The sequence below is a fragment of the Fundulus heteroclitus genome, chromosome 19, assembly GCF_011125445.2.
Source record: "Fundulus heteroclitus isolate FHET01 chromosome 19, MU-UCD_Fhet_4.1, whole genome shotgun sequence".
NCBI lineage: Eukaryota > Metazoa > Chordata > Actinopteri > Cyprinodontiformes > Fundulidae > Fundulus > Fundulus heteroclitus.
This window is the reverse complement of record NC_046379.1, coordinates 20,302,170-20,363,117: the sequence shown is the minus strand read 5'-3', so window position 1 is coordinate 20,363,117 and position 60,948 is coordinate 20,302,170. Positions and strand designations below refer to the sequence as shown.

The 60,948-nt window shown below is 40.0% G+C and overlaps 1 protein-coding gene across 3 annotated transcripts; it reads left to right on the top strand.

Annotated features, from left to right (window-relative positions):
- Nucleotides 1-21,391: 21,391 nt before the first annotated feature.
- On the top strand, nt 21,392-45,422 carry keap1a (kelch-like ECH-associated protein 1a). 3 transcript variants are annotated; one of them, XM_021311345.2, is made up of 12 exons: nt 21,392-21,743; nt 29,156-29,918; nt 32,009-32,208; nt 32,309-32,465; nt 33,695-33,787; nt 33,899-34,045; nt 34,163-34,269; nt 37,096-37,225; nt 37,368-37,564; nt 41,137-41,342; nt 41,570-41,746; nt 43,785-45,422. In XM_021311345.2, the coding sequence occupies exons 2-12, from the start codon at nt 29,706-29,708 to the stop codon at nt 43,958-43,960; spliced, it is 1,803 nt and encodes a 600-aa protein (XP_021167020.1). In that variant the 5' UTR covers nt 21,392-21,743; nt 29,156-29,705; the 3' UTR covers nt 43,961-45,422. The 3 variants fall into 3 exon arrangements, with proteins under 3 accessions (XP_021167020.1, XP_021167019.1, XP_036006781.1); XM_021311344.2 differs by having other exon boundaries at nt 21,392-21,806; XM_036150888.1 differs by lacking the exon at nt 21,392-21,743 and adding an exon at nt 26,804-26,881.
- Nucleotides 45,423-60,948: the final 15,526 nt, after the last annotated feature.

Sequence of the window (60,948 nt, the reverse complement as noted above, 5' to 3'; positions counted from 1 at the left end):
CTTACTCTGCACACCTGCCTTACTCCACCCCTGTTGCAATCATCTCTGACCGGTTTCACCTGCTTCCACCTCCATATAAACTGTTGAGACCAGACATCAGTGCCAGGTCTCTTGTTGAGTGTAGGTGAGTCTCCTCCTGCAAGTTCTGTTATGTTTTGCTTTTGGATTTTGACCACCTTGTCTCCAGAAAACCTGTGCCGTTCTGTCTGTTCCTGCCTGGCCTGCCCCGGGAGTCCGCTTTGTTTCTGTGCCGTCTTTTGGGTTGACGGTCTTTTTGTTTTTTTTCCCCCTGTTTGACTTTTTGTTAATAAAAGAACCTGAACTGAACCTCTGCTGGTCTGGCTGAATTCTGGGTTTCCTGCCTACGATCATTACAAACACCTTAAGACAAGTAGCATGTATTTATTTCACGCATTTATATTCAGCCTTTTTTACCCTGAAACCTCTAAATAAAATATTGTTTATTCAGTTGCCTTTAAATGCCACTTGATTATATAAATAGAATTCCTGATATTAATTAAATATCAATAATGAGCTGTTCTGTTCAGGCCTTTGTCAGAGAACATTAGTGAACAACCATCATCATGAAGACCAAGGAAGACAGCAGAAAGGTCAGGCACAGCGTTGACAACCTGGGCATCGTACCTCTGGAGCCACAGTGCTGCCATGACATCTATCAAACAGGCACTCCACAAATCAAAAAGAAAGCGATGGTCAAAAGTAGTAATAAAAAGTCCTATTTGGAGTTGCCTGCTTACGGTGGAAACGCAACACTGTGGGACGTCTACTCTGTAGGGCTAAAATACAAATGCACACCACATATTTCAGAATTTTATTCATCAAAATGTTTAAACAAAGTTTTCTTTTTTTCTTCCACTTCAATTTGGGATGTTCCATAAAAAAAAAAACATGCCAAAATTAAGAAAACCCTGAAAACCTATGAATGCTCTTGCAAGGAAGGCATCGTGAATTGGGAAGACGTATCCTTGCTCATGCAAAACCTGGAGCAGAGCGCATGCCTTGCATTAGCCCATGCAAAAAAATCAGTGGCACGGTGCCACATTAAACACCACGCCACGAAGTCCTTAACGCAAAATCTCACAGCCAGGGAGCGGAGGACAAAGTGTTGGGAGGCAGCAAAGAGTTAGAGCAGTGTGAGCTAAAGATTGATGATGAAGCCTTCTCTGTTGTAATGGAAGTCATGCGAGGACAGTGAATCTCACATTCAGTTTGCTGGACAGACAACATGTTGAGCCGCTTCACTGTAAACCACGTGTCTGAGATGTAGGATCCCCGTGGAGAGCTGGTGCTAAATCCCCATTCCTTGTGGTTTGTTTTCAAAGCCTGTCACTGGAGAGAAGAGCATGCCTTTCTCTTTATTTGGGTGTTTGCTGCAGAGTTTGTCATTATAGGACTATTTGTTCCAGAATATTGTCTTCTTTTCGCACCACCTGTTTGAAACACAAATCTAAAACAGTGTTTTGTGAGCAGCGATATTTGAAAAAAAGCTTTCGGTTTTTGCCTCTTCAATGCTGATTTTACATTTTTTGATGTCCTTTAACAAAATGGGGGAAAAAGCAGGTCATTAAGAAGAAAAAAAATCTATAGCTCTAAATGTGAACATTTTTTTTCTGAATTCCAGGTTCATGCAAAATGAAAATATCGATCCATATGTTTTTTTTTTTTTACATACGCCTTCGTTATAAATGTAAATGCCTGATACATGTAAGAACTTAGGAACGAAACGATCAGATCACATTTGTGTGTTTTTCTGAGTTGATCTATGTAGATAATAAAGTTAGATGGGCAGATCACATCACATCGATCACAGACTTGTGGATCGAATTTTATCAAATCGTATCGCCACAGACTTTGCGATATCGGCAAATATCGGCTCCTCATCCAAACAAATCAATATAACATCGTCTTGTGATAAAACTGGTGATTTAGACCCCTACAAGCATCTAGTTAGACAAACTCGATTCAAATCAATGAAACCCATTCCACTGCATAACGGTTGTGTTTGGAGAGCACAATTTAAAGAAGTGGTCACATTTTATCCAGCATTACAATTCATTTACAATTTACAATCATTGCAGATTTCTTGTGTTTGTTTTTACAAAATGTTCCCACTTCCACAATGAAATGATCACCTTTTTACAAAGACATTAGTTAGAGAAGCTTGCAAAAGCATTCATATCATAAGCCTTGAAAATTGTGACTTTATAGTCACAAAGCTTAACGTATTTTATTGGGATTAAATGCAATTAATCAACACAAAGTAGTGTATAATAAAAAAAGGAATAGTTCATAGTTTTTTTTTTTGTATTTTTACTGCTAAAAATGTGAAACTGGTGTCTATTTGATTTCAGCCCCCTTTACTCTAACGACACAAAACAAATCCCTTGCATTTTGTTCTTTGAGGGATTTTGAGGCTCATTAGAGAATATTTGGTAAACAAACAGCATCTTTATCACCAAGCAAGACAGCAGACAGGTCCGGGAGAAAGTTCTGGTGACGCCAAAAGCCTTGAACTCGCCTTCCTTACTGCAAAATATTGCGGTGGCAGCATCAATCATGCAGTGGGGACCGAGAAGCTGGTCAGGGTTGATGGATAGAGCTAAACACAGGACAACCCATAGAGGTCCAGCAGGACAAAGACCCGAAACATCCAGCCAGAGAGCAACAATGTACTGGTTCAGATCAGAGCATATTCATGTGTTAGAAGGCAAATAGTAATTAACTATTAGAAAAGTTTAATTCATGTTAACAGGCACGCTGTCCAATCTGACTGGGCTCGAGCTGAGAAAAATTGGACTTTTAAAAGTAATGCAACCCTACCTTCACGTTGACAGCCATGCACTACTTTGTGTTTGTTTGGCAACTTAAATCCCAAAGAAATGCATCAATGAGTGTGTTTATAATGTGGCAAAATGTGAAAAAGTTCAAATGGGTGTGAATACTTTTGCACGGCAACACACTGAATTAGCCTAGGAGATGTATTGGGTCAAGTAGTCAAAAATGTAGAATTGTGCTTTTTAAGAAAGGTTACAGTAAGTAATATGACATTTAAAACACATAAAAAAACCTAGATATCAGCAAACATGACTTCAGCGTATACTCTTCCAAAACTCGTGTCTGCGGCTTAAGCTTTTCTTACTTCATCCACATACGAGAAACATTAAAGACGAAACAAGAAAAACAAATGAGGAGGTTCTCATTAGCCGTCGTCATCGCTTGATGAAACAATGATGAAGTGTTTTGATGTATGTTTACAGATAGCCCCGAGCCAGACTAGATGTAGCGCAGAGAAGCAGCCGCTTGACAGATCCAAGAGCAGCCTTCCTCATGTTTTCATCGCTCCTTCCACTTTTTGCCAGGCAGCTCAGTGTGGACAAACGGCCTGGCTGGACAATGTTGGATGGAAGCTTGTAAAAGTTTTTAGTGGTTACTTTATTATCCTTCTTAAGGTAATAATGTCCAATGGGATAAAATAGGATATGTTAAAAAAAAATACTGTCATCTCATGAACGACTCTAGAATAAGAAAAAAAAGTCAGGAAAAATTTAAATGTTTAAGCAAACAGTGAATATTAATGGAAGTTTTCACAATGTTATCGCAACCACCGTGTCGTAAATTTGAGAAATACCAAAAAAATGGCATTTGACCCCTACGCAGTTGGTGGACCCACTCAACTGATCATAACACTATTGTCAGGTCAGGTGGGCCCCTACAAATACCTGGAGGTCTACATGGATGACTTGTTTTCTTGGAACAAGCATATTGACAGTTTTGCAATCCAACCTGCAAAAGAGGATGTGCCTCCTCAGACGAGTCAGAGTCCATGGTTTAGTAAAAAAATCATGCTTCTAGCTAAACCGCAAAGATGAGCTCATTGCAGTTTAGCATACAAGCTTGTTAAGGAAACTTGTCTGCCCAACTAAAAAACAAGCTCTCCCATTATTAAACTGCCATAAAAGTTGTCAGTAAGAACCCTTATCAGTCCATCCAGCCACTATTTGAAGAATTATTCCTGAAAACTGCACAAAAAATCCCGGCTGACCCGACGCTTGTTCTCCATTAAGCGTATGAGCTACATCCTTCAGGCTAGAGATACAGGCTGGTAATATGTGAATTAAATCACTTTAAAAATCATTTTGCCCCATTCTCATTAAAAATAAAGCTAAACAAGAGTGGGGCAAGTTAGTTTAGTTACCGGTAGTTTAACTATTGACTTGTTCTTTACATTTTATATATTCATACATATTTGAATGACTTTTATGTTGAATTGTCTTTAAAAGTGTCAATAAAAGTAGATTGAATTGACGTGAATCTATCTTAAATGAATTTAATGTTGATGAATCAACCAATCACACTGGTTGTAAAGTTTAGATCAGAGCCAACCCTTCCCGTGGAGTTATTAATAATAGTCGTTTGGAAGAAGAGTAGAATTTTTAAAGCATTATTTTGGTTAATACTTATCAAAAGGTTAAATATGGTTAATCTAACAAGTCATTAAAAAGTTTTAGAGAAAAAAAATCCACCCCATCTCATGATAATTAAAGTACACTGCAGTAAAAGACACATATCTTTTTTCCACTCTGATTTAAATGTGACTCAAATTTTTTGATGGTTCAAGCTGGTAAGACAGTGTTGTCATCCCCAGTGAATCGATTCCTGCACCAAAGTAGACATCTCTCCAAAAGCAACAAAAAAGGCCAGATTTCGGGTTTGCACCTGCACTCAGGGACAAACACCTTAAATTGTGGCAACAGAAATGGAAGCATGATCATTGCTGCATTTGGAGGAAAAGGGGGTGCAGAGTACAAGGGTGGCAGCATATATCTGTGGGGTAATTTTTCAGGTGGACTTCACAAAATAGGTGATAATGAATAAAGACCCTAAGCATAACCTCCAAATTAGTAAGAAAGGGCTCCTTTGCTTGTGGGTTTGGATATCTCAAGGTTCTTCACCTTGGGTTTGAAACATGTTGCTAATGTAAACAAGATGTAGTAACAAATTAGCCTAGCATACAAAGCAAAGTTAACATTTTCACAGCTACAGCTCCAAAGATTGCACATCTTGGTGACTTAGATGGCCTAGGTTCCTTGGAGCTCTTTTCAGAGGTTCATATATGCAAAGAACCATGTGAGGGGGATCGGCCATTCAGGAGCAGTTTTTTAGATAATATGACAATTACAGTATCTTATACATCCAAAGAGGTGCAGTAACAACCGTATGGACGACTATCAGGTTTTTTCTCTGGGAGATTGTGGAGATGTACGGCTCTTTGTCAAAAACATCTTTAAACAAATTGTTGCAGGTTTAGCAGTGAGTAAATTGTATTCACATATCACCTTCTACAGACTAAAATAACAAAGGGCTTTACAAAGAGTTTTTTCACATGATTAAAGCAGCTTAAATGAACATTTATTATTGAACAATAGAATACTTTTTCATATTTTATCTTAATTATAGGGAAATAAAACAGCTAAACTTTGTGATTTTTTTTCTTGCTTCCAATGCAAATGCAGAAGCCTTTGCTTTACTCGGAATGGTAACAAAATGACCCAGAGGTTACAAAAACAAATACTTTTAGGAAAGAGGCTTTCTTTGCGTAAACTGGGAGTTTGTTTCAAAGTTGCATCCAAAATCATTATAAATTAGGATTCTTAACAAACTATTTAAATAAGCAGCAATACTAATCCAACAAGAACATTCAGAATCTGCATTCTCCATAGATTATCCTCCATGGGCATCATTCACACACCCCTTTCAATGGTTTCATTCTTACCTTACTGACTGCACTCAGTTCGTTCAACTTAAGTCCTTTAGTTCCCATCTATCCCCTGTCACAACTGGCGTGCCCCAGGGCTGTGTCCTGGGACACATTATTTTAATTATTGACATTCTCCCTATCGGCAATATCTTCCGGTAATGTAACATTCATTTTCATTGCTATGCAGATAATACCCAGCTCTATTATTCAGGTAAGCTAAGTTCTATACTCCCATTCTCTTTATTTACCTCCTGCCTGTCCGAAATAAAGTCCTGGTTCACTTCCAACTTTGTTAAACTGAACAGTGATAAAACTGAGATCCTCCTCGTAGGAACCCAACCTACATTATCCAAAGCTGACAGTTTCTCGCTTTCACTCCATGGTTCTATTGTCTTCCCCTCACCTCAGGTTAGGAGTCTTGGTGTCATCCTCAAAAGCACTCTACCCTTTACTTCTCACATCAGTAACATCACTCATCCTGTCTATTTTCCTTTACACAGCATTAATCGCCTTCATTCCTCTCTTTCCCCTCACTGTGCACCAATTCTTGTATATAGCCTTGTCACGTCCCGCATTGATTACTGTAACGCTCTTCTCTCAAAAGTCCCTCCATAAACTATAAGTGGTTCAGAATTAATTTCATCGCATCACCCCAATCCTGGAGAGCAGAGCAGAACTTTCTCCTGCTCTGCTCCCAAATTCTGGAGCTCCCTCCCTCCAGACATCCGCAAAACCAACACCCTCTACCACACTGCAAAAACGGACCTAAAAATAAGTAAAATGTTCTTAAAATTTGTGTTTTTGTCCTTGATTTGAGCAGGTAAATAAGATTATCTGCCAATGGAATAAGTATTGTGACCCCTAAAATAAGATAATTAGAAATCCTGCACTTGAAATAAGATAATGGAGATGAGTTGTTCCTATTTTAAGTGCAAAAATCTCATTCCATTGGCAGATAATCTTATTTACCTGCTCAAATCAAGGACAGATACACTCATTTTAAGAAAATTGTACTCATTTTTAGATGAGTTTTTGGAGTGCAGTTCAAGTCTAAACCCAAAACCCATCTGTTCAAAAGTGCATACTCTCTGTGATTGCTGGTTCATTGTAATTTTCAATTTGTTGTTTTATCTTCATTTTTCTGCTTGTTTTGTATGGTGTCCTTGAGTGTTCTGAAAGGGGCTTTTTAAATAAAACGTATTATAATTATTATGATTAAATGGCTCAACGCAAGTAATTTTACACATTGATTCTCTCAATTAAACATAAAGGTGACTACTGCAGTCTTAAAAGGATTCAACTCCTTAATGAAAAGCCTTTTTAGTCCCTAGTGAAGCAGCCTTTTCTGCTATGACCTGCTCTGACTGTGATTCCCAGTCAGAGAGTCAGCTTGTGGCAGCGATACTGAGGAACCCTAGTCCACTACTCACAGTAAAAAAAAAGCCTCCAGTTTAATAACAGTCTTGCTTCATGTGTTGCACTTGCCGTTTTCAAATCCTATCAGATCTTCATAGTGGATTCAATGTCAGGTGACTATTATGTCCACTCCACTATATTTCAGGAGTTTCTCTGAAAGCTTCCCTTGGTGAATTTGAGATTTTCCCAGGATCATTGTGCTGTTAAAAGAGCCAGCGAGGCTCTGGCTTTAGCTTCATCACAGACAGCAGGGCATCTTTCCCCTGAATTTCCAGTTATTTACTCAAATCCATTTTACCCTCAGCAGGCTGCTGGTTTCCAGTGCCAGAGGAAGCAAAGCCGGTCCAGAGCATCACAGAGTCATGCTGCTTCACTGTAGGCCGCATATCTTTTCAGCATAATGATGCTTTATTCTTCCTCCTCCGAACTGCTGAATTAATGGCGTGAAGAAAAAAAAAATTAGGTTTTGATTCATTACTACTTGATGCACTACTTGATGTACTTGTAGAGTTATTAGAAAACTGTTTTTATGTTTCTAGCTTTTGGGTCAGCAGTGATGGAGGCCTTGGACTTTAGGCATGGAGCCTTCAGCGCTGTATATGCCTCGGAGTGTCGCTGCAGGTCTTTTGAGTCTGTCGAGGGTTTTTGAGCGTCGGCCTCCTGAGGAATTTGGTTGCAGCCATCAGAAGCCTCTCCTTTCTACCACCAGGCGGCGTAGCCACTGTTCATTTAGCTTCACACTTGCAAACTATGCTTCCAACTGGAGCTCAAGGAACATTCAGGGCCTCTGCTATCTTTATGTACCATTCTCCTTGTTTTTCCAATGCAATGATCTTTTCACTGAACTTTTTGCACCGTTGTCTTGATTTAGCCACACATTTAACGTGTAATGAAACATTATCATCAACAGTCTAGGTATCTGTGTTGTTCTATCTGAAGCAAAGCACATACACCAGATTACCCCCACTGATTGGTTGCCTCAGGTGTACTTGAGACCATGCCTGGTTTGCAAAGTACTTAAAGTTGTCTTGTGCAGTCTGCTTATTGCAGTGTTACAGATGTAGACCTAATTTGCATTGCGGTTTGAATAATTTTAGGAGCAACTGAATCTGAATTAGTATAAAAACAGCTGGGTTGCAAAAGTGTGGAGGAAAGCAAAACATATTTCATTCAATTCTATTCTATTTATATAGCACCAATTCACAACGCATGCCATCTCAAGGCACTTTACAGAGTCAAATTAAATCAAATCAGACAAATTGGTAAAAAAAAAAGAAAAGTTTCCTATCTAAAGAAACCCAGTCGATTGCATCAAGTCTTGAGAAGCAGCATTCACTTCTCCTAAAAGAGCGTAGAGCCACAGTGGACAGTCGTCTGCATTGTTGATGGCTTTGCAGCAATCCCTCATACTGAGCATGCATGAAGCAACAGTGGAGAGGAAAACTCCCCTTTAACAGGGAGGAAAACCTCCAGCAGAACCAGGCTCAGTATGAACATTCACCTGCCTCGACGGACTGGAGGTTAGAGAAGACAGAGCAGAGACACAAAAAAACACAGAAGCACACATTGATCCAGGAATCCTTTCTATGTTGTATGGTAATGGCAGATGATCTACCCTCCTGGATGGTGTCACAGCTAACAGAATGCTAGACCAGGTGTACCTGCTATGAAGACAAAGAAGACAGAGATAACATAAAATTAAAAACTGAAATAACGACAAACAATGTAAATTGGAGAACAGTAGAAATCAGCAGAGTCAGATAAACAGACCCCGATATCCTCCAGGGGCCTAAGCCTATAGCAGCATAACTATAGAGGTAGCTCAGGGTAACCTAAGCCACACTAACTATAAGCTTTGTCAAAAAGTAGACAGGGTGTCTGCCTCACGGACCAAAACTGGGAGTTGGTTCCACAGGAGAGGAGCCTGATAGCTAAAGGATCTGCCTCCCATTCTACTTTTAGAGACTCTAGGAACCACCAACACACCTGCAGTCTGAGAGCAAAGTGCTCTGTTAGGAACATACGGGGTAATCAGAGCTCTGATATATGATGGAGCTTGAATATTAAGGGTTTTATTTGTGAGAAGGGAAATTTTAAATCATATTCTTGATTTAACAGGAAGCCAAAGAAGGGAAGCTAAAATGGGAGAAATATGATCCCTCTTGTTGATTTTCATCAGAACTCTTGCTGCAGCATTTTGGTATGTGAAACATATACTGTACGTTGAAACTATTCAGTTTCAGATACGTTGAAACTTAAATGTTAAAAAAGGTCCCAATTAAAGTTCACACAACACAGCGTTTATATGCCTTTCTCATCTTAGTTGATGAACTCGTTGAGTCTACTCTGCTCACAAAGTATTCAGGTGTCACCAAGAAAAGGGAAGCGGGAAAGGGGCCCGGATGTGGAAACCATCAAGGGGAGATACAGAAGAAAAGTTTAAGGCCTTAGCCTTTACACAGGAAAGAGGCGAAGCAGGCAGTCCCTGCGGCTGAGACGTTTGAGCTCGGAGACCAGGGGCAGAAAGACAGGGACTAAAGAGAGACAGACAGAGAGAGCGAAAGAAAGTGGGAGGGAGTAATCAAGGCGAATCAAGACGTTTCCTCTCCAATACCCACAGGCCTCAGCTGAGCCCCAGCTCCACAATCCTTGCTGATTGAAGGGAAGGGTTTGTTTGAAGAGGAGGTCAAGACCATCAGTACCTTGTTAAGGAAAAGTTGTGTCCAGAAGAATGAAGAGGGCTGACTCCTTCCTGAGGAATTCATAGGGGGATCGCCAGTGTGTATAAGCGCGAGTATGTTTTTATGTCTAAGAGAAAGCACTGATGTTTTCTATTTGTGTGCGTCTGTGTGTGTGTGGAGAAAAGCCGGATGGCTTGCTTGTGCGCCTGCAGTCATTAAAGAGGAGCGTCAGACAGGAGGAGGAATTAGACAGGGGGGTTTATGACGGACCCATCGACCCCCTCCTCACATACTTTCTAAAGCCAGGATAGCAGCGCTGGCATTTGCTGCAATAATTCATGACAGATGTACATCAACCGTGCTCTTCGTCTATCTCTTAGCCCGTGTTTCTCCCTCTCTATGCTTTGTTTTCTGCCTCATCTGGACCCAATGTGTAGTTTCATATTTCTGTTTTTATGATTGACATCAGCGAATCATTCTTAAAAAAAAAAAAAGATCAATAAAAGTTATATCACAATCTTGTTACAGCTATGCTAATTCCTCTAGCTGTAAATGTCTAACAAGCAGGGAAGCATTTTATTCAGACCATCACAGTGACCAGTGGCAAGGACACCATGACCTTTTACTCATGAAAAACTAATGTAAAAACAATGTTTCATGAAACAGTGCATAAACAAATAGATGAATGTGTGGAATCTGCAGTAGATCACAGAAATGTTATATTATTCTTGCAGTTGCATTGTTCAGTAATGAGGAAATATTGAATTCCAGTAAAAAGGCCTTTGTTCAAATATGCTCACAGTTAAAATGTGAAAAAGCTCATTTGGTTTTGATTAATTATCTTTTTAGCAGCATATCATATTTAGCATCAATGCCATAAAAATATGTCTTTGTTTCTCACCAGTGCACTTTATATATTTTCTATTTGAAAACAAATAAATAAACATTTTTCATTCAGGTTTTCTAATTCCATTCATACATTTAACCGTCTTAAACTCATACCAAAGTCAGGGCCTGATTTCACACATCTCACATGGACAAATTAACTTGTGTTTTAGTGTATCCGGTTTGTAGCAGACCGGATTCAATTTCAACTAGGCAGTGAAATGTTAAAATTTCCTTAACATAGACAGTAAAATAAGCATTTTATATTTCAAAAGTATTATGAGTTTCATCTCCATGGTACCACCAGTCTAGCTGTTGCTACATTATTAGAAAATTAGACCCTGTTTTCTATGCAACAAGCACAGAAAGAAAGAAAGAAAGAAAGAAAGAAAGAAAGAAAGAAAGAAAGAAAGAAAGAAAGAAAGAAAGAAAGAAAGAAAGAAAGAAAGAAAGAAATCTGGTATCGGACAACAATTGAGTTAATAACCAACCAATTAAATACCCTCTTCTTTATTTTGAATTATTACATGTTTATAAGCAAAGTATGACATATCAGACACGCAGTAACTACCATATAACATGGTAAATAACTGAATAATTAATACACAGCTACATTAATCACTGATACATGCTTTTATGATCCTGTTTCATCATAAGTAGATTTGTTTTGATTACAGGAGCCTTGAAAGCGGTTTTCCTCACATTCTTTGTGCCTCTGTGTTGAAACAGCAGAGGGCAGCACATTCCCACAGAATGAGAGGGTTATGGAGCTGATGAGTAGAGGGAGGGGTGCAGGGAAAGACAGATTGGACGAGAGAGGAGAGAGAGAGAGAGAGAGAGCAGAGAGAGATGCGAGATATATCTACTCAGAGGAGCGGAGCAGCTCTATCTCTCTCTCTATATCTATATATCTTTTAACTCCGCTCTCTCCTCTACTCTCTCCGCCTAATCTCTCTCTATCGATCCTATCTCTCTCTCTCTCTCTCTCTCTCATGACAGAGGCCAATAGTGCTGTGTCACTGTGCAGTGGCACTTTGCCGTTTCTCTCCTGTTGCAGTGAAAAGGGTTTATATAATCTCGAGGTGTCAGCTAGACACAGTCAGTCAAAAACAGACACTACGAATTTAAATGAAAGCGCTCAAGTGAAATACGTGAAACAGAATCCCTTGTTGATCAGAATGATATTAGACAAAGTGGGTTTATTGCCTCTGATCCATCTGCTGTTTTTCGCTGAGCCTGTCTGTCCTGGTTATGTCTGCAGGAACACTTAGCACTTATTACGTTGTGAATAACTCGCACCAGTGTTTTTAGGCGTGTCTGCACACAGGTACGCTTCCTGTGCCACACCTTGAATAGTCTATTCCATGTAAGCAGGCTGACTCATCACAGGTGGATCATCACCGCTGAGGTATTTATAAGGGGAACATCAGCATCTTACTTGAAGCGAGTGAGCCGTCACATCTTAATCATGGCATATTCGCATGTTAGCTGTGATAAAAGGTTCGTCCTGATGGACCCGAAACAACACACTGAAGAGAGATGAGGAAAGGATCAGTTCAGTAGGAACATAGGGCCTCGTAGGTTGCATTAAAGATAACACGATAAGAAGATGAAAAACTTCATATCTCACATATAGATAAGTTACTACTCATCCGGGTATCTTATCTGCTAGTGATTTTTATTTCTGTCTGCCTGTCTGATTTATTGGCATGGTGCACTGAGGGGGAGTAGGAACATCCCTGTAGGAAGATCCTGGACTTCATGGAGATGAAACCCATCGTTTAGTATGTTTGTTCTGAGTAATACTACCAGAGAATTTTTTTTTATATGCCTTTCCATTTGTTTGGCCTCGATCCTCCCGAATACAGTCAACACACCTCTTCTCGTAAGTGTTTTTTTCCACCTGCTACAGAAACAGTTGTCAAAAAAAAAAAAAAAAAAAAGAAGGAAAAAAACAGTTTGTATAGTCTGCAAAATAGAAATGCAGCACCACATCAATTGTTCTCTTCCGGACAAAACACAGGATCAGGACTTCCCTATAGAACTGACATGGTTATTCACATTCGGCAGTGGCATTTACATTTTTTATTTGTACTATTGTTTTATAGTATTACCCATATTTTTTATAGATTCATGCATGTTACAGAGTGAGCAAATAACAGCACCTTCCTATAGACCAGTGTTACACGGATTGGGCAGGAGAAGAACAGGGGAAAAAGAAGGTTGGGTTTGTAATCAAAAAAATTGTCAAAATTGTGTTTAAAATCTTGTTACATCCATAAAAAATATAAATGAGAAGCACTCCAACAGATGCCTAACATGCAGAAACTAAAACAAAGAGTTCAAGTAACTCTGTAAATATGTGGCAGTATTGCACAACATAGGAGAGGCCTGAGGAATCCCTGTCCTGCTTCTATGTTGTTGTGCTGAAGGTAAGATGAGAAGGGGAGGGGGGAGGGTTGCGTGTTCGAGGCAAATCAATCATACTGATGATACTTACTGACAAAACAATCTGCTTTGTGAATCTGGGGGAGAAATTAAACAACAAAGATCTAAAAAATAAAGTGACAATGGAGGAGATTCCACTTCCTCTTGAGGTCTTCCATCAGACAGTTAATAATTTAATTCAATCTTTCAACCACTCAGACATGTTACATCAGACATTATATAACTTTATATAATTTTTGTTTTAAAATAATAAATAATTAAAAAAATCTATTTGGACCCTCATAAAGGATCTACTCAGAGATTTGACAAGTGAAGAGGAGAGTTTAGTATTTTGCAACAAATTCAGTAAGAATGTATTGAGTAAATAGAAAGTTAATTTCAATCTAGTTATATTGAGCGGATTCGTAACAAATGTTGAGACATTCCACACATAAATACTACCCAATTTACATGCATAAATATACCAGTTGTAAAATCTTGTATTTTCAAGTTTGATCCTTGCTTTTAAACAATGCGGTCATGCTTTGTTTACTATTCAAGAAGGTGAAAAGTTTCCATGTACAAAAAAAAAAAAAAAAAAAAAAAAAACAGGCAATAGCATCAAGTCACTTAATTTGGAGCAATCCTTCGTCATGAAAGACGGAGAGGGATTTTCTACGTCTAAAGTGCACAAAAAAGAGAACTCCCCTTTAACAAGAAGAAACCCACTAGCAGAACCAGCCAAACGTCTTAAAATGAACACACTACACTCACTGTTAAGCATGGCAATGGCAGCATCATACTTGGGGATCTTTGAGGCTGGAGCAGGGGCAACCTTCCAGCAGGGCAACAACCCTAAACATGAAATATGCCAGAACGACCGTGGGCAGGTTTACATCGAAGCCTTCTTCATGGGATAGAGTAGCGTAGTAAAAGTCCAGACTCAAAATCCAACTCAGAATCTGTGGTAAGAATTAAAAATAATTTTTCACAGACACTGTCTACCTAATCTGACCGAGCTGAGGCGGCTTTGGAAAGAGAATGTGCAAGAATGTCACTCTCTAGATGTGTAAAGCTGGTAGAAAGTATGTTGGCTGTGCTCTGCAAGCAGGATCCGTAATGTAGAATACAGGGAGAGGCCTTGTTCACAGGAGCACAAACACCAAGGAAGACTTGAATGATTTTTGCATTTAAATTCCATCACCATGACAGGAAATGCTGATTGTGGGCTTAGAATACAGAGTATGATACAAAGAGCATACAAGCTATTGATTATAAAATCATATATATTGAAATTTATGGTTTTATTTAAATACAAAACAGCATAGATTACGCACAAAGCAAGACAATCTATTGCCAACAAAGATTCAGGAATTGTTCAGAGAAAGCAATGGAAGGTGTACATTTATGGGAGATATGAATTTTAGAAAACAAAAAATAAGAACAATTAAAAGTATGTGTATAAGTAACTGTAGAGTGACTTTGTGGAATAGGTTGGACATAGAGATTAAGCAAAGTACAAGCATAAATATGTTCAAAAGAAGGTATAAAAAAACTACTTAATTGGTATTATGTTAGATAAAGGATAAATGTAAATATGTAAACATTCAGAGCATTATAAGATGATCCGGGGATTTGTACTGGTTAAAATTGTGTTTTATTTTGAAATGCATGAAGTTTATGTTCATTAAGATGGATACTTATTTCATTATTTGAATATTTTTTTATATATGATATAGTCAATGTATATTATTATAGATGCAGTATAAAGACAAAAAGAATAAAGGGGAGGGAATACAAAAAAAGTATAAACATTTTCCCTTTACTTTTTCAACCATCCAGCTAGAATAATTTGTCTTCTTTGACAGTTCGCATTTTGTTTTTATTTCTTTTTATTTTACCATTATTATTTTAGCAACATCGTTTGAAATAAATAACTTCAATTCAATTTGAATCAGAATTCCAGCAATTTTTCCACTTTCTTAAATTTAATTTCTCTATTGTATTTAATCAGAAAACTTTGGAATTTGTGCAACGCTTCAACATAAGAAGTTATGTCTGACGCTGCTCCTTTTGTTACCTCCGCAAATCATGAAGTCCCTACATTTTTAATCATGTCAGGCAAGGACGTACTCACTGACGCTTGAGCTGTTTGACATTTCCCTCACAGGACACAAGGAAATCACTCAAGCGTCCAGAAGAAGACATTTCTGGAAGCTGTGACAGAAACTGCAAGCTGATTGGTTGGAAGGTTGGCTAGAGGAAAGTCCCTGACCTATGGCTGTTGAATATTTCACTAAATAGTTTTGACTTCTTTGCTGCAAACGACGCTGATATCAAGACATTTGAAACAGCTAGCCCCGGCTGCTTGTTTCTGTCAGCGTCTGAAGGGGCTCCATTCAGAGAAGGTGTCGGAGCAAACGTCTTCAGTAACGCTCGCCTCCTCCATCACAGTGGCGATCGATTACAGCTGAGTGCGAGCGCATTGTTTCTTTTTTGTTTTACAGACATGTTACAGCCAAAGCCCTTAAGAGATTATCCGGTAAATGTATTGATACCACAAAATAGGTTCCCAGCCGGGTATGGTTATATGTACACGAGCCTTTTCACAAACCTAATAGATGTGCTCGCCCAAGCCATGTCTGTACTTTGCAAGCCAAGTTTATCAGGAACTGGGTGTCTCTGAGTACAGCCAAACAATTTAGACTTGCCCTGGCAAGTTTCACAGGTAACCCAAGGTTTGCTCTTTCCCTTTGAATCAATGTTTAAATCCACGATTAAACAAAGCCATGATTACACATGAAGTGTTGGGTGTCAACTTGTTAAGCTCGATTTACTGCATTAACTACCTTTGTGTGCCAATTAATTGTTTGCTCTGCTCTCTGCAGTCGCCTCGGTTGCACGTTGTTCTGCGATGGACGGAAATGTGGACAGAAAAAGACAAAAAACGAACTCTAAATGATTTATATTGTGTTACAAAGCTTTAAAGCATATGTTGCTTAGGCCAAGACACGGGTGCAAATGTTTTGGCCCAGTTTTATCTAAAATGGCTTGCAAGGCTATTCATGTTTCGACTACCGGTACATGCATTTTATTGTAGTATTATATGAGTTGTCATTATAAAGTAGCTGTTAGGGTCATGAACCTGATGGAAGGTGAACCTTATTGCTTTATTATTGCAGGGTAAGTTTAGTTATATAGCAATTTATAGTAACAAGACGATTTAAATTATGCTTGCTACTGTAATGACCTGATTTGTGGTGTGCGTCTGGAGGAGCTCTTTTGACTGCCATCTGGTTAATGCCATTTTTCCCTAGGAGGTGTGTAGCCATTTTCTGGTAGGTTTGCAGATCGTCATTCCCTTTCCATATCTGGATGATGAATTAAACAGTCCTCCGCGACATGTGCAAAGTCAGCAAAATTGTTTCATTAACTAACCCTGGTTCAAACTTCTCCTCAACTTTATCTCTGATATGTCTGGTGTTGAAGTTCAAAACTCTTTATAATGTATATATGCATGCTTCTGTGGTATTGGTAAAAATATATATATATATTTTTTAAATCCATGCATAGCATTCAATTTTTGATGAATATCCAGCCCTCTCGAAAGTCAAGTTTATTTGTATAGCACATTTCAGCAGCAAGGCAGTTCAAAGTGCCGTACATCATGAAAACATAAAACATTATAAACACATCGAAACAGTCACTGATTGTGAGACCAGTAACAAACATTAAACTGTATCAAGTACAATGGTCCTGTTATTATAGGTCGAAAGCAACTCGAAACAGGCAGGTTTTCAGTCTTGATTTATAGGAACCCAGTGTTTCATCTGTTTTGCAGTTTGCTGGAAGTTTGTTCCGGATTTGTGGAGCATAGGAACTAAATGCTGTTTCTCCATGTTTGGTGCTGGTTCTGGGTAGACAAGAACCAGAAGATCTGGGTGGTCTGGAGGGTTGATACATCAACAACAGGTCTTTAGTCTATTTTGGTGCTGAGCCGTTCAGTGATTTATAAGCTGACAGAAGTATTTTAAAGTCTATTCTCTGAGATACAGGGAGCCAGTGTAAGGACTTTAGGACTGGGCTGATGTGCTCCAACTTCTTGGTCTTAGTGAGGATGCGGGCAGCAGCGTTCTGGATCAGCTGCAGCTGTCTGATTGGTTTTTTTGGGCAGATCTGTGAAAACACTGTTGAAGTAATCGATGCGACTAAAGATAAACACATGGATGAATTTCTCTAGATCTCGTTGGGACATCAGTCCTTTAATCCTGAAAATGTTCTTCAGGTGATAGAGGACTGACTTTGGAACTGTTTTTATGTGTCTTTGAAGGTTCAAGTCTGAGTCCATCACTACGCCCAAATTTTGGACCTGATCATTAGTTTGTAGTTGTAATAACTGAAGCTGCGTGCTGACTCTAGTTTGTCCAAAGACAATAACTTCAGTTTTGTTTCCGTTCAGCTGGAGAAGGTTTTGGCACATCCATGCATTGATTGTTATAAGCAAACGTTCAGTGCATGGATGGGCTCAGAGTCACCTGGTGACATCGTAATGTAGAGCTGTGAATCCTCTGCATAGTTATGGTAACTAATCTTGTTTCTTGTCATCACCTCAGCTAGTGGGAGTATAAAGCTATTGAATAGAAGGGGTCCCAGGATTGAACCTTGGGGTACCCCACATGTGACCTTTGTCCACTCTGATGAGAAGTTACCTACTGACAAAGAAGTCCCTATTCTTTAGGTAGGATTTGAACCAATTGAGTCCGACCCAACTCTCCAGTCGCTTTAATAATATATCAAATATTCAGTTGCACTGAATTCCAACTGTACCAGCACCGTTGTTCTTCCACAGTCTGTATATATGTAGGTAGATATCATTGAACACTATGACGAGGGTGGTCTCAGTACTGTGGTGAGCACAGAAACCAGACTGAAAACGTAAACATGGCTGGTCATTTTAAGGAAGCTATTTAACTGTTTAAGCTTTTTCAATAACTTTACTGATAAATGGCAGGTTGGAGATTGGCCTATAATTCTGCAGATGTGATTCGTCCAGTAAACGGTGGTCTGAGCAATATCCCAAATCACAGTTGATGTAAATGTTACACCATAGGTTGGCTCATTCTACAAAGTACAAAAGCAAACTTTAGAGGACAGACTGCACGGTTGGAAAAAAATAAGAAAAGGTTGTTGTCCAGCATCAAACTGCATACACTACAAAAGTTGATTAAGAGAAAGTCCAAAAATGAAATAAGAATATTTTTTTAGATATTATTTGTCTATAAATCAGCTGTTAAGGTAAACTTTTAAGTTGACATGCCTTCTTAGACCGGTGTAAAAGACCTGATGTGTCTCTGCGTGACGTTGTGTTGGCTTAACGTTTACTGCTTTATTGTTAGCACTTTTTAAAAAAAATATATATATACATAACAGGGTGTGTTGGTGGGGTGTGGTGGTGGGGCAGGGGCACAATACATGTACGCAGGCCTCGGTTCCCGACGCAGCCGTCCCAGCCAATGGGCAATGTCTTCCCCCTCTCATTCAACCCTCTTTCCTGTCAGTCTACTTTTAAATTAAGTCCAATAGTGCAACATTTAAAACTATGTGCAACAACCTGAAAGGTTAGCTGCTGTAATTTTTTGTGTTTTGTTGCCAAACATCTGTTGCAGGTGGCTGTGGAAAAGGGTTTTTATTAACATAGACGAAAGGATGCTGCGTTGCAGAGAGAAACATCGCTCCCACGATTTTGCATCTTTGATCTTTTTCCACGCTTTTTTTTTTCCCCTTCTTACTGCTAAACTCAGCTGTGGCCGATTCTTTCTGCTTAAAGATGAACTCCAGTGTAATCAAAATATGTCCTGAAGCATATGAAGGGGGGCCTACAGAAAGGTTTGTGTGCACTTTTGCATTAACTAAAGCATGAAAGTGTTACTGTGGTCAATACATCCCTGTTTGAAGTAAAAGGTACATTCAACATTGAAGGTAATGAGGAACGTATGTCTATTTTTCTTTGTTTTACCATGTTTCACGGTAAATTTCAGATGTTTTTCCTGCAATTCTTTTTTTTTACTTTTCTATTTTAAAGTAAAATAGAAGCATATCTGTCATTTCTATATACTGGCATATGTACCTCATCGCGAAACAAGGTGGTGGCAGCATCATGCTGTGGGGACGCCTTTCTTTTGCAGTTAAAGAGATGTTTTTTCTGAGCTAATGTGAAGATTGATGGAGCTGAAGACAGGAAGAAGTAAGAGACTATTACCACCAGTCTGCCACTGCAGTAGCTGATCAGCATGGAGACTGAATGTAGGCCTGGGAAGGGAGTTCACATATCACACTGCAACCCCGAAAATTCTTTGTATTTTGTTAGGATTTTATTTGATAGGCCAACACAAAATAGCACATGACTGCGAAGTAAGAGGAAAATGATACAAAGTAGTCAAAATGTTTAATAAAAATATGAATAAGTGTGTGTGTGTGTGTGTGTGTACCTATCATCACACTGGAGACGTTTTCCTTTAGCAGAGACAAGGAAGCTGGTCAGAACTGAGTGGAAGATGGATGGAGCTCAACACAGAGCAATCCTAGAAGAGAACCTGCTAGAGGCTGACACCCTTAAGACTGGGGCATGGCTTCATCATCCAGCGAGAAAACAAACACTAAACATAGGGCCAGAGCTACATTGGAACGGTTTAGATCAAAGTATATTCAGATGTTAGTTTGGCTCCCGATCTAAATCTATTGATGAATCTCTGTTGAAACATTATGTTGACACGAGCTCTCCATCAGATCTGACTGAGCTTTGACCACTATACTAAGAAAAAGGGTACAACTGTTAGAGACATACCCAAAAGACCTGTAGCTAACGTTGTACCACGGTGGTTCTGAAAAGCAGCCAATACCAAACTTTTTAGTGTCCAATTGCTGAAATAACAATGAAAAAGAGCTGGAATCCCAACTCTCAGTTGACTACAACAGTACTGCGAATAAACACAGATTTAATGGCACAAATCTATGGAAAATATATAGTTTTTTAAATCTGCTTGCGAGTACTTTCCAATATCTTGTGGAATAGCTGTAGTTTGATATTGTTGACTTTATTTCAGAGGAACACCTTAAAGGAGCCTAGCCTAGGTGACAGCTCAGCCTGGTCAAAGCCCGACTCGTTCCACAAGGTTAGGGTTACTTGACCTCTTTCTTTTCGCACCTCCTATGGCCGTTGCTAGGGTTACGCTCCATTACCTCTCCTTGTTTACTCAGTGTGCGCATCCGCATCATATAATCTTGCTATAGTAAATATACAAAAAGCACTTTGTTTACTAACAAATAGAGCGCAAAAGTGTAAAACAAAGAACTATAATAACCTACCAAGGTGTGATCATTTAATTAGAAAACTTTTGAATGCAACCAGAGTGAGCTACAGGCAAAGAAATTCCTAAAGTCATAGAAAGTGACTAGACTCCTTTAAAGGTGCATAGCGCAAGTTTTGAGGTTAAATATTATTTGTTTTTTTACCCGTATATGCCCCTACAATTGCCTGACATGTAAATTTAGTTTTCATAAACTGGATTAGTCCGTTCATGAAGGAGCGATTCGGGCCGAATCCTCTGTGCGTGCGAGTTGGTGTGATGCACTGTCGTTCACCTGGCTACTCTGTTGAGTCTCGGCCATAACTGATGCATTAGCGTCGGGCTAACTACAACATTTATAGCTTTCGTACCTCAGAAGACATTATGCCATTCCCTCTAAATAAAAAACCTGTTCAGTTCCAGCGGCAGATGCCTTTCCTCTTTTCCCATGCACGTGCACAACACTGGTGTCGTTTCAACTTGTCACCAGAGGGGGCAGAAGTCTGCAAAAATCCTGGAATTTAGCTATGCTCCTTTAACAACCTGCCCTTGGGACCACTCTCCAGGTTTTTGGACAACTCTAATAAAATAATCCAAAATATCAATTTAATTCAAACAAACATTTGTAATTAAAACAATGTATTGAGGGCTCTTTATTAAAAAAAAAAAAACGTTGTGGAATCAGAATATTTAATATTTTATACTGCGCTAGGTGTTTTCAGACTTCTTTTTCTAGAGACGGCACTCACCGGAAGGCGACGAATACGCAAACCAGCCAAACAGTCTAATCCAAAAGCTTACTTTGAAAATTGAAATTCTCCTCCAGTCAAAACATAGGATCGTGTTGAAACATCGGCGGTGTTCCCCCTCCTGGAGCAGTTTCTGTCAGCCGTGCAAGCTGCCGGCTGGAGTTCGCAGTTCAGTTTCAGTTTGAGGAATGCTGCCCCGCGCTCTGTTTACGCGCTGCGTTTCAGTGTAGAAAGTTGCAGAGTCACGTAGGTGCAGAATTATTTCCCCCCGCCCTCTAAACGCATCCCCGCTGGACGTTCGCCCGCAAGAGACGACGTCTCCTGCTGCCGCTGCACTTTGAACTCCGCTCATTTCTGCTTTTTTGACAAAGCATGGTACGGACGGCTTCCTCAAAGAAGACACACGCGGAGGACGGAAAGCTGCTACTCGCCTGCCACCGGAGAGCTCGTCTGTTGCCCGGTACAGCCACCCGAACCGCCCCGCTTCCGCGTGGATTGGCGCTGCCGTGTTGTGAACTGCTGGGTGAGTTTAGATCCGCGGCAGCTGCGTCAGTAAACAGGCTTCCCCCGCTGACGCGCACTCCGGACAGAAATAAGAAGAAATCACTGTTACATGACTGTTTGCGATCTTTAGCGCAGCGCTTGTGATGCGAATTATTATGACAGTGACTGAATTCATGCGCGCAGTCCTGCACGATCATTGAAATCCTTTTTATTATTTTTTTCACGTTTATTTCCTGAACATGTGCGCTGAGTCCTAAAGGGGAATTGAAACTTTTACTCAGCGCCGTTTGTTGACGATTTGGAATCATCACTGATAATTGGCACAGAAAGAACCCAATAAATAATAATTAGATGCATGTGATTTATAATATTGGAGGGGGAACCAAAACAGTGAGTGCTCCATACCTGATGGACGCACCACTACGACTTGCGTAACTTTGGTGTTTTTATTGCGCTATGGGTTGATCTGTCAGTATAGTGCGTTGCGAAATGATTTAATTTCGTTCAAGTTCACTGTGCATTCAGCGTGACCGGCCTGATGTGTCTCTTTTAGGACATGGCACCCCTAGTGAAAAGGTGTGAAACTCCCTAAAATAAACTAGCCTAATCCTTTTTTTGCAGATGCACATAAAAAAAATCTGAGCACATAAATTTAGTTTTTAATATTTGTATTAGATTATTGGTACCCTTCTATCGTTACTTTGCACATATCCCCCTTTGCCAGTTAGACAACACTTGTTTTGTTTTACGGGGTGAGCATAGAAAAACAATCATTCATCATGACTCCTCTTTGCACAATCTCTTGTTCTTTTTTTAATGCTCTCTTCACTGCAGCTCACCACACTGGTTTTCTGCTTGATTTAGGTCTAAACTGCTGGACCCCGAAGCAGACCAAGATTTAGAAGCAGTTTAAGTGTTTTATTGCGAAATTTTGTGCTGGGGGAAATCTGGGGTCCTGGAATGGTGAGCTGTGGCTCCTGTAGGTTTTTCCCGTGGTCCGGCATCCTGAGTGTTGCGAGAAGGTCCAGGGAGAGTCGCTGCAGCAGAGTTCAAGTGTTGTCCTGTGACGAGGATTTGCAGACCGCAAGAAGGAAGTGTTAGACAATTTCGCTTTTTGCTTTATTTTAAGGCTTTTCGCATATTTTTTTTTCTACCAGGAGAGCAAAATGTGTGCATCTCGGGCGGCCTCTCATACTTTTTGCCTGTTGCAAAAAAAGTATTTCTGGACCTAAAGGTTTTTTTTCTTCTTCTTTCTGGGGAGCCCTTTGCTCAGATTTTACCCAATGCTGAATATTTACTTTTTTGGATGTACCCCGACCCTCGCCCATTGACAGCTGGAGATAGGCACCAGCACCCCTCACGACCCCACAAGGGATAGATGTGTTAGAAAATGGATGGATGGATGGATGGATGGAATAAAAAATCAGCCGCAAAGCTATGTAGCTATTTAAAATGAAAACATTTGAAATTGACTGGACTGAAGCACCCTTTACCATTGCCGTGCCTTTTTGTGTTGTGGTACTAGTACAACAACCCTGCCATTTCAGGCGACTTAGACATATCAGAGCTACAGAAGCCTGATTTGCATAATAAACTGTATCTTAGATAAGAGCAGGACGGAAAAGACCCGGGGCTGGAACAACACATTCCACTTTTTAAAAAAAGATATGCAAGATAATTTGCTCGCTGTAAACATCTGGAAAACTGTCTAGTCACTGCAGCTCAGCATTTCCTGAATGCATATTTCAGGGATTTTGCTTGAGAAACCTCCTCATACAAAGTCCTGCTGCCTGTCACGTTTTCATGTGTGAGGCAACTGCGCCTTAACGCTGACTGCGCCGGTCACGGTCGCCTGATTGCCGTCCTGCTCGGTGCTGTGTGCAACCTGCCAGGGCCAATCTGTAAATGGTTAACTCCGCTGCTCTGAGCTTGCACTGGCAGCTTCATACCGTGCATTTGGCTCTGAGCCGCTTCAGCAGGCAAACAGTCAAGGATTAAAACCAAAAAATCGGACTGAATCTATACTTTAAATGTGAAATTTGGATTTTGATCTGTTTTTGTCCCACTTTTCATTTTTTAAACATTCCTCCACTAAATATTTTTTTAATGCAATGCACCCTTCTGACATTTAAGCAGCTAACCCAGAAAGCTCTAAACACATCTGGTGCTGAAATCAGTGAGTTGGTCAGTTTGGTGTTAACATGTTCTAACCTCTGCAGGTTTTTGCAACTGAACAAGCACTGGAAAGCTTTATGGAAAGCTACATTTACGCAGCTCTACTGTGTGCGTACATAATGCATTGTTTCATCCTTTCTCTCTATTGGCCGCTCTGTTCAGGTGACCAACAAAATGCGTGAGTAAAAACTGAAGGCTATGCAGAACTGATTACTCACCCGTTCTTTCTTTCTGAACCACCTTTGGCTTTGCTCAGTGAAACGTTCACTACGCGTCAATGAAATCTGTCCACGTGTAAAATATTGTGTAACGGTATGCATGGATTTGTCAACAGCAGGAGATTTTTTTTTCCCCCTGCTGTCCGAGTTTAAGAGCTGAACTCAACGGGCACTTTTTTTAGGTATAACTTTCATTGCTTAGTAACACAAATAGCAACTCAGTCAATCACATGGCAGAAACCTAGTTCATTTTGGCACTAAACCGTCTCTTCTGAGTGACTGGGTTTTTCAAACCTTCGGGCTTATAGAGATCAGTGCAGAGTGGTTCCATGCTTACTACCAAAGCATGAGGAATACCATATCTGGACATTGAGTCAAACAGTGAAGCAGATCAGCCACCCAATCGTCAAACTTTGCCGCTGACTCTGAGGCCTTGGTCGTTTACAGCCTAAAGAAGCAACACGAAGCTCCCTCTTACTGGACCGGTCCAGGTTTCACAATTTGGTAAAAAAAAAACATCTCATAACATCAAATGTCTTTAATATGCCATAAGCTGTTATAAAACATTAGGTTTCAATATACTGCTCTCAACTATCAGAACCTGGCAGATGTCATACTTGGGAGCTTTTGCATTAACTAAAGGGGCAATATCATGCAAATCCATTTTTTTTGCCCTTAAATACATTGTGTTATGTACTTGGAGGCTGTGGCAGTGCAGAAATGTAGCCTCTCTGGGTGCTGTGCAGATATCTTTATATTCTGTATGGGTCATATTTTTCAAGGTGTTCAGTTTTATCTTTTAATTTTTTTTTAACAATCACATCACAGTATTTACTGCAGGGCTGCTAAACAAGGTCATGGACTTCCGGCTTACCAATTTTGCCAATTCGGCATTTTTATTTTTCATTACGATTTTGCAGTCCAAGCTGAAGGATACCAAAGCTACTGGTGGATTAATCAAAGAATGTTTGGTTGTTCGTTACAACGTTCCCCAGCGTACTCCACAAATGGCCGAAAAGTGGAACGCTCTTGGTCCTTTTAGACACGTAGCCGGGTCTTTATAAATACAAATATCTCCCCCGCATCCACGCAAACCGGATCGTTTTTAGAAAAGTTTTCATCCACATAAACCCGTATAAATTCAACACTGACCGTTTTAAACATGCCAGATGAGTAGGGGGCAGTGTACCCAAAGCTAAAACCTTCAAAATAAAAGCGATCTTGAACAACATTGTGCCTGTGTAAAATAGCTGACCTTCAAGCGCTTTTTCTCTTTGCCACCTTCAACATATTAGAGCAGCTGGGCTTGTAAAAACAAACAAATAAAAAAAGCGTCTGAACCAACTGTTATGTCTCTAATGGTCCATGTATGCTTTTACTGTGAAGTCTCGATACCGAGGTGAAGACAGGAAATGCTGTGCAGTGCAGAGGTAACAACCAAAGATGTCTAGGTTAGCAAATTTGGCCAGCTTAACATTGATTAGACTCATATTCTGAACAGTCAATCACAATGTAGAAATCAGAACCTCTTTGAAAGCATACATTTTTTTACTCCATTGTATGGCCAAGTCTATAACAATGGGCGCATGTATGTGACGTCAGCGCCGTGTGAGTTTTTAGAACGTTTTTAGAAATCTCCACTTGGGCCAGAGTTTTCAGAATCATTAGTTTTTAGAGATGTTAAACAGTGTTTACGTGTGGATGAAAGGTCTAACCACGTAAAAATGTATTCGTTTGCCCAGATATCCGGCTACGTGTGGACTTGGCCTTAAAAGAGCCGGGGTAAAAGACGGGGCAACAACGAGGACTTCAGACCAAAGCATTGCAGTTCCACTTTGTATAAACCACAGCTGAATGTTTTCAGTGTAAAAAGGAAGGCATTAAAAAACATGATACGTCCCCTTTAATATTCAAGTCAGACTGGTTCAGTCAGCTCAGAGATGAGCTGTAGGATGACACCTGTTTGCTTTGCCTGCGACGACTGGTTTGGCTTCATTTTTCTAGCGCCAGTTGTCCTGCCAAGCTTCAGAAATGGGGGCGACCCTCTGCTGCATGCAATCCCCTTTTCTCACATTAAATGACTGTGCGTGTGTTTATCAGCAGGCTACTGTGTAGAGAAGGTTCAGGAGTCATTGCTCTCTGCTGGACAGAGAGTTTTCTAGGAAACGGAAGAAAACCTTTATGTGCTGAACACATCATCATTCTTATCAAGCAGAGAACCAGGGGTAGCTCTACTTGGGTGGTATGAGGTGGCAGTTGCCACTTTAAAAGAAAGCCTTCCCACTCCAGCTGCCACCACAGCTTGCAGCTATGAATTCATTCTGCAATTATCGGCTTATTGGACATTATAATTGAGAAACCTCTTTTGTCCGACAACATTGAATGCAGCACGAACCTGCCACTGGCTAGAGGCGGTTCTGAGTGGAGGGAAGCATGAGAAGGGAAGGGTTTTTATCTCAGGGCACGCCCTGTCAAGATATGCATTCCCTGCAGCGGGAACGCACATCGTTCAGTATAAACAGCATATCGATGACGGAAACGGACCAACAGAGTTACTTTTAATTATATTTGGATCCGTCAGTGCGGCCCAGAGTTGGAGTCTGTGGCGTTTGCCGCACAGAGAACAGGTGGAAAGTCCACCTGCACAGGCAACCAGTGCAGGACGATGCATTGGTGCAGCAGAGTCCATAAATATTCACGGGTATTTTCATTATTTTGTGTGTGTGTGTTAACCCGCTGTATGTTGCCACCCCTGAATGAGTCTAGCATCCTAGTAGGGTTGTAATTATTATGTAATTAAGATTTCCTTGCATTGGTTTGGTCTGGGTATTTCTAACATTATAAAACGACTTTGAAATATCTACAAACACAGAGCTCTTGTAAATTGCATAATTCAAACCAATCAAATTAAGGCTCGCACAATATGAAAAACTTAGGTAAAAATCCCACAAGTGTTAACTCAATAATTTAAAATGTATACTAAGATCTAACTGCATTTAATCAAGACAGAAAACCAACAATTATTCATATCGCTGCTAAAATAATCCATTATATTGATAATTCTCGCTATCAAATGCCATCTACATTTATTTATGTTTAATCTCAATGAATTACCAATACAGATATACCAATACTCTTAATTCGGATGCCTATGGCTTACAGTTAACAGTCACAAATAACTCTAAATTATTTTTTTTTCAGGTAGTTAGAATATCAGACAAGAGCAATAAAAAGAAAGGCTTTTCTAGCATTTATTAAGAAATGCTAGGCGTTGGGCTACATAATCATGGGGAACACTAATAACAGTGGCCTAGCACCTGACAACCAAACGCCAGCGCTAAAGAAGTTGGCTGTTCAGAATACTGTATCCCAAGGATATAAATGGAAAGTTTGGAGGAAGAAAAAAGTTTGGTAGAAAAGGTGCACAAGCTTCACTGAAAGCTGCAGCTTTGGGGGCATTGTTAAGCGAAGCAGCTGGAGTCAGTGCTTCAAGAGCCACAGCAGACAGACATATTCAGGACGTGGACCTTAGCCTTCACATTCCTGGTGCTGAGCCACTCCTGAACCAGAGACAAGGTCAGAAATGTCTTACCAGAGCCAAAAAGCACAGTGAAGCAAAGTCTGATAAGTGTTTTGAATGTCTGATAAATAATTATTGATTGGTTTTGTTCTTTTTTTTTAAAGTCCAATGTCAGTCCGTCGTCGCCAGGAAATTTCAAAGCTCCTCCCTCTGGTGATGAGCTTTGTACAGATGCTGATTTCCTTTACCAGCAGGACTTGGTACCTGCCAAAAGCACCAATAGCTGTTCTAATGACCATGATATCGCTGTGCTTGGTTGGACAGCAAACTCATCTGAACTGAACTCCAGAGAGAAACTATGGTGTTTTTGTCTAGAGAAAGATGAGAGACACCAGAACCAGCAGTGCAGATGAGCTCCAGGCCGCTATTAAAACTTCCTGGGCTTCCATTACAGCTCAGTGGTTCCCCAGGCCGATCGCCTCCATACCACGCACCATTGATACAGTAGCGCATGCAAAACAAGTCATGGCCAAGAAAGCGTGTACTGTAAAGTGAAATAACTTTCTATATTTTTGAGAGACAGAATTTTGGCTGTAAGCCATAATAAAAATTCAAACTACTGCGTTACTCCTTGCTAAATACAACTGGAAAAGTATGCATCACTGGCAGTTTCTGCAGGGTTGGAAGAAAATGATTTTAATCTGTAAAAACAGTATGACTGTGAGCAATTTTGAGACTGTAATTTCTAGACTGCGTCAAGGTTTCCTATCTCAGTCAAAGCTTAGCGAGGGGTTACCCAGGCGGGTCCAGCCCCCAACACCCTAACCCAAAACCAAGCAAGCTAAAAGCAAAAGTGAAAGATTTGGTCACAGCTCAATAAGTGGTTCTGGTCCATGGCGTTGCGCGTTGTTTGGTTGAAAAAGGAAAATCTTTTCAAGAAAAACTCTCTGCGAAGCTTTTATTGCTCTTGAAGCTCATTTCAGGATTTTAAAAGCAAGACTCTTAGCTTTATTTGTGAAATTCCTGCATGCGCTTCTACTCTATTATAAATAAGCAAAACTATGTGTCAAGAAAATAAATAATCAGATTGCTACAAAAGTGACTGTTTTCTTTTGCTTGTTGTTTTTTTTTTTACATTTGTTCTGAAAGGGTTTTAGAGTAGTGCTAATGTTTTTAAAAAAAATTAAACGTGGTTTTTGTCGGTTTTACTGCAAACCATCCATAAAAAGAAGAAAAAATGTGAAAATTGAAGAAATTCAGTAGATGCGGACCTCTTCATGAGGAGAAAGCCGGAGGTTTTTTTAATTTTAGCTAGAAGGAAGTGAAACGTCAACTGTGTCTGACTCAGGCATTACAAAAGCACATCCTTAGGAGATTTGAATCTTGTTGCTTTTTGCTTATAACGATAACATTGTCACCGTTTCATGAACTGTCCGTCGCCCTCTTCTCTTACAGGCAGAGCATCCTGGGAGAGTGGTTCAAAGGAATCCCCGCTAAGCCTCCTCTGACTGTGCTCTTCAAAGCAGTTCCTAATCTCACGCGGAACAGCAGATGACGGCAACGCCCTGAAATATCACAGCGGGTCACTGACGGATCCCTGAGACCTGTAAAACCCGGACCAAGAAGGATTTGATTGCCATGGTTTGACACAAGAGCTGTCAGTCATGAAGGAGCTGAGATACGTGGATAAGGACACGTTGTGGGGTTCAACATGGTTCGCCTGAACACTTGACCTGAAGTTGCCTCTGAGCTGCTTAGACTGCTGATGGAAAGGGCCGTCGCTCTGTTGACATCCTTCATTTCTCCGGAAATGCAAACAGACTGAATAGGTTTTTTAACTTTCTTTGCAAAAATGGAGCACACGAGGAACCGTGCTCCGGTTGAACGTCCGACTCCGGTGACATAAGAAGAAACGCGGACGTGCCCGAACCGATAAAGACTGCACGACTCTAACCTCAGCGCACCACAAAACATCAGCCGGAGCGTTCCTTCCACCTCCTCCAGCATGAATTGCCCCGTCCGGAAGAAACGCCCCACGCGCGACTCCGATTTCTCCGCCATCGTTGTTCCCTCCATGCACGGGTCGGGCTATCTGGACTACACCGTCGAAAACCACGCTTCCAGGTCCTTTTTGGCCATCGATGAGTTCAGACGGCAGGAGATGCTGTGCGACCTGGTGTTGCACGTCACCTACAAGGACAGGACTATGGACTTCAAGGTAATGAGAATGCCAGATAGACCGCACTTTAAAACCTTTTCTCAGTTTTCCAGATTTTTTTTACGCGGCATTAGGCTAACACAAACTAATGCAAGGAGATGAAATAGAAATGATATATGACTTACTAGTCACAGTCTTGAGCGTAGCTTGCATCGTTATCCGGTGTCCGTGAGTCAGTACTGATGTGCTTCTACCAGCTTTGCATATCAACATTCTCAACTAGATCTAGGGTCGAAGATCGACCGGGCCATTTTAACACAAGCTGATCTGATATGAACACCTTCCATGTCGCCTTCCTGTTGGATGAAGGACCTCCAACCCAGGCCCGGCTCTTTTGCAGCCTCCAGCGATTATCCTGCCAAGATTGGTCTGTGTTTAGCTCCGTCCATGTTCCCATCAGCTCTGACCAGCTTCCCTGTCCCTCCTGGAGAAAAGCATCCCCCCAGCATGATGCTGCCACCATCAGGGTGGGTGTGTTCGATTTCGGTATCATCTGACCGTAGCGCCTTCTCTGAAACGTTTGGCAGTGTCCGCTTCATGGCTTGTTGCAAACTGCAAGTTGGATTGAACAGATCTTCTTTGGATGTTCAAATTTTTTTATTATTATTTAATAACCTAACCCTACTTTAACGATCTTTACAACTGTATCCCTGATCTGTCTGCTATGTTCTCTGGTCTTCACGAGGCTGCTTGTTAGGCCAATCATGAAGGCACTCAGTTGCACTAAGTTCTATTTAGGGATATATCGGCTTCACTTTGTGTTTGTCCGTCACATGAAATGCCTTTAAAACACATTCAGGTTAGTGGCTGTATTGTAACAAAATGTCAAAAAAGGCAAATTAATACTTGGAAGACTTTATTAAATCATAAAGCTTTTGAGTATTTCACTTTTTTCTAATATTCAGTCTAAATTAATGTTAGGGGGTTGTTTTTTGTGGCTCAAGCTCATGGTCTCCTTTAAGTGTTACTTATTAAAAGTAGAAAAGTTTTAAATACGCGGTACTTGTGAACGCAAGTTGATCAGCTTCGATTGAATCAGATATCCATCAGCAGGGTTAAACAGACATTATCCCAGACTGGCCAAGCTGCTCGGCTTCAGCCACGTCAGCTTTAACCTTTAACCACTGATCAGCTGCTATTAACGATTCCCTGCTTGTAGTAATTGAATAAACTGTCATCATTTTACTTTTTTCCTATTGAAACATTAATAGAACCGTGACTAGAGATGGTTTGCATGTAATCACACCTTTGCCTTATTTCTAATTCCTATTTTGTCAAGCCGCTCATAGTGAGCGTGCTAAAGTTGAGTAATTCAGTCATAAATTTAAAATGTAGCTAAACTGTCACAATATTGTACATCTGCACACTTCATATATCTTAACAGTATCTGTTTATTAAGCTCTTGTTTAATTATAATGTATTGGGAGGTCATAAATTATAGTCAGTGTTTGCTCCCTTCAAGATAGTCTGGGTTGTAAGTCTGCCACAGGTGGCTTAATGTCCTTGTGACTGTGATTATTTTGTAATTGCCACCCAAAAAAAACAACAAGATGTGTACTTTGCTAATTACTTACAGATCTGTATGTGTTATAATAATAATAATAATAATAATAATAATAATAATAATAATAATAATAACAACAATAATAATAAAAAAAAATTTCACATCTTTAGTTTAAAGATAACATGTTCCCAGAAGCAACTATTTATTGGACTGTATTGACAAAAACATATAATTAAGATAGTAATTTGCTGAGTAAAGAAAATGGGTTCATCCATAAGCTTTTGACGTTAAACATAAATAATGAAGAAACATCAAATAAGAAATAAACTTTTGCAACATTAATTTAAAAAAAAGGAAACATTATGAAGGTTTATCCTTCAGTAAGGAGGGATTGTGAAAGACCAACCAATCAGAGCTCAAAGAAATATTTTAAGCTTTCTCGCTATTATGCCATGTCCCCTGACATTTCAACAATGTACAGTATTATTAACAAGGTTGTGTGGGTACCAGGTTTATAAGTTAGCCTGTATTTCTCACTGTTGACTGACCTGGGCGGTATTATTAACCAACACTGGTGTGTTTCCAGGTTCACAGAGTGGTGCTGGCCTCCTGCAGTGCCTTTTTCAGAGCCATGTTCACCAGAGGCTTCAAGGAGTGCAGCGCCTCGGAGGTCACCCTGCGCGACGTGTGCCCCGAGGTGGTGGGGCGACTCATCGACTTCGCCTACACGTCCCGCATCACGGTGGGGGAGAAATGCGTGCTCCATTTGCTTTTAGCCGCAATGAGGTAAGGGCTCCGGAACGGTGGCGAGGCTCGTCGGGTGCGAAACGGGTGAAAGCGTGCGTCCTGAGACCTGAAGTTTTCCTCCTCGCTTATGATCCGGAAGGTATCAGATGGAGGATGTGGCCAAGGCGTGTTGCGATTTCCTCACCAAGCACCTGGAGCCGGCCAACGTCATCGGCATCTCCCGCTTCGCCGAGGAGATCGGCTGCACGGAGCTGCACAAGACGTGCCGAAAATACATCAACTCGCACTTCAGCCAGGTGAGCCCCCACCACACACACACACACACACACACACACACACACACACACACACACACACACACACACACACACCTCGAGTCGCCTCGTTCTGTTTCATTACAGCTTTACCCTGCTAAATCGTACATCGAGAAAAGTTGCTGCATTTCCTGACTATTTAGTTTTCAACACAGAAAATAAGGAGACTGCTGAAAATACTGATGGACAATGGTGCTTTTAAAGTTAAATCTGACTGGATGCATTAATGAACTCACTTCATGTTCTTGCTGATGATGCTTTCATGCTGAGCTGTTTGCAAGATTAGTGTTGCCATGTTGCTGGCCTGTTTTGATAGGACTCGTCGTTCATTTCACCCGAAAATTGATCCTCCTGCGCCAGAGAGCCAGTGATTGCTTTGAACGTCCTATGATGTAATGATTTCTGTTTCAGCTGCTCTCTGCCACATTGACAGCTGTCTGGTGATATCTGAGCTCGGCACAAAGCAGGAGGCTCTGCCCAGACCGTTCGGGAGCCAATATAGTCATTTGTTTACTGTTAACGGCATTGTAAAAGTCGGAAAAAAATGCTTAGTTTGTTTGTGAAGACGCAGATTTCTTAGATTTGCTAAGTAATTTGCTCAGCCTTTTATGAACTGTGGGCATGAAAATGGGGCTGGAACAGAATCTGACAAGTATCACGAGTTGTATAATGTCATTTTGAAAAGCTTTGGTCAGGACGTTGGGACTTTTTGATCAACCTTTTTATATGAAAGGCTCTTTTATGCACTCTTTTCTTGAAGTAACTCAGCCTTGGACTTGTTCTGGCTCTACTTTCAGCTCCCTACTTGCTACCAGTCTGCTCTCCAATCACTTCAGGTCCTCCACAGTGTTTTTCAGTGTTAAGGCATCTCTACACGAACTAGCAACATCCAGACACCTCGTGGCAAAATGCTAATTCATCAATCTTCGTTCGCTGATTAGCTGGTTAACATGCTGCCTTTTAATCATGCAATACTAAATGTGTCCCACTACATGTTGATCTTGCCCAATCTGATAAGAAGTTCAGCTGCAGTGTCTCATATCTGAAACCTTGCTGATTTGGGTCAAGGACAAACTATCAAGGATCAAACCTTTGCAGATATGAAGCTGAAAATTTTAGACTTGTAAGCTTAACAGTGCTGCCCGCTTAGAACACCAAACTTGAAAAATACTCAAAGTGATTCTGAAAAATCTCTGTGTTTGTAAATCTAGGTGACCAAAGTGGACGAGTTCTTCAGCTTGTCTCACTGCCAGCTTCTGGAGCTTATCAGTCAGGACAGTCTCAAGGTGCTCTGTGAGTCTGAGGTATGACAAATAATCAGAGCTAAAGGGTTGCGTGTATGCTGACACCGTTTTCACAAATGGCAAACGTTTGTTTTTCCCGTAATTTGCATGTTAAAATAATATCCTCAACAGGTGTACAAGGCGTGCACAGACTGGGTGCGCTGGGATATGGAGGGCAGAGCCCAGTATCTGCATGCGCTGTTGAATGCTGTTCATATTTACGCCCTGCCTCCCAAGTTTCTCAAGAACCAGCTGCTGTCCTGCCCCATCCTCAGCAAGGTAAAGCCCAGCCTTAGAAATCTAGGGATGCTAGGAACCACGTTCACGTTTGCTATTCTTCACTCCATTTCCAACTATTTGCGTTTTTGAGTTGTTGGTTCTTTTGTTTAACTCCAGGCCAATTCCTGCAAGGACTTCCTGTCTAAAATCTTCCAGGAAATGACGCTGATGAAACTTCCTCCCGCACCGATCCGGGGAACCCAGCTCATCTATGTGGCCGGAGGGTACTTACTTTAGATATCCTCAACCGTTACTTGTTCCTCTTGAGGACCCTTAGACAGTTCTGGCTTGTAAGGTACCCCCAGAAACCCCAGAAGGAGGTTGAGCCTGCCACCCAGTGGCTCATTTTAGAAAACGCAGGTTGTCAACATTCCTCCTGAGTCTATGTAGACTCTACATAGTCATCTCTGATATAGTTTGCTTTAAAATAACAGTATATATTTTTTAAAGACTTGCTTTTCCATTGCCTGCAGTGTAGCTTCAGATAGCTGATAAATATTTGTGTTTTAGGCTTTTAGAAGATTCATTGGACTAGGTTATTAAAACACAGCTTTCAATATAAGTGCTATTCAAATCCTTGATACATAATACTTTTTCAAAGGCAAATTAATATGCTCCTGAATAAAACGGACATCTTTGTCAGTATCACCAATCTTATTAAATCCAGTGGTTCTGCTAAATAATCCCATTATCCTCAGGTATAAAGCTGCTGTATAAAGGATCAAAACACATTAAAAAGGAAGGACCCAGAAAATCGTTGATTTCCTAAAACCCATTGTAAAATGCACCCCACAGGACCCCGCTGCTCTCTGAAGAGGTTGTTTCAGCAATTAACAGCCAGCTGTAAATAACGAAGACCAACCAGAAGGCAGCTGAGAAAAGTTTCTTGAGGGATGTTAACATCTGTTCATATAAAAATGAAAAAATGAATCAGTCCACAACGTAAATCCTGAGAGCCACTGGATTGCTTTGACAGACGGTCTAAAACATTTTTCAGCCAATAAAAGGCATGGAGGACGGAGGTGTTTTCTAAATGTGCACAGGTGAAGGTCCTGCCTTATTCCACCTGTGAAGGACTTGAAACTGGAACCTCGTCACAGATTTAAAGTGACAGAAATTACATCAGAACCCAAAATCAAAGTTTCACACTTTTGTTTTATAGAAAGTTATGTGTGGTTAATTTTTCTTGAGAAAAATACATGATTAGAGAAGTCCGGCATGGGCTTCATTCTAAAAAATGAAAGCAGAAAAAATAAAATTATGAAATTTAGAGTTGCACAACATTGAAGCTCGCAGGCGTCTGCTTGGAGGCAATATTTGGTAGTCTGTTATATTTCAGTCAGTCGTAAAGTCAGTCAGCTTGATTCTGCTTGATGCCAAAACCTGACGCAGATGTGGGCGGCTAAAATGCCTAATCTCACAGAAAGTGGTAGGAAAACCATCATAATGGAAAAAAGTGAGGAATAGGTCGGTTAAACTTCACTGATTTAGAACAACAATTAACAATATTGCTGTTGTAAGTTTTCCCAATGGTGTGCGTTTAAAACAGAAAAACAGCAATTGTACCTAAGGCTGCTAAAAAAAATCTAACATTAACTATTATAAGGTTATTTTACCACTATTTATTGTTACTTAAATTTTTATACGTAGACTTAACCGTTTCAACACAGGATCCTGCGCCTAATTAGATAAAAGCTGGTAGAAATCTACCCCGAAAAAAAATGGATCCTGAACTAAAGCTGGAGCTTTGTATGTAGAAGGATGCAAAACACTTCTCACTGTTTTAATTATTACAGTGGATTTATTTATTTTCTTCAGTTTTCTCCCAGTACATCTTCTGCACGCCATATTTTCTGTTAACTTTAAATTAAATGACAGGAGATCTGTATTTGTTTGTAAAGCCATCCACCCATGTAGAACTGCTGTGTTTTACAGTTTGTATTCAATTGCCCTGATAAAATCCAGCAACCTCGGTGGAAACATTTAAAAGAAGTGGAGATTTCTGCTTTCAGGCATCTTCATGCCGACAGAGAGAGAATGCTCTCATTGCCACCTTTTAAAATCATTTTAATAACATATCTTACAACGTGTAAGTTCTGTTAGATAACTGTGATGACAACTGGCCAGGATTGTTGGCCATTCACAGATTTTAAGTTTGAATGGAGCAGACATGTTGCAGCTGGAGTCGCTGCATGGGCGTGTGCGTCGTTCTCCCTCCTAAGATGCACATCCTACAAAGCCTGTGGATTTTAATTCAGTGTCAGGGCTTAGCCACCATGAATTTATAGACTTTCTAAACAAGTGAATTTGTCTTTCTTGTAAGCAAAAGAAAAGTGTAGTAGCCCTCTTTCAGCCAGCTGACACGCAGTGTGCAGCAATGGCCAGAGAAAAATCCGCTCCGCCTGGCACTTTCTGTTGCATCTCATTATGAGCATTTTAAACTGTAGGAATGGTAAGATGGGAATTTGTAGGGACTAAAATTATAACTATTTACAAATGAAGGAACAATATCTGATTTTTCTTTTTTTTTTGGTGTGGTTAAGAAAAATGCTTTTTACGCAGTGTATTACTGTTCTCCTCATTCATGGTTCAAATTTGTGCAGTTCCCTTAATTTTCCTCTGACTTTGTCTTGTGTATTTTTTACCGTTTGCATGTAGAAACACTGCGATTTCTATCTTGAAAGGTGCTTTAAAGATAAGGTTTTAATCACTTACTAAAGTATTAAAATGGCTTGATATCAGCAACCAGCTCAGGCCTAACGTGACTTTATATTACAATGTGAAGGACTAAAAAAAAAAAATTATTAATTTTTTTTATTAAAATAAAAGAAACAATGTGAAGGGTATAGCTTAACCGCGGGCTCTCTATGTACAGTTCATGAAAATGCGGTTCTTCTCAGGTCATATCCTCTCTCTCTCTCTGATAGAAATGAAAATGATTAAAATTTTAAATTATGCTCTCACTTCTAGTTTAAAAATTAAATAGACCATAGTCCCTCTAGACATTTCTTTTGTAACCTACCTGCTCTGTATGACTTTTCTCTCTTCAGATACCGGCAGCATTCCCTGACCACCATGCAGGCTTATGATCCCAGGAGGAATGTCTGGATGAACCTGGCCGACATGGGAACTCCATGCAGTGGTCTGGGAGCCTGTACGCTCTTTGGACTCATCTACATTGTAGGTCATGTCGTTTATATCGTCGGGTTTGAATCTATAAATAATTCTTAATCGATTTAATAAAGCAGGTATAAGGATACCGGTGCCTTTACCTTTAGGGCTGGGTTACTGTATTTGTAAATGTTGTGTTTTTAATACGCAGGTAGGAGGCAGGAACCTGTCGCTCCAGACTAACTTGGATTCCAGCTCTCTGTGCTGCTACAACCCGATGACCAACAAGTGGAGCCAGCGAGCTTCCCTCAACATCCCCAGGAACCGGGTCGGTGTGGCCGTGGTGGACGGCTGCATCTACGCCGTGGGGGGCTCCCAGGGCTCCGTGCACCACAACACGGTGGAGAGGTGAGGCTTCGTATGCATTCATCTATCCAGACCATCCAGAAATAATTCAGCAAAAGCGTCATTCAGCGGGATGAACGTCATGAGGGATTCCGCTCCTATCTCTTAAATCCCACTGAGCCTCCTTCGGGCATCGACTAAGTGAAAGCTGTTTACTGCTAGTAGCCAAATCAGACAAAACATGTCGGGACAAACCTCTCTGGAATGTCAATCTTGATGGGAATGTTTCACATATTCTTGCTGCCTGAAGTGGCTCCATCGATGTGTCATCCTGTTACCAACAAAGATTGTGTGATTTTCTTTCTTTTATCCATTTTTTATTTTAAATAAAGAATGGATTTCTAAGGGATTCAAGTCCCTGGAGAAGTATAATATTAGCACTCATCTGCAGCTGCCCCACGAGGAGATGATAAATATAACCAACACTAGAGATCTAAAGAAACGTTAAAAGCAATTATATTGATATTACTTGGAAAGAAAGGAGCCAAGATACTCAAGAAACTATGACTCAGGGAGGAGTCGTCACTGCTACGCTGATGATGAGATAAGGTCGCTACATGCATACTCTGCTGCAGATAAAATACCACGAGAACACAGGATGGATTAACTATTCAAAGGTTTAAGCTTAATGCTCGTCTCACGGACAGCTTGCCAAGCTAACTGTGATGCAGATGTGTCACAACAAGTCCAAGTAAAACCCAACTTAACAACAAAAAGTTCATTTTTAACCGATGTATTTCTTTTTTTGTGTACTCTTTACATTTTTTTATATCCCCACCAAAATTGGGGCTAGGGAAACTTCATTTTATGTTTTCGTCTTTAAGAGCTCCGCAGTAGCGTTAGGGTTGAAAGTGGCGGATTTGACAAAACCTGAGGTCTTACTCTGTCATGATTGGCTCTGCTGCGTAGTGCATACATATTTAGCTCTGCAGACGTCGCATTCGCGTCAAAATGATGCCTGGGTTTTGTTTTGAGTTTGCCTGGTCATAATGTAACATCTAGCTCAACATTAGGCTTTTGAAAAAGCATTTGAACCTTGTTGTTCCTGTAAAACTGTAATAACTAACAGGTCATTTGCAGGTGCAGCCTAACATATTAGAATATTATATAAAAAATGAAAACGATAATTTAGTTTGAAAAGTGTGGCTTATATAGACGTTGCCTCACGATCCTTTCACTGCAGTGCTTATTCCTGCAGCCTGTGCAACTTCTTCTACCACACTTCATCTTTCCTCTCAACTTTCCATTTATGGAAATGTGAATGCACTGTTCCTGCCTCACTGTCTTCTTCTGCTCCTGCTGCTGTTGCCACATTCAGCTTGGCTCTCTGCAGCGCTGCTGCCCCCACCTGCCCCCTGAGCTCTGAGGTCATGCTTTGATTAGTTAGAAACCAAAATCCAATGACTGCTTTATGGGCCAACAGAGATGTACAGGCACATGTAAAAAAATTATATTGTGAAAAAGTTTGTTTTTTTTGTCTCATTTCAAAAAGTCAGAATTACATCTTCTATAGACTCATTACATGTAAGGTGAAATACTCCAAGCCTTTATTTCTTGTAATTTTGATGATTATCGCTTACGGATAGTGAAAACACCAAATTCAGTTTTTAAGAAAAATTTTATATTTTGAAAAATAAATAATTGACACTTATGGTTTCACACCCTAACCAGCCAATTAACTCCAAATACCTGCAATGTGTTCTTTAACCACTAAATGGTCTTACAGTCTGGGAAGACTGCTGACTTGACGTTGGGGTCATCAGACTTGATAAAGCGCTATACAAGTACAAGCTATTTACCATTTAACAGATGTCCAGAAGACAGTCACTGACACCTTTTGCGAGGAGGAGAAGGTTATTGCTTTATATAAGCAAATTTCTAGAAAGTTAGGTGGAAGGAAAAAGCTGGCATAAATGTGTCAAGAGTCAACAAATCCTCTACATGGACTACAGCTCGACATCAGAAGCATCTTGTATGGTCCAAGAAGAAAATTAATTGGGCAGCTGCTATGAGGTCCAATGTCTTCTTTTCAGATGGAAGTAAAGTTTGCATTTCATTTAGAAATCAAGGTCCCAGTGTCTGGAGGAAGGGCTGGGAGGCACAGAATCCAGGTCGCTTGAAGTCCATTGTGAGGTTTCTACACGGCTGGTGTTAGTCCACAGACAACAAAGCTGTCTGCCACGGAGTTTTAGTGCACTTCATGCTTCCTTCTGCTGACAAAGCGTTATGGAGATGCTGAGTTCAGTTTCCAGCAGGACTTGGCAGCTGGTTCAAAGACCACTGCTGGGCTTTATTTGCCAGCAAACTGGCCTGATCTGAACCCCATCGAAACTCTATGGCGTATCGCCAAGAGCAGGGTGAGCGACACCAGACAACCTGCGCTTCTATTATACCTCAACAGATCCACAGGCTGATCCCCTATATGCCACGCCGCATTGATGCAGTGATTCATGCAAAAGGTTGCCCAGCCAAGTATTGAAAGAATAGAAATTATTGTACTTTTCAGAAGCCTGACATTTCTGTTTACAGTCTCCTTTTTATTTTATCTTATGAAATACTCTGAAACACAGAATTTTAGGCTTTCGTTACCTGCGAGCCATAATCATCACAATTACAACAAATAAAGGTTTGAAATATTTCAGTCGATGTATAATGAACCAATATAATGTATGAGTTTAAAAAATATTAGCATTTTTTTGTGATGAACCATTTACACCTGAGTTGTCTGATTAAAATAAAATTTTACAGGCAAAAATGACACCTGATACTTCTAATACCTTGTCAACACTAAGTATTTGAAGTCATTTTTTCTGGTTGCTGACAGGTGGCTCAAATTGAAAGCAAGTTTGTTGGTGCTCATCAAGCTCTCCGTTCTTTAACTCTCTAGAGATACACGTTTGTTTACCTTGAATAATTGTGTAGCAAGCATGAGTGCAGCATGGTGGATGTGATGTAGAATACATTTAAAAAAAAATTAGTTTTTCAAGAAGAGAAAGAAGGAATGCAATGCATGTGATGAAAAAATGAGGATTGCAGAGAAACAATTTTATGCAAAATACAACCAATTAAAAGTAAATCAAGTGTGAGAACTATTTTTCATTTGCCTATACTAACCTGAACCATTCTCCCTCTTCTTGATTTATGATTTTCTTCCTACGGCTGACATTCTCAGCCTTCGCAAATTAAATTGTTAGGAAATCGTTAAATAAGCAGAAACGTCTGTTTCTGGCGTTCATCGTGCCCGTTGAACAACATGTTTTTCATGCTCAGTCTGGTAACTTTGGAAGTGTCACCATGTTCGCCTCTAGCCTGCCTCCTCGGCTGTTTCAACAACTTCGGCTTCAAATAAAGCTTGTTAATATTTGCCAAGCACGGTTGCTGGCTTACCCTAATCCACTCAAAGTTGACTGGCTCTCGCAGACCAAGGAGGTCACTGCACTTCGGCTGCACCTCCCTTTGCATCGGTCTGAAGTCTGCAGCAGTGGTGCAGACGTGTGCCAGAGCCGCCTGTTATGTAACGTCATTAAAGCAGATAACAGATTATCACCCGACTTACTGCCGTTTGTGCTTTGCAGGTGGGATCCAGAATCCAATCGCTGGTCTTTTGTCTTCCCAATGTCGGTGGCTCGCCTGGGAGCGGGCGCGGCGGCATGTGGGGGGGCTCTGTATGTGGTGGGGGGATATGATGGTCAGAACCGCTGGAACACGGCTGAGAGATACCAGCCCGACACGAACACCTGGCACCCAATAGCTCCTATGAACACTATACGCAGCGGCCTGGGTGAGTTGGAGAGCCTGGTTTCAACAGATTTGTTTCTCTGGAAAGTTTTGTTTACTGGAACCATGAAAAAAAAAGATTTGTCCCGTTGCAGATATTTGTGTTTTTTACTTTTATTGTCCTGATCAAAGATAATCATTTGGTGACATGTTTTGAATTTTGTCCTTTTTTGTCACCCCCCCCCCACCCCCAACTGATTTTTACCCCTACTTTTTTGTGTGTTTTTGCAGGATTGGTGAGCCTGAACTCTTACCTGTATGCCATAGGAGGCTACGATGGGCAAAACCAGCTGTGCACGGTGGAACGTTACAACGTGAGCAGGAACATTTGGGAGCCCAGGGCCTCCATGAGGCACTGCCGCAGCGCGCTGGGAGTCACGGTCCACCAGGGACGCATCTACGTCTTCGGTCAGTCTTTAGCGCTGCTATAGGTCACATGACAGAGATGTCAAGAAAAAGTATAGCACCTCGCAAAAGTGTTTACCCGCTTTTAAACGTTTTCAACTTTTGTCTCATCGTTACCGCCCACTTTGGGGTGTGTTTATGTTGGGTTTTCACGTGACAAACAAAAACTATTCGCTGTCAGCGGAGTTTGGCTCGTCAGGGGTTGACTCCAGGGTGAATAAAACGATTCGCTGTCAAAGGCGCCGATTGGTGAATGTTTTCAAAGGCAGAACTGATATAAACTGAGGATTTAAAACGATAAAAGTGTTGTTTTTTAAAACACGGCAACAAAAGACATGATGACCAGTTGAAGACATGACAGTTAATGGGCTGGAAAATGCACCCTGAAATTATATCTGTTGACTTCCTGGTGTCTTTCACCTCAAGAATTGTTTAGGTGGACCTTTACCATTGGTGTGTTAAAGTGCCAATCTTGTGAAAGCCAATTTTACTCAATCCTGTTTTAAAGATATTCAATTGTATAGGTAGTTTAACTATTATCTAAATGAATCGGATTACATTTTACAGACACATATATATGACACACACTGAATAAATAAAGCTACAGTCTCCTGGTTAAGCATCGGATGCCATAGAAACAAAATGTTTTTCTGTCAAATTGCCAGCACTTATATTTCATAATTGAAATATTCAGGCTTTTTTATTTGCAAACACATATATCGGAATAAGGACTTAAGTGTTTCATTTGTTTTTGTCATGCTGTAGGTGGCGTTCTGTTTAGAAAGTGCAAAGCATGGTTTTTATTTCATTTTGTTGTGTGAAATAAATGCAAGGAATTAGGTACAATAGCAAAAATATATATATATTTTGAGGAGGAAATTATGCGTTAATTTTGACGCTGCAAAAGAATGGGTACACTGAAGCCCGCTACATCCTCCAAAAGAACCGGGAAAATTTGTTCTCTCTCCTGCTCGTTCTCGACAGGCACGTCTGCTCAGAACTTTTTTTCTCCGACTACTGTCCTGTGATTGGACAGGATCTAGATGGGCGTGTTTAGGTTGGAAAAATGGAAAAGTCTCGCGCATCTGAAGAACTACAGTCATACAGTGTCGCTGTTCAATTCTGGTGGTTTATTTTAGCGGGGCACCACACGTCACCAGTGTTCGCAGTGTTTCCCAAATAGCGGCAGAGCACATCGTGAGCTGTTGTCTGCCCCTCAATTTTCAGCTTAGCTCTCCGCCCGCCCGATCTTCAATGACACGGGGCTGACTTCTGCAGCTGAGCGTCTCGTGCAATAGGAATAGAAAGAGCCAAATAAACTTTTTTTCCGTGTTCTTCCCACCCCAATTATGAACAAAAAACTTTATTTTCATGGAGTATGTAACAAGCTTAAGACAGAGCGAAACCACCCTAAACATACAGCCAGAGCTACACTGGTATAGCTTAGATCGAAGCATATTCATCGGTTAGAATGGCCCAGTAATAGTCCAAACCTTTGAGAGTCTGTGGGAAGACTTCATTGTGATGGTCTATCATCTAAAATCTCAATAAAGTACGTTGTAATTGTAACAGTCAAAATATAAAATCATATATATTGTTTAAAGGGCACTTTTTGCAAGGCGCTGATCATCTTTATGACAACTGGACATGTTTATTATAAAAAAACCTCTGTTTTCATGGATGTAACAATGGCTCTTTCAGGTTTGTTAGCTGTAGAAGAACAATAATACCTATTCATGTCATAAGTAAGATTGTTTTACACAAAGGTCAATAAGTACGTGACCCTTTGTTTTTACAGTGAGGGCTGTACTCTGCTTTTATCTCTAATGTGGCTCAGTGGCCGTCTGATAAACTAGAGTAATTATGGTTCAGATAACAGTTTTATATACAGACACTGGATATGCATAGTGCATATAATTTTAGCAATTAGCTAATCCTGAATTGTAATAATTAATGAACTACTGAATAGTAGAGCTATGTAGCTGCTTCCTAATCGTTGTGTTTCCACCTTCTTTAACGCTGCGCTGTTTGGATCATTCAGGAGGGTTTAACCAGCATGGCTTCCTGTCCAGCATCGAGCGCTACTGTCCAGACCAAAACGAGTGGACGCTCGTCACCGACATGCCCGACGGACTCAGCGGCATGGGCGTCACCGTCACTATGGAGCCCTGCCCCGGCTCTCTGCCTGAACTGGAGGACGAGGACGAAGCCATGTAGGCTGAAGGGTGAAGAACGAAGAGGCGTTGCCATTGAAAAGCAAAGTGAAGAAGGTTCATTAGATTCAAATCAAAGACATTCCAAAGACTCTCTGTCCCCTCCTTTGTGAATTTCACTGATGCACCTTAGGGTAAAGGGAAAAATGTAATTCCCCTTGATGCGGGACCAAGGGTAGTTTCATTTCTCAAATACAATCACGCACAAAAAAGCTTCCCAACTGAATGAAATGTTTATTCAGACATGTTCCTAACAGCAGCCCTGGTGCAGGACACCCCCCCCCCTTCCCCACCAGGTTATTATACCTCCATTCTTTGGACCACTTCAGGTGGTCAGAGCCGCATACAATTCCTAAAAAGCCCATTTAAATAGCTTTGATTGTTTTCTCATTCTCGTCTACCTGCTCTGTTTGCACCTTTTCCCTGTTAAACTTCCAGGTTTTAAGACTTCAAAAAATGAGACCATGATAAGCATATTTCTACCGCTTTCCAACTGTTAATTTGATCTATATCCTTTACTATTTACGAAAAAAGCTGCAATACATGTGTTGCTTAATTGTGCAGACTTCTGGGATAGCAACTTTTGATTTAGTTTCAGTCCGCTCTGTGTTTGCTTTCCCTCGGCCCTCATCTGTCAGGTTTTGGTCTTTCCAAAAACTTGGCCTATCTTCTGATGATGCCATTATTTATTTGAACATATTCTTGGACTCACTGTGACACTGAGAGATAAAATCCCTCTTCACCATCATAATTTTATGAGACATCTCAAGGTGTCGGGTCAAAACTTCCTGGTATTTGCCGCTTCGTCCATCTTGGATCTTCTTCTGCATGTCCAAGACCACGCATGCATGCATGATGCTGCCACAGCCGTGCTCCATGGCTGACGTGGTGCTCCTGTTGAAGAACAACGGTGCAGTTCCTGTGCTCAGCATACATTTAGGAAATTTAACCCATGAGACGTCCTCCCTCAACAAGAAGTTTTTAGCAAGGCCTGGATGTTTTCTTTGAAAGAAACTCTGCTACTCTATGCGGACATGTTGTCAGTACAGCAGATTGTTTTAATATGCAGAACACAGCCAGAACCTCTTTAGATCCACTTCCTGTTTTTTTTTCATTAGTTTTTGGAAAAAAGTCCAGTTTTTGTGTTTGGGTTCCATGGCTGCACCGTATGTTGCAAATTTATTCTTATTGTAATATGCATGCATTAAGGCTCTCTTTCTATGCTATGTTTAATACAGTAAAAAATTGTTCAGGAGCACATTTTAGGAGCTTTTTTTATTACAAAAAACAACAAATTTATACAGATGCAACTTTTTCAGTAAAACCGACGTCTTAAATTTCAAATAAGGATCATCACAAACTGGGTCGATGTTTATGATGCACTAAACGCAGAAAGACATTAACACACTTTACCCTTTACAGTCTTTGTTTTTCAGATCAGTTATTGTCATGGTGGCGCCCATCCTCGTGACCTGTGTTTAATGATGTGCTGCTGATTCACCTTTTGTTTTCCGGTTGACTGGTACAAGAGAAAATGTAAATGATTTATCATGGTCTCATTTCCTGACATTTTAATGGCCTTTCTGAAGCTTTGAGAGCCATCACATGTGTCTGTTTCTTGTTGAGCAGAAGCACTTTTTAAAAATATATATTTTCCCCTGTTAATTAGAACCAGTGTTTTCACGTCTGCACACCTGTGCATTTTTTTTATTGTTGTTGTCCGTGGAAATAAATGTAATTCGATAAATGAATTAAAAATGTATGGTTGGTATTTCTTTAATAATGTTTTTCTTCCGCCGAAGATGTGGTTTCAGTAGATTCTGTAACAGCCTTTGTGTGACCACTAGATGGTGGAATAAGGCTGAAAACAATGACAAAAGGAGGTCTAAATGTGTTCACGTCTTGACAAACAATGGCAGACTAAAATATCTAACGATGCCATGTGTGCATAATGGGCTGTGATGGGTTTGTTCATGTTTTGATAATACTTTCAGCTACTGAGACCCTTCAAAAAGCTTTTTATTCCAGCAGTCTTGAAGCAATGACACGAGCCACTGGACTGTGAACAGAGTTAGTCATCAAACACAGACGTCACTTGTGTGTTTATGTCCTCCTTTCTGCGCCGCTGCTCTCCATCTCCTCCATGTCTCACCTGCAGCTATCCCATCCGGGCTTCTAAATAAGACGGTCCTGTTCTTGAAACGTAAGCCTCGGTCACCTCGTCGGTTTTCTGAGGTGAACGGATGGAGGGAAAATGTTTCTTTCGTCATCTGGAATAATAAGTTGGACTGTGATTAACCGTCTTCTTTGTCCAGTTCTGAGCGTGTCTGCAATCATTGTTGACAGAGCAACCTGTTGGCCGAGGAGTATGGATGAGGCCGAGGCGGGCTGGTTTCGGCTGCGCGCTTTGGGCCCCCGGAGGGCGCTTGCAGAGACGATGGAGAAAGTAGAGGGCTCTTACTCACCACTTGCAGCCCCACATAAGAGCCGAGTGACTCACATGGCGAACGCATGACGCAGGCATCTCGTACACATTTGCACTTGGTTACACAAATGCGGGTGTGCTCATGCACAAACACAATTTTTTCTTTATCTGTGTGTGTGTGTGTGTGTGTGCGCTCGCACACTGGTGCAAAACAAAGCTGGCTGTCTCTTATTCACAGGCTGTGGAAACAGATTTGACTCAATGTGTTCATTGTCTCATGAGGGGAGGGAGATAAAGACGGGAGATGTGGCACTGTATGGCAGGGAGATTTGCCTTCTGCAAGGAATCGGTGGAGGATAATTAGTACACATACAGATGTAGCTGTGCTACACCTTTTGCATACTCGCTAAACAGTTGCACAACCCCAGCAAAGAATCCGATGCTCGGAGACAAAAGATGCGGCGACTTGTGCAAAAGGCAGCCGATATTTATAAGGACTATGACAGCTGCTTAGCTCAGTATTTAGGGCAAAACTCAAATTTGAGAGGCCTAATGAAAGCCATGAGGTCTGCAGTTATACCATGTAGGAGACACTGCCAATGCTGTAGGAGGTGACCATAATGTGCCATGATGAAACATGGTGGTGACAGTGGCATGCTGTGCAGAGAGCTGGTCAGAGTTGTTGGGGAAATGGATCGAGCCAAATACCAAACACTCTGGGGTGGGGGAAAAAAACACATTAGAAAAAGACTGGATCAAATCACCTCCCTGTGCTGGAATGGCCTAGTCAAAGTCCAAGTCTTGATTAAATTGAGAATATGTGGCAAGATTTGAACATCTATGTTCAAAGCCTGCTCTTCTGGACAGAATCATACTCTCCAGATCCAGGACCTCACTAAAGGCTGCTGGCATTGTTCATAATTACTGTAAAAGCTGTTTATCGTCGTTACTAATCTGTTGTAAAAAAAAAAGAAACGAAAGAAACTCCTAGTAGCAAGAAAAAAGTAAATATTTGTAGAAAAAGTTTGAGAACCACTGGTTTAGAAGACGGCCAGTTGATGGGAAGATGGATAAGGCTAACCTCCTCTCTGTGGTGATACACAGTGGTGGATGCATCATGCTGTGTAGACGTTTGTTTGTTTTTATTTGCTTTTAGCATGGAGAGAACCTGATCTATGTTTGGACTCTTTGGTCCCAGTAACGCTTTTTGAGCTATCCAAATCCAACCAAAACAAATCATTAAAGGCTGTGTTCCCTTACCAGCCTCATTGTGGATATGATTAACCTTTCCTTAGTAAGTTATTTGCCATAGGCTTCTAAGGTTTCTTTAATTAAACCTTTACTTAAGAAGCCTTTTCTAGATAAAAGACTGGGTCCTAAATTTCAGCCCTCTATCTACTTTTCCTGTCTTATGCAAAGTTGTTTAAAACATATTTGCTAATTAATTGTGAGCATTTACACAGTAGTGACCTGAACACACAGCCACTGCTACATTGGAAGGTTTTAAAGCAAAGCCAAAATGCTCCTGTGAAAGACCTAAATCCAACTGAGAATCTGCGGCAAACCTGGAACATCGCTGCTTGCGGATGCTCCCCTTGTACCCATCCGACAAAGATGTAGCTATTTTGCAAAGAAAACTGCGCAGAAACTTCTGTCTCTAGATGTGCAACGCCGGTAGAGACATTCTCCAAAAGTGGTGCAGCTGTAATTGCAGCAAAACATTAGTTCTTGGAAGCATTTCCTTAGATTGGCTGAATACAAATGTACCACCACACTCTTGCAGGTTATTTTTCAGCTTGTGTTGATGTAACACAAAGAAAATCCCAATAAAAGTTTGTGGTTTCAATGGAACAAAAATGCAGAAAGGCTCAAGCGGGAATAAATAGTCACGGTAATCTCTTTGGTGCTGAGTGTTAGCCATTTGAACAGAGGACACTAAACTCAAAATGTGGTTCAGGACATCAGGTTGTGGCGCCCACCACACCCACTGTGTGAAGATGAAAGACCAAAAAGGAACTTTGAAATGCAATAACTGACTGATAGTGTAGCACAGTGTGCATTAATGTTGTAAGAGAAACCCTGCTCTCTCACTAAGTGTGACAATAAGGCTAATCCTGTTGGATGTGGCTTATTCGGCCTTATTCAGATCTGCACCGAGGCAGGGGGTCGAATTGAGACTCTCCTGGACCTGAGAGGTGTTTGTGTGCATGGGCGGGGGGGAGTGGGGGGGGGGGGGGCTGTTAACGCCAGTGGGGCCCTTGATACACGTGTGTAAGTGTGACCTTGGGAAGTGATGACCTCATCAACATCCCTGCCTGCAAAGCTAATCTGTTTCATTCTGAAGGATGCTCTCGCAATGGAGCCACTCATGAAGGTGACATTGGCGAGAGGGGCTGCTGGCGGCGTGGAAACACACCCCTCTCTCCGAGGCGCATCCACGATCGCATTGAAATACGGATTACAGGCATGGCGCATGCAAGTAGGTGAGCGTACTGCAAATGGGATGGAGACGGAAAAAAATAACAGTGGTGTGCTCGCTCATTAATGAACCACTGCATCTGCGATACGAACCCCTCGGTTTGCAGCAGCTCAGGACCAAGGCGCCTGCAGCAGGTGCTGCTGCATGATGCTGGTGAGCAGATAAAAAAATGCTGCAGATTTTTGCTCTGAGGGCAACTCAGTAGTTCATGTTTTTTTTTTTTGTGTGCATAAGTTTGGACTCAACATTCACTTACATGGCCATATGCAATTCTGTAGCTAATCTTTGATAAGCCCTCAGATTTTAAAAAAGGTGTGAATTTTTTTCTAACCTCGGGGCTGCGGTGGTGCCCTGGAGGAACTTTGACAACAATACCACGTTTTCTCCTGATGGTGTCATCTTACACTACATGCATGAACATCTTCACCCGCTTCGCTGTAAACACATGCCCTTAAGCAAGGCACCTCTTGCTGATTGTGGTGGAGCTGATGGTAAAAGATAGGAGACTGCAAAGCCGATTACATGATGCGAGCGACGCACGCGAGAATCTGACCGCCCTGACGGAGAGCATCAGTGTATGAAGATGCGTGTTAAACACAAAACAGTGATATAGGCACCAGCTGAAGTTGGTTTAAAGTTTTTTTTTTTAAACAAACAATGTGCTGCAATGTAACACTCAAATATCAATAAATGATTTGTTGTATTGTGAAGGCGGGAACATCAGTTGTACCCAGACAGTCTGCAGAAAGTGCCATAATTCTTGGAGAACTTGACTTATTGAGTGATTTACTGCAGGGCCACTTATTGATACCCCAAAATTACATTAATATCAGTACCATTGTTTTTATTTGTTTTTTGATTGTTTTTAACAGAATCATTAGGCGGATATGCATCCCCCAGGTGTTCTAATAAAATAACAACTGTTTACATTGATTGGAGTCTCTATATATGTTTTAAATTTGTAATTCGTAATCTTTTGTTTCCTTGGGATACAAATATGTCATGGAAATAGAGCCTTTTTTTTTGTAGGCACTGACTTGATGAGAATCCATATTTATATTCGGGTTATGAACAGCTAACATGATGGTAAAGTGAGTAAAAACGGTTAAAGTTCAATGTTAAAGGGTTGCTGGAAAGAATCATCCTGTGGTCACAAAATCTACATAATGGTTATCTACACACCAAATGGTTGTTTAGATGACAGGATAGAGAAAGGGCGTTTTTTTCCCTACTGTCAGAACATAAATAATTAAGAAAAGATTTGGTATTAAGTTTTCTGGCAACAGTACAGGTGGGTTTGGGTTAAAACAACAGATGTTATGTTGAAAAGTACCTCCTACTCACAGTACAGTGGAGGATCTGTAATGCTGGGGGCCTGTTTCTCATCCATTTTCCCTGGAAACCTCAGCAGAGTGCACACAATTACAAACAAACAAAGTAATTGAATTACCAGGAGATTTAAGAGGGCTCTTGAGGGATCTGCCAGAAAACTGAAATTCACAATTTCATCATTGAAAAAAGAACAGCAAGAAGTGCCCTGACTAGCTTACCTTGTTGTGGTTACCCATGAGGCCTGTTGCTTACGTTTTAATTTGATACCGTGATTAGCTAAAAGCAACCTTTGGTAGGCGGGCACTAGGTGTCCCTTCACCCAATCAGCTCTGAAAGTGCTGCTGAATGTCCCTCCTTTTCCTGGAAAAGTTTGCTACACATTAACAATCTAGCTTGCCAGGTAAACCAAAGTTACACATCTCTCGGAAAGCAAAAGAGCTTGTTTTTATAGTAAACTATTGGAAATTTGTTCCCTGTTTTTATTTAAAGACAACAATTTTATTTTTATCTTTTGCTTTAATCCATTTTCTTCAATAAAAAAAAGTACAATTCTGTCCACTATTAGTGTGATTCTTACTGTAAATGCTATGCATATATTGCATGACTAAATGCATGCTGGAGATTGCATTCTTAAATTACCTTTACACTTTACAGCATTGATTAATTGTTTAGCAGTTTTGGCCAAAGGTATTAAGAGCAACAGTGGAAGACAAAGAGCCACAGGTTGCAGACCCTTGATCTAGGGAGACTGTGTGGCAATCGAACTTATATCCATAGTTAGGTACAGCGGAGGATCTGTGATGCTGGGGGAGCTTTTTCTCATGTTTATATATATATATATATATATATATATATATATATATATATATATATATATATATATATATATATATATATATATAAACTTCTTTTTAGAGGTTTGCTTTACTTCAGCTTGTCAAATACATATATATATATATATATATATATATACATATATATAATATGTATATATATATATATATATATATATACATATATATATATATACTATATATATATTATATATATCTATATATATATATAATATGTATATCTCTATATATATCTATATCTCTCTATCTATATTTATATAATATATATGGAGTATCTATATGTTAGTATTTCTTAGTGGTGTTGTGTGTGCCTGTGTGTGTGTGTTATATATCTATATATATAGATATCTATACAACAATGTGTCCAAATACACACATATATATATACATATACATGTATATGTATATATATGTGTATAATTATATATATATTATATATATATTATATATTATATTATAATAATATAATATATCTTTATTTTTAGATACTATATATCTATATACATATACACTGTATATGTATATCATATATGGTGTGTATTTGTACACTTTGTTTGATAATATATATAATATATATATATATATAGATATATATATATATATATATATATATATATATATATATAAGTTGAGCAATGTCAAGGAGACTAAATTTGCCTTTATATCACTAGGATGTCTTTGTCAGTAACATTATATTTGTGAGCAGATTCGGCTGCTGTTCTCCGTCGGTGAGGGAGCCGGCCTGTTGTGAGCTTGCAGAGCGGCAGACTGCTCTGTGCCTTCCCTTCAACTGTGTTTCTCTCAGACTCGGAGGAAAGCATGAGTGGACGGTCTCAAGCTCCCCTCTCGCTGAATTGATTCTACTATGGGTCCTCAAGAAACATGGCGCTGAAGCACAGGGGCGTTTGACAGCCAGCTCTTGTTTCGTCTTACTCATTTCCCTTCCTCATACCGGCCGCTGTATCTCCACTCCTCGCCATCTTGTCGCTAAAATTCCGCAATTGACCAAAACGGGATCGCTTCGGAGCAAACCGCGCTTTCCCGGACGCGCACGTCCTCAGCTCCCCCCCTGTACCCAAACATGGTATATTCCACAATTTATTCCAGGGAAAGACTGACAGTTTTTTGGGTCATGAAGCAGCTGTTCAAGTCAGTGGTTCGCCCTCCCTCCGCAAGAATAAGGAATTAGTACATTTCAAATTAGATAACGACAAACGGCGGAGCAAGAAGAGGCAAAAGTATGACAATATGTCCGCAGCACAGAATAAAGCACTTGAACTTGAAGGAAAAATATTTTATTTTCCTTTTTAAAAAGAAAAATAAACTTGTTTTTTCCCCCGTTACTGGTTTACATGTTCTCCTCACAATATTGCGTTTTTTGTTGATATCTCCTTGCAGTGACGCATTGGGAGCAAACAATTAAAGCAATTTTCTCCTCAGAGTTGTGGTCATTTTTAAAATAATATAATGATGGAAAAGGCCTGTTGACCTCTCTGAGTTCACCCAATCCACTGGTCTGGCCTACTTGGAGATGCGGACCAAAAAAACAACTTAGCTGCTTTGGGACAATTTTAAACCCCCTTCTGATTTGAACCCAATTAATTAATCACAATGCATTCTAATACTCGTGCATTCAGTTTCACGCCGAGTCCTATGGAAAGCTTTGTGTTATGAGGCCATGCTGGATTTGTGCACATGCATTGTTTTTGTGTATGCACGCACGTTTAGCATGGGTCAGGCCCCTTGGAAACAGCAGCAGAGGTCCTCTGCTTTTAAGTGGATTAAAACTCCAGCACAATCCCCAGAGCCGGCAGGCATTGGACAGACTGGGGTGTAGTTTAGATGAGGACTTAAGACTGATTATCTCTCATGCTGTCTTTGTTTTTTGCCGTTCTGTTGCAGAAATGGGTAATACCGTACACCGTGTTTAAATGTCCATGTTTTTGCATGCCAAAAGCTGGTCCACTTAATACTAATCATCTTTATCTATTCCAAAATGGATGAAGATGTGGTTTTGGGATAATTTTTCTGCTAGAACACCTGAACGTTTCCAGTTTTTAATGAGGTTGATTGGTAGTGTAAGTTACAGGGACGGCACCGACGGGGGTGGATTTAGAGGTTGCGCTCTTTCTCCACTGTGTGGGATTTACCGGTTGGACTAATTGCAAAAAAGCCGTCATTCTTTGACAGTCGACACAGTGTTTTTTGGTGTAAAAACATCACCTGGACTCGTATTTTCATATCATTGTAAAAAAAACTCAAACTTAGTCTCATTAGACCATAAAATGTCTCTTTAGAAGCCATTTGCATTGTCCATAGGGGTAGCTGCAAATTTCAGTCAAGGTTGAAGATGTGTGTGGTTTGCAGCTTACTGTTCGTTCTGAACTTGCGCTGTTTGGAGAAGATCCCCATGGTTAATTAAAACTTTTCCAACCAAATCTTCTCTTTAGAATTCACTGAAGTCATTGGTTCTATTGTAATTACGTTTAAATGCGTCCTCAGAGAGCCCACCATTAATATGACATTCATGCCAATGCTGAGCGTATGAAAACCTCTGGTTGACACAGTATTTTAGCCGTCTTTGGTCATTCTTTTGCTGAAGACCTCTCTAGCTCCTCCGTGAACATTGGCCAGCTTTATCACAGGGTATGTAAGGGTCCGTTAGATCAGAATTTTTAAACCATAGATAGTTTATTTTCAGTCTGCTGTTTCGTGTCGGGACACCATTTACTTATTCTCTATGTTAAAAAAACAACAGATTTTTATTATGAATACTCCATGTTGCTGTATTCATAGCCCTTTTTCACTTGTATTTTTCATTAATATTTCTATGGCATTGAAGTATGTATTCTATGTATGTATATACAAATTTTTAAGGATTACTAGTACAATGTTTTAAATAATTAGGAAGCTTAAAATTCATACAAAGTAGTAAAAGATCCACTAATTTACAACTTTCAAGACTTGCTCTTTTCACTCTTAGCTTGGTTTTTCAGGATCATGTGGCCCTACATACAGCCTTTAGTAAAGAAAGTGACAAAATAAGAATGTGAATTACACAGAGACACAGTTTTAATGGTTTATTCTTGACTGGATATAAATTTCTTTACCATTACTTTTTTGTAGCAAAAATAAGCCAACATATTATAAAATATCCATGTTTTCTACAGCCTGCATTCGTTTTTGCCAGTAATGTTTCTTTGTCTGAGGCCTCCAACAAGAGGTTAGTAGCAGTTTATGAGTCTGGTAAGGGATTTAAAGAGGTTTCAAACTACCAGCATGCCAAGGTTCTGCTGTCCAAGCAGATTCACTCTGAAAGCAGACCGTAACATGCGGAGAGAACACAAACACTGAAATGTCATACCTTTGATCTCAAAGTGCATGTCTGTACAAACAGAAACTCACTGTTCAAGCTTAACTTCCATGTTAGGTGTGCAAGGGGGACAGCTCTTAAAGGAACTATGCCTGAATTTATTTTTGCCTAGTTAAGTAAAATTATTTTTACGCAATGTAATATGAGTTAAAATACGTCATTTGACAGTAACAATAGGGCATTCCTCAAATGACATAAAACTACAAAATTTAGACGCAGGCGTCATGGCCATCTTGCAGAGCAGTAATGCTTGAATAGTTTACTTGTTTGAGTCAAATAGTGAACAGATCTGTCCTGTGTATCGCCTCAACAGATGTAATATGGTAAAACCAACACACAGCTGCTGCGTTGGTATCTGCTGGAGTGACCCATGATCTGATGATCGTGATAATATGAAGGGAGATTTTTCCCCCCATTGATTTTCCAAAACCTCGGAGGATGGCAGAGAAATGTCAGTGCTGGATACGAGCTTGTAACCAGGAGGACGTTACTGTGGAATCTGACCAAAGACACCTAAATGTAGTCTCTACATTTCCTCGGCCATAAGGAGCCAACCCAACACCTGAACGTCCAGACCTGAAACCAGCGACTGCAGTATCTGGGCAGGTAGGCGACATTTATTTGGCTTTTTCTCAGTGGCTTTAAAACTTTATATAATCCATGAGGGGTGTTTATGTGAACTTCACTGTTGCATAGTCTGCTCATTATAAGGCTTGTTTTTGAACGTGAAGCCGCTTTTTTGGGCTTCGCTTTTTTTCAGACAGAACGCCCTTTTCAGGTTATCACGCAGCAAGAGAGCGGGGTTCATCCCCATTTCGCCCATGACAACTACTTTACAAGCAGTAAAAGTCCCAGTGTGTATAAATACCTGCTAAATACGTGTTGTGATGATTAGAAGCTGCGTGTGGTTGTGCACAACAGGGTATGTAAACAGAACAACATGGCATTCAAGTGTTGACCATTCACATAAGAAAATATAATTTACTCAAGACGTAGCCATGTCTAAGAAAACAAAGAAAAGTTCCTCGATAATGCCTTGTTTCCTCCAGAAGATTGTGCACGAGTTTGAAGCGTGTTTAGTCTCGTGTGTGTTGTGGGTTTCTCATGGAGAAAAAACAGTTTGGGGCGGAGCATACAGTTCAACCTAAACTGTTCTCCTCACAGTTTGAACTTGTGCAGGATCAGGTACAGTTCTTTTAAGAGAAACATTAAGGTCAGACTGGAATTTGACAAAGAGAATATAGACAGAGACCAGGAGTTCTGGAATAATGTATATAAACTAGTAAACCATGTAAATATACTAGTAAACCAACCAACGACCGGCTGAAAACTAAGAAATGAAAAGTCCTGGCATAAAGTAAAGACCAAATCCTTTTGAGATGCCATGAGGTGACCTGGCATGGGCTTTACATGCAAACTTCATTATGTTATCCCTCCTTAGTTAAAATAACAGCAGATATTTTATTTATCTAAAGACAGACTAGCTACTAGGGGTTAGTGTCCTAACTTTTTTCTCTATTAAAATACCCATTTTTGCTGATATGTTTTGTTTCATGGATAAAACAAGATTACTCTTGTTTTATTAGTTAAATGGAAAAAAAAATATGATTAGACATATATGTGTACATTTTTTAACCACATATTTAATGGGGTCCCAATTCTCTACACGACGGTATATACTTAAATGGTATACAAGCAGAATTTGCATGTTTCACCAAAGAAGTACTGCACCCTTACTTAAATGTTGTGGTGGAAGTATGATCTGGGGTCACTTTTCTTCATAAGGAACTGGGGTGTCTGCTAGAAAGGGAAATTTAAAGAGCAATTTATTTTTTTTAGCGTCATAAAGAGTCCAAACATTAATCCAAATCAACAAAAGAAAGAGTTTTATTGAAAAATACGTTTTTTAATCAACTAGGCAGAAGTAGTCTGAAACTAATGGAACATATTGAATGAAAGGCTAATATATATCTTCCACGCAGACTTGAAAAGTAGAGAAGCTGTTGCTTGAAGTGAACGTCAAAATGCAATGAAAAGGATAGCTGTAAATAAGACCATTGGCTTGTGGATTTGGCTTCTTGAACTATATGTGCCTTCGCACCCTCTATGCCTCTTTGTCCATATACAGCACAGTGATGCAGATAAGCTATAACATCACAGTTTATAAAGTGATGACAGATAAACAGTGCACTCCCAGCCAACAATATGATATCCTCTTAAAGAATTATTGGACAATGTACTGTGCTTACCTGCTAAAACCTGTTGCAGAATTCATCTGAGATCTGCCCCCAACACTGTGTACTGTAGCCAGAACAGCCACAGTGGTAAATTTTGCAGAGAAAATGAAATTACCTTGTTACAATGCAATGTTCTGCTGGAATCTCCTGAGTTACTCTGACACACTCCACCCACCTTAACTGTGTTACAGATCCGCTTTCAAAAAAGGGCCGCTGAAGTTTCAACATCAGGTTCAATGGCATGCTATAATCAAGCTCAGATGTTGTTCAAAGTTGACTAAAAGGCATGCAGTAAAATGAGACAGTTGGTTTTTAACTCTTTGTGGAGCAGAGATGACTTATTTTGAAAAGGCTAATATTATGTTTTATCATTTAAATTCTTTAAGGGGTTAATTACTTGACCCCTAATGATCGTGTTTGCACCGTAGGCCTTTGGGGGTTCTTTAGCCCCTCAAAATGACCTCTCAATAGCTTAAATAATATGGAACAGAAAGGTGATTTTTATTGTAAAGGAAACACAAAACATGTTTTAAGTAGTTAATTTATTTACATAAAATATCTGTATAAGATTTGTGAGGATTGGGGACAAGAATGCATGGAATTTTTATTTTTTTAATTTCACTGCAAGTTGCATGCATGTTCATTGGAATTTTTCATAAGTATGCAAACATTGGATTCCAGATAACAAATTCTTTGTTTTGTTATTAATTTTTCCACATCTTCTAAAACTTAAAAATATGAAGTCTTAAGATAACGTAAGAAATTATTTTATTGTCCGAGAATGAGAAAATTCGGGCATGAAAGTGGCAAAGACACAGAGTTACTCGCAATTTTTAGTGATGAAAAAAACAAAAACAAAACAAATCTAAAGTTAGTTTTAAAGCAACAGTGGAGGAGCTTTTCAGAAAGGCCAAAATAAAGTAAAAATAAATACCAGCGTAAAGATTGAATAATTACTGATAATATGGCATACTCAGTAAAAAAGATCAAATATTCAAGTTAAACAGTGGATAAAAACCAGGTTATTTACAGAATGATATGAGATAATATGCAATATGCATGATGGTACAGAAGCATCTCAGCGTAGGTAAGGCGTGTTCAAGTGCACTTTAGCATCGTGGTCAGCTCAGAACCAGTGCAACCATTAGCATGTTGTAAACAGTTATAGAGTCTATTGTGAGCAGCAGAGATTATAAAGTCTAACAGCAGCTGGGAGCAACAACCTGTTATTGTCTTAGCCCTAAAACAAGCATAAAGTGAATATCTGAAAACCGTGGCAAACCACCTTTTTCAAGTGCACCTTGTAAGTTTTGTGGGTTAAGACACATTTGTTTCCTGTCAAAGGGAGCAAAAATGACTTTTTAGAGTTTAGGAGTAGCTGACCTCAATACTACTATAACTTTTTACAGTATTCACAAAACTTTATATTTTTCACATATGCACATGCTAATGCTCATTAATATGTATTGTCCTTTTTTAAGAAAATTAACAAAACAAAAAAGAAATCCATCCTCCATGCAGTGGGACTGATATCCATCACAAGGTAGATTTAAAAAGAAAACACACATTTTATTTTCACACAAAAACAAATACATATGCTGTTTCAATTGATTCATTCAATTTATTAAGTTAAAAACAAGCCATCTAAACTAACCTGTCCCTTTGTAAAAAAGTTATTGCTGCATTAGTTAAATTACTGCTCATACCACCCTTGGCAGCAACAACTTTGATCAAGTATTTGTGAAATCTGCCAAACAGTCTTTTGTGTCTCTGTGGAGAATGTTTTATGCTGTTCTTTGCAAAACTGTCTTTTAGTTATACTATAGCATCTCAACTGGATTCTAGCCCATACTTTGACTAGACCACTCCAAAATATTCATTTAGTTTTGTTATGATTGTCTTGAGAAGCTGAGAAAAGGAATTGGAGGTATCCTTTGGATCTTCAAGGTTCGGTTCTATTGAAGTGTGCTGGAGTTTATGGACATTCCTCTTCAGGGTTTTCTGTTAAAGAGCATAACCCATAGTTTCATCAGTTTAGGCAAAGTGTGCAGAGCCTGAAGAAGCAGAGCAGCCTCAGACTATTATACCATGTTTGACTGTTGATGAGTTGCTTTTGGAGATTTTCTAGCCTATTCCAGACAGGTTCTGTTAAGGTGGCTTCTTAGTGGTCTAGGTCTGGCAGTAATCATGCCTGGGTTTGATTTGAGAGATTAAACGGAGCTTTTCAAAAATCCTGGGTAATAATATTAATTTTGGTTTAACGAGCATTTATATTTTTACATGGGACCAGGATGGTTTGGATACATTTATTTTCTTCTCTAAATGCGGTATTTTCCATTTACTGGTCATATAATTAGAATATCATGAAAAAGTAGATTTTTTTTCAGTAATTCCATTCAAAAAGAGAAACTCATATATATTCATTCATTACTCACAGACAGCTATATTTGAAGTATTTATTTATTTTTGTTTTGGTGATTAGAACCGATAACTAAGCAAAACCCCAAATTCAGTGTCTCAGAAAATTATAATATTACTTAAGACTAATACAACATGATTTCCAGAAATGTTGGCCAACTGAAAAGTATGAACATGGAAAATATGAGCATGTACAGCACTGAATACTTAGTTGAGGCTCCTTTTCCCTGGATTACTGCTGCAATGCGGTGTGGCATGGAGGCGATCAGTCTGTGGCTCTGCTCGCAGGTGCCGCAGAGGGGCAAAGTTGATATCTTTCCGAACACATTGAAACTTTATTGTATTCTGTATGACAAGCTTTATCTTAATTTTTTGAGAATTTGTATGTCACATAGTACTAAATCTCCTTTACTGAACATGTTGCTTAACTTTGCCTGCAAGCTGAATTCTCACGGGATTTATGCATTCACACCATTGAATCCATCTTCTGCTGCTCCCGTCTCAATTGTTTGGGCCCCAAACAAAAATGGTTCGGGCCAATCACGTCGAAATATTATGGTTTGAGGCGGGACTTACCAGCTGTGACGAAAGCAAGAGCTGCTGAGCCCAACCAAAATAATTATGGCAGCGCAGAAGGACAATTGTAGCTGCTATCACAACAGTTTCGAGAGAATCCACGATTTCTTCTTTGAAAGAAAACCAACCTTTCGTAGCTGGGCGCTAGGTGTCCCTTCACCCAATCAGATAGAAAATTCTGCTAAATGTTCGTCTTTTCCCCAAACAAATTTGATGGAAAAACTCTCAGATTGATAATGTGCAGAACGGAAAGCGCTACACATTATCAAGCTGGCTTGCCAGGCAACATGTTGCTACAGCCGAATGCACAACAAATATATCCATCATTAGCTTGTACTGCTAATTGGGGCTAGCATGTATACTGAACATGCAAGTTAGCCAGTCCTGCTGCTAATCAGAGGTGGCTAGTAACTAGTTACAATTACTTAGTTACATTTACTTGAGTAACTTTTGAGAAAAAATTACTTTTAGGAGTAGTTTTACTGCACTGTACTGTTAACTTGAGTCATATTATTACTCAAGTAATAATTTCAGGCTATTCTAACTACTGAGTAACTTTGTGAGTAAAGAACAGACTTGTTTTTACTAAAAATGCACCAGAGACAAAAAACTAGACTTTATGTTAAAGTGAGATTTTGTTATTTTAATGTTGTTTTTTTTCTATCTGCTGTGCTCATTGAGCCATTGGAAAGTCAGATGAACGTACAGTAAACAGTAGATATTGTCACTGAAAGTACTTTGCACTGTTCTAACATACTGTATATACATCAACTGCAGTAAGTATTCGTTTCAAGAAAAAAAAAATTATTTATTTTTGCTTCTTTTGTCTTTAGTGTATCTTTTGTCTTTAAAATACCAGAATTCGCACATAACCTTATATTTTTGTCTGTCTGATTACATAATATTTTAAATATCAAATTATCAGCTGTTATTCAGTACTTGAGCAGCCTTCTTACCGAATACTTTTTTGCTCTTACTTGAGTAATTTCTTGGCAGACAACTTTTCACTTTTACTTGAGTTAAAATATGTTGAAGTAGTGCTTTTCTTACTTAGGTACAATTTTGGCTACTCTACCCACCTCTGCTGCTAAGGCTTTGTGGGTTTAATTTTGCTAGTCCTACTCCTAATGTTATGTAGGGTTTAATTGTCTTCCCAGATCCAGGTTCTAACTTCATATGTAAATGGAACAAAGCACAAGGGGCCACTAGGATTTAGCGCTGGTTCACAGTATGTTTGTTCATATTTATTTTACAAAAAGACTTCTTAGCACCAATGAATACAGCCCAAGTACCACCAG

Coding starts and splice junctions, on each gene's coding strand:
- keap1a (XM_021311345.2), top strand. CDS start 29,706: ATGAATTGCCCCGTCCGGAAGAAACGCCCCACGCGCGACTCCGATTTC. Junction 34,046..34,162: donor CCTGCCCCATCCTCAGCAAG/GTAAAGCCCAGC, acceptor GTTTAACTCCAG/GCCAATTCCTGCAAGGACTT. Junction 34,270..37,095: donor CTCATCTATGTGGCCGGAGG/GTACTTACTTTA, acceptor TTCTCTCTTCAG/ATACCGGCAGCATTCCCTGA.